General features: G+C 32.5%; 8 protein-coding genes and 2 non-coding genes across 13 annotated transcripts in view; 5 read left to right on the top strand and 5 right to left on the bottom strand.

The window, feature by feature from the left end:
* The window catches only part of LOC126687175 (neutral ceramidase 1-like), a 5,043-nt gene extending 437 nt beyond the window's left edge, over nucleotides 1-4,606 (top strand). Inside the window, exons 2-10 of one of the 2 annotated variants that reach the window (XM_050381609.2) lie at nucleotides 1-196; nucleotides 620-828; nucleotides 1,623-1,967; nucleotides 2,063-2,327; nucleotides 2,421-2,691; nucleotides 2,794-2,919; nucleotides 3,162-3,225; nucleotides 3,451-3,617; nucleotides 3,965-4,606. The exon at nucleotides 1-196 is cut by the window's left edge and continues 174 nt beyond it. In XM_050381609.2, the coding sequence (XP_050237566.1) occupies nucleotides 1-196; nucleotides 620-828; nucleotides 1,623-1,967; nucleotides 2,063-2,327; nucleotides 2,421-2,691; nucleotides 2,794-2,919; nucleotides 3,162-3,225; nucleotides 3,451-3,617; nucleotides 3,965-4,513 (2,192 nt within the window). In that variant the 3' untranslated portion in view covers nucleotides 4,514-4,606. Of the gene's footprint in view, nucleotides 197-619; nucleotides 829-1,622; nucleotides 1,968-2,062; nucleotides 2,328-2,420; nucleotides 2,920-3,161; nucleotides 3,226-3,450; nucleotides 3,618-3,964 lie in introns of both variants that reach the window. The other variant, XM_050381608.1, reaches the window with a different exon arrangement.
* Nucleotides 4,607-5,416: 810 nt separating this feature from the next.
* Nucleotides 5,417-12,139, top strand: LOC126653425 (cytosolic enolase 3). Its single transcript, XM_050347320.2, has 13 exons — nucleotides 5,417-5,637; nucleotides 5,721-5,875; nucleotides 6,449-6,623; nucleotides 7,397-7,468; nucleotides 7,567-7,683; nucleotides 8,934-9,014; nucleotides 9,675-9,751; nucleotides 10,047-10,150; nucleotides 10,304-10,402; nucleotides 10,495-10,580; nucleotides 10,678-10,764; nucleotides 11,144-11,341; nucleotides 11,721-12,139. Exons 1-13 carry the CDS (start codon nucleotides 5,533-5,535, stop codon nucleotides 11,787-11,789), a joined length of 1,425 nt encoding a protein of 474 aa, XP_050203277.1. The 5' UTR covers nucleotides 5,417-5,532; the 3' UTR covers nucleotides 11,790-12,139.
* A 1,313-nt stretch (nucleotides 12,140-13,452) lies between these two features.
* On the top strand, nucleotides 13,453-16,438 carry LOC126653529 (probable sugar phosphate/phosphate translocator At3g11320). The gene is made up of 4 exons (XM_050347432.2): nucleotides 13,453-14,212; nucleotides 14,916-15,019; nucleotides 15,416-15,644; nucleotides 16,050-16,438. The coding sequence occupies exons 1-4, from the start codon at nucleotides 13,781-13,783 to the stop codon at nucleotides 16,194-16,196; spliced, it is 912 nt and encodes a 303-aa protein (XP_050203389.1). The 5' UTR covers nucleotides 13,453-13,780; the 3' UTR covers nucleotides 16,197-16,438.
* Nucleotides 16,439-16,695: 257 nt separating this feature from the next.
* On the bottom strand, nucleotides 16,696-19,475 carry LOC126653530 (proliferating cell nuclear antigen). Its single transcript, XM_050347433.2, has 4 exons — nucleotides 18,965-19,475; nucleotides 17,794-17,946; nucleotides 17,587-17,684; nucleotides 16,696-17,142 (listed from the first exon to the last, which is right to left on the bottom strand). Exons 1-4 carry the CDS (start codon nucleotides 19,281-19,283, stop codon nucleotides 16,912-16,914), a joined length of 801 nt encoding a protein of 266 aa, XP_050203390.1. The 5' UTR covers nucleotides 19,284-19,475; the 3' UTR covers nucleotides 16,696-16,911.
* A 4,907-nt stretch (nucleotides 19,476-24,382) lies between these two features.
* On the top strand, nucleotides 24,383-28,137 carry LOC126686705 (mitochondrial uncoupling protein 2). 2 transcript variants are annotated; one of them, XR_007643988.2, is made up of 10 exons: nucleotides 24,383-24,661; nucleotides 25,083-25,301; nucleotides 25,385-25,463; nucleotides 25,543-25,676; nucleotides 25,754-25,852; nucleotides 25,956-26,060; nucleotides 26,474-26,548; nucleotides 26,822-26,908; nucleotides 27,482-27,586; nucleotides 27,746-28,137. XR_007643988.2 is itself a non-coding variant. In XM_050380892.2 (9 exons), the coding sequence occupies exons 1-9, from the start codon at nucleotides 24,578-24,580 to the stop codon at nucleotides 27,518-27,520; spliced, it is 921 nt and encodes a 306-aa protein (XP_050236849.1). In that variant the 5' UTR covers nucleotides 24,383-24,577; the 3' UTR covers nucleotides 27,521-28,137. The 2 variants fall into 2 exon arrangements, 1 of the variants encoding a protein (XP_050236849.1); XM_050380892.2 differs by having other exon boundaries at nucleotides 27,482-28,137.
* Nucleotides 28,138-28,821: 684 nt separating this feature from the next.
* On the bottom strand, nucleotides 28,822-34,544 carry LOC126686704 (protein GRAVITROPIC IN THE LIGHT 1). Its single transcript, XM_050380891.2, has 4 exons — nucleotides 34,441-34,544; nucleotides 31,195-31,353; nucleotides 30,368-31,083; nucleotides 28,822-29,859 (listed from the first exon to the last, which is right to left on the bottom strand). Exons 1-4 carry the CDS (start codon nucleotides 34,476-34,478, stop codon nucleotides 29,075-29,077), a joined length of 1,698 nt encoding a protein of 565 aa, XP_050236848.1. The 5' UTR covers nucleotides 34,479-34,544; the 3' UTR covers nucleotides 28,822-29,074.
* Nucleotides 34,545-47,660: 13,116 nt separating this feature from the next.
* Nucleotides 47,661-49,596, top strand: LOC126654027 (uncharacterized). 2 transcript variants are annotated; one of them, XM_050348064.2, is made up of 4 exons: nucleotides 47,670-47,982; nucleotides 48,582-48,677; nucleotides 49,163-49,303; nucleotides 49,393-49,596. In XM_050348064.2, the coding sequence occupies exons 1-4, from the start codon at nucleotides 47,761-47,763 to the stop codon at nucleotides 49,432-49,434; spliced, it is 501 nt and encodes a 166-aa protein (XP_050204021.1). In that variant the 5' UTR covers nucleotides 47,670-47,760; the 3' UTR covers nucleotides 49,435-49,596. The 2 variants fall into 2 exon arrangements, with proteins under 2 accessions (XP_050204022.1, XP_050204021.1); XM_050348065.2 differs by lacking the exon at nucleotides 48,582-48,677 and having other exon boundaries at nucleotides 47,661-47,982.
* Nucleotides 48,443-48,514, bottom strand: TRNAG-UCC (transfer RNA glycine (anticodon UCC)). The gene has a single exon. It is a non-coding gene; the product is annotated as a tRNA-Gly (tRNA).
* Nucleotides 49,597-50,629: 1,033 nt separating the features above from the next.
* TRNAG-UCC (transfer RNA glycine (anticodon UCC)) lies at nucleotides 50,630-50,701 on the bottom strand. The gene has a single exon. It is a non-coding gene; the product is annotated as a tRNA-Gly (tRNA).
* Nucleotides 50,702-51,307: 606 nt separating this feature from the next.
* LOC126686517 (DExH-box ATP-dependent RNA helicase DExH11) lies at nucleotides 51,308-68,454 on the bottom strand. Its single transcript, XM_050380592.2, has 23 exons — nucleotides 68,184-68,454; nucleotides 67,659-67,916; nucleotides 67,263-67,523; nucleotides 67,075-67,143; nucleotides 66,884-66,962; nucleotides 63,396-63,634; nucleotides 63,180-63,287; nucleotides 62,207-62,308; nucleotides 61,878-62,078; nucleotides 61,618-61,728; nucleotides 60,811-60,878; nucleotides 60,235-60,607; nucleotides 59,378-59,533; nucleotides 59,154-59,264; nucleotides 58,868-58,921; nucleotides 56,910-57,167; nucleotides 55,930-56,039; nucleotides 55,290-55,443; nucleotides 54,101-54,551; nucleotides 53,104-53,318; nucleotides 52,746-52,984; nucleotides 51,854-51,980; nucleotides 51,308-51,766 (listed from the first exon to the last, which is right to left on the bottom strand). Exons 1-23 carry the CDS (start codon nucleotides 68,322-68,324, stop codon nucleotides 51,554-51,556), a joined length of 4,098 nt encoding a protein of 1,365 aa, XP_050236549.1. The 5' UTR covers nucleotides 68,325-68,454; the 3' UTR covers nucleotides 51,308-51,553.
* Between the last annotated feature and the right edge of the window lie 1,221 nt (nucleotides 68,455-69,675).

The following is a 69,675-nucleotide window of genomic DNA, read 5'->3' as shown; positions in this document are numbered from 1 at the left end:
CAGGACCTGCTGCTGATGTTAATATGATGGGATATGCTAATACTGAACAGATTGCTTCAGGTGTTCACTTTAGGTTGAGAGCTAGGACTTTTATTGTGGCTGAACCAAAGGGTAACAGGGTTGTTTTTGTCAATCTTGATGCTTGTATGGCTGCACAAATTGTGACCATTAAAGTTTTGGAGAGATTGAAAGCAAGGTAGAAATGTTTTATGTTATGTTCTAAATTTTCTGTTGTATAAAACTAGCCTAGGTAGCACGGACACGGACACGGGAAAACGGAACACTTGGACATTGAAACGGCGAAACGGTGTTATTTTAAGGTTTTCTATGTAAAAAATGAAGTTTCATGTCCGAAGTGTCAGGTGTCGGAAAGATTTCCGAAATGTTGCACATTGATTGAATGAAGTGTGCGTGCTGCCTAGTTAGCATTTGTTTGATTAACCAGGAATGCTTTGAATTGATACCCTGGTGGGGATCATAAGCTAAACAATCACAATATTTCTTTTGAAAAATGCTTTTATCTAGCAAATATGTTGGGAAATGGTGAAAGATTAGAAGATTGTTTTTTTATTTTATTAATTGTTAGTTAAAATGATATTTATGGAAATGAAATTTGCAGATATGGGGATCTTTATACTGAAAAGAATGTTGCTATCAGTGGTATTCACACTCATTCTGGTCCTGGAGGCTATTTACAGTATGTTACTTATATTGTTACTTCTCTTGGATTTGTTCGTCAGTCGTTTGATATTCTTGTGGATGGCATTGAGAGGAGCATAGTACAAGCTCATGAAAATCTCCGTCCGGGTTCAATTTTTGTGAATAACGGTAAGGCGAATAACAACCATTGGATCACCATGTCAATGTATAAAATGTTACCATAATTTCTGCCTTCGGATAACTTAGTTCGCTTCCACGTCTTTTAATTGCTGTTCTGGATTTTGTTTTCTTAATGAAAGCACGTAGTTTATGTACTAATGATTTTACCCTGAATTTCGTTATTTCCAATATTTGAGATCTATATTTCGTTTGTTTCAGTCTTGCAAGGAACTTATGTTCCTTGTTTATTTTCACACATATAAGAGTAACCTCTAGATTTGGGGTTGATATATTACTTTCTATACAAGGGGAATAATAGGCTTAAAATTGTATTCATCAGCAAACATTATGTTAGATTTTTCTAATTCTGATAGAAGGAACTTTGTTTCCTTACTTCATATGGAAATTTAGGACATCTTTCGAACTATGGATGTGATGTCAATGACGAGTTAAGTTACATCTGGATGATTTTTTTTTTTCGTCTAATTATTTTTAGGTTGTATTTCTTTGCCAATTTCTGTATTGATGATTGCTTTCAGTGCAATATAAAGAAAGAATTCCAATATTTATAGATTTTAGTGAATTCTAGATACAGTAAGATCTTGATATTATTTACTTTTACAACAAGGTTTTAATCTTTTATTACCTTTCCTATAGTGCCATGTACCTATATATGCTTCCCCATATTAAATTACCATCATTTCTTTTTTTTTTCTGTTCAGTTTATGTTTTCTTCTCCTCCTCTTTTTTTTTTGCTTAGCAGACAGGCTAGTCTTATAATGATTTTGTCTTTGCACTGACAGGTGAGCTATTAGATGCTGGTGTAAATCGCAGTCCTAGCTCATATCTTAATAACCCTGCAGAAGAACGCAACAAATACAAGTACGATGTTGATAAAGAAATGACACTTTTGAAGTTTGTTGATGATCAATGGGGTCCAATTGGTAGCTTCAATTGGTTTGCCACCCATGGTACTTCAATGAGTCGCACAAACTCTTTGATAAGTGGGGATAACAAGGGTGCTGCTGCCCGATTTATGGAGGACTCGTTCGAGAATAAGGGTACTGGTTTCTCATTTTCTGATGGAAGTGAAGTTGATGGGACCCGTAGACGAGTCTCAAATATAATTCCAAACTTGCGTGATAATCGTAAGTAATTTTACATTCATTAAATGTTAGGTTGAGGAGGGAGAAATTGAAGATTGTCCTATTTACTTTTTGTCATTTGTGTATACTATTTTCAGACCATGAGCTTCTAGAGCTTGCTGCGTCCTTCCAGTCTTCTCCTGGTAGACCAGCTACTAAGATTCTTAGTGCTGCAAGACGTGTCCGCAGTCTTCTTAGGCAGGCCGACAAACCTGCATTTGTATCTGCATTTTGCCAAAGCAACTGTGGCGATGTTAGCCCCAATGTGCTTGGTGCCTTCTGTACAGATACTGGGCTTCCTTGTGATTTTAATCACAGTACCTGCGGCGGGAAGAACGAGTTGTGCTATGGCCGAGGACCAGGGTATTTTTTCACCTCCTTCTGGTGTTTTTGATAGTGGAAGATGTCTATTACCTGTATTTCATGCTAATTTGTACGTTGAACTTAACCTGACAGTTATCCTGACGAGTTTGAAAGTACACGTATTATTGGGGAGAGGCAATTTAGAAAAGCTGTGGAGCTTTTTAACAAAGCATCTGAGCAACTAAATGGGAAGGTTGATTCTCGTCACACTTATCTAGACTTCTCTCAGCTTGAAGTAACACTTCCTAACAAAGGGGGAGGTTCTGAGTTCGTAAAAACGTGTCCTGCTGCAATGGGATTTGGATTTGCTGCAGGAACTACAGATGGACCTGGGGCTTTTGATTTTAAGCAAGGAGACGACAAGGTAATTATCTGTATGATCTTAATCCGCGTCGATTTATCATCTTTTTTTATCATGATATTGTTGATGAGAATGTTTTGTTATGTTTTTTTCTATAAATTACAGGGCAATGCCTTCTGGAGGCTGATTCGCAACTTCCTTAAAACACCAAATAAGGAACAAATTGATTGTCAGCATCCAAAGCCCATCTTACTTGACACCGGTGAAATGAAGCAACCATATGACTGGGCGGTAAGTTACATTCTTTATTACTGATGTAACAATGTTCTAGTCAGTAGATCGTTGTCACGAGACCTTAAACTTGACTACACTCTTCTCTCTCATTTCTTTGACTGTATTAAGCTTGAGATAAATAGCTTTAATTAGTGAAAATATCTTGGATGATAGTTTTACACCCACTTTTTAGTTTCATACTGTTTGCTCTAGAATTAGTAGTTTCTCCTAAAATAATTTATGTGTTCATCTTTACACAGCCTTCAATACTTCCAATCCAGATTCTCCGAGTAGGCCAGCTAGTCATTCTTAGTGTACCAGGAGGTATGAGCTTGCCTTTTCCTATTTTTCTCTATTTGTTTTGCAAGGCTAATTTCATCATTGGTAGATTTATTATTTGTCCATTTTAAGGAACTTGTATTGGAATTTGGCCAGGATAAATATTATTAGCATTTGGTTATCACATACAATAAGACAGACCAAGCAATGATTCTTTTGTTCAGTATGCTTCTATAAGTTAATAAAATTCTTTATTTTTTTTCCAAACAGAATTCACAACTATGGCGGGGAGGCGTCTTCGAGATGCTGTGAAGTCGGTGCTCACAAGCGGAAACAAACAATTTAATAACAATGTTCATGTTGTCATAGCAGGACTGACTAATACTTACTCACAGTACGTGACCACCATTGAAGAGTATGAAGTTCAGAGATATGAGGTGAGTAATTATTTAAGATAATGCATGCAAAATATGTAAGTTTATTTAAAACTTAAAAAATATATATTTCCATGGCATGGTGAACTATTTGAAATCCATGATTCAATATTTAGAAGATTGTTTTGGTTGCTGTAAGGCTACATGTTATATGGAAACGAAAACGCTGAAATGTGAAACGGAAAAAAAGACATTTTATTTAAAAAATAGATTATAAATATTAAGTTTTTGAGCTTTAGAAATGTTTTTAGAAATGGAAATGAAACGCCGGATTCGATAGTTTCGTGCAACATGGCTTGCAGGAAATTGTCTTTTCTCTGATTAATCGAACTCAAAAATATCATTTGCAGGGTGCCTCCACACTTTTTGGTCCGCATACACTTAGTGCATATATTCAGGAGTTCACGAAGTTAGCAAAGGCTCTTGTCGCTGGCCAACCTGTGGAGCCTGGTCCACAACCACCTGACCTCCTCGGTAAGCAAATAGGCTTACTTACACCAGTTGTCATGGATGCAACCCCTCCCGGTGCAAGTTTTGGGGATTGCACCACCGATGTTCCTCAGAACTCGACTTTCAAGAGAGGTGACACTGTGACGGTTGTTTTCTGGTCAGCTTGCCCCAGAAATGACCTCATGACCGAAGGTACATTCGCCCTTGTCGAGATTCTTGAGGGAAAGGATACATGGGTTCCAGCTTATGACGATGATGATTTTTGCCTCCGATTTAAGTGGTCGAGACCATCAAAACTAAGCACGCGCAGTCGGGCAACCATGGAATGGCGGATACCTCAGTCAGCTAGACCTGGTGTCTATAGAATAAGACATTTTGGTGCTGCAAAGAGCCTTCTGGGTTCGATTCGCCATTTCACGGGTTCATCTAGTGCATTTGTTGTAGTATGATGATGTTTATTATGCCAGTGTTTGTACATTTTTTCTGTTGTTGTACTGTATTTTGAACTACAAATTATCTAAATAGCAATTGGTTAGTGGCTAGCATGGTATTACATTTTCTTTTCTGAAGTATTTATAAACATGAAAGTGGGTGAAGCTTTAACACGCTTGCACCCATTGGGTCTATGTCTAATGGAAAGCGAGCTATAAACGAGTCGAGTTGAAATATTATTGAGCTGGATCGGAATTTTTTTAGAAGCTCAATATTAAAATTGATCTTGAAAAAAACTTTGGAATTGATAAAATAATTGAGAATTAAGTCCGATATGGATTTTATTATTTATATACAATATTTAAGATTAATTAATGGTATAAATGATATTATAATATAGGATTAATCCATTTTAAACTCTCTTTAATTTTATGTTTTTTGTTTGTTCGGTACTTAAACTTTTATTAAGTGTTATCTGATTCTTCAATTTCACATTTTTTATTTATCTGGTCTTTTAATTTTATGTTTTGTTTATCAGGTCTTTGAACATTCATTTGATCTTGTCTGATTCTTGAATTTTGATTTTTTACTTCCTCGACCCTTTTTAGAACTTTGACTAGATAAATATCTAAAATACTTTTAATTAAATTAATTTTAGTCAATTAAATTAAATTTATTATACTTTTGATAACAATAAGTATCTATAATTTAGACAATTTATATATTTAAAATAGTTTTATATGCATTTTATGAATCATTGTAAATAATTATTTAATTAAAAAAAACGCATTCCAAAACGACAACGTACTAAAGACCTCTCGTAACAAAAATTCCATGTAAACGACATTGTCGTTTTATTCTTCACTCCGTAAACCGCAAGCAGAACCAGCTCTCCCCATGAATTGAATAAATTTTGGCAGCTTCAGTAGTTCAGTGTATATTCGATTCAATTTTCTTCAATCCTTGTATATTTTCTGTTGTCATCAACACATTTCAAGTGAAATTATTGATTGATCTCGCAAGAATTAATCAAAAAATGTCTGTGCAAGAGTATCTAGACAAGCACATGCTCTCCAGAAAAATCGAAGACGCTGTTAATGCATCCGTCAGAGCCAAAACTCCCGATCCCGTTCTATTCATCGTAATATTCATTAATTTTGTTTTGAATTCAATTTTTGTTTATGTTTTTTGCCAAAACTTAATTAACTCAGATTAATGTTACAGTCGAATCACATGAGAAAAGCGGTTCCGTCAGTGATAACGAAGATAAACGCGAGACAGATACTGGATAGCAGAGGAATTCCGACTGTTGAAGTTGATTTGTTTACTAATAAAGGCATGTTTCGTGCTTCTGCTCCTAGCGGCGATATTACCGGCATGTATGTTCTTTTTGTTCAGCATTTTTTAATTTTCTTGAATTGCTGATTATCATTAATCTCTATGTTATTTTTTGTTTTGTTTTGTTTTACATGTTCTATAATATTAGCTTATATAGTACTGAATTACTGATATCAGGAAATAGAATTCACTAGGAATTTGTGCATTGTAGTAGAATCTGAATTTTAATCGAACGTCATGATTGATAGAGTTTTGTTATTCAGTTCTTTGAACTCGAAACCTAGCTTTCGGGAAGTATAACATGCTTGCAGAAGTCGCAAATGCTAGGATTGAATTCTTTTTTACTTCACACTATAAAAGATCTTTTAAACTTTGAAGAAGAATAGGAAAATGTATTTTGAAGGAAAATGAAGTCGTAAAATATCTGCGAGAATTTAAATTGATTGAGTTCTTGGACATTTAAAAGAGTTGTTTGGCAAAAAATGAAATGATTTTGCAAGAATCCAATTCAAATCAGTTATTAACTCATTTTGCAAAAGATTTATTCCAAACAAGGTCTAGTTAATCCAAGAAGAATTCATATGTATAATGACTTCTACTGGTTTTAAAAATAGGTATGAGGCTATTGAACTTCGTGATGGGGATAAAGGAACATATCTTGGTAATAGTGTGACAAGAGCTGTTAAGAATGTTAATGAGAAAATATCTGAAGCATTGATTGGTATGGATCCAACACTTCAGTCACAAATTGATCAGGCCATGATTGACTTGGACAAAACTGAGAAGAAGGTAACTTATTTTCTTTTCTTTTTAATTTTGCCTTGATATATTACTGTTATGATTATCATTTTGGAGTTGAAGAAACTGAAATGCTGCGATTAGAGTCTGACTGGATACTTGTCCCAATATCAGCTTTGATGATCCTTCGAAATTATTGGTAAACGAAGGGATAGATAAAACCCTGAGGAAATTGTTAAATAGGACGATACTTCTGTCAAAGATCAATTATTATGGTTCATACTTCTCGTAATCATCTTCTGATTCTAGTTTGTTCTCATAAGAATCTATTCCTTGCTGGTGCACACAATTTGTTTATCTGTTCAATTGATCATGAAGAGAAAACCAGCAGATTCGTTTGTTGCTTATTTTTTCAGATGAGATAGCTGTTTAGCTTGCCAAACCATAGTTAAACATTGATATATATGACGTCTGTCTGCATTTTAAGGAACACCTGCAGATCTTCATGATTACTTGTTCAATTGGTAATGTGGAATTTTCTGTTGGTGGTGTGTATACAAATTAAGGATTCAGTTTAGGTGCGCTCTAATTAATGGTGCCTATTGGATGCTTGCCTTATCTCGTCGTGATGGTATCTTAGGGATAAGTTCTCCAGAACAACTACGTAGATGTGGTTTGATGATGGCTTTTAGCATGTGGATATATCACTGGAAGGTTGCAGTTGTAGTTAACATGTACTTGCTTTCAGGAAATGATTGTATACCTGTTCTAGTTGTTTGAGAGTTGTATGGGGATTCCGTTACTTACTTTTAAGTCACCCGCAGGGTGAACTTGGAGCAAATGCTATATTAGCTGTGTCGATTGCTGCATGCAAAGCTGGGGCTGCTGAAAAGGAGGTATCCTTATATACATCACCTTGGATTTTTAATTGCTTAAAGCAGTTGTTATTGTACTGAAAAATTGTGCACTTCAAATTTTATGACTCAAATTTCAGGTTCCACTTTACAAACACATTGCTGATCTCTCTGGAAAAACTAACATGACTCTTCCTGTCCCTGCCTTCACCATTATAAGTGGTGGTAAACATGCAGGGAATCATCTTGCTTTTCAGGTATTCTTCTGTCATGAGTCTATGTTGAACATGCACTGATTTTTGTTTTTCAGCTAAAATTCACTTGATTTATATATTAAAACTAAGAAAATTCTGAATAATGTTCATGATGACTTGGAATTATTTTAAACAGGGAAGCTCATTTGAGATTTATAACTATTAGCGTCTAGACAGGAGAATAGAAAAATCAAGTATTTACATTCATAATTAAATTACCTTAGTTATTTCTTTGCATTTGTGGAAAGAATATTGTAACTCATAGTCAAAGCACTAATTTCATATGCATTAAGAGAAGATGTGTCTCAAGAATATAAATGCGCTTTTTTCCTGAAGGAACTTGAACATTATAGCATATTGAACAATAAATAATCTCACTGATGTAAATAGAAATTATATTTGGGTTTAGCACCAAAGACATTTAAAATAAAATAAAAGGTCTACAATAATTTTCAGCCCTCAATTCATGAACTAATTTTTCTTTTTCCCTGTCTAAGTTATTAACTTTTAATAGCTATTCCAGAATTCAGTTTCTCAGCCTTTCTTTGCTCCAATTTTTTATTAGATTATCCCCTTGAAATTGTAATTAAATGATTGCTTATCCATTTGCAAAAAAATAAAATTGAAGCATAATGGTTTCACTGGATGCATATTTTAGTATGCATTTTACTCTATAAGCATTTGATAGAGTTTTTGCTTTTGTTTTTCCCTGAGTATTTGAATTTGTAACTTTTCATCAACATTTCATGGTGAAAGTTAACACAAACAGTATATGCATGTTTGTTCTGCTGTTTTAAGTCTCTGATTTTGTGTTCTCATAAAAATAGATTACCATTGAGTAGAGTGGGTAGTTCAATCTAGTTACTTAGTGGAATGAATTGGGATAAATGCTGAGAAAAAAATAAAGTTTTTTGTCTTGAATCCAAATATAAATAAACCATAATTCTCAACTTTTATTGTCTACTCTTTTATTCCATGGAAGTTTAATGACTTCATGTTTTAGTTGCTCTCAAGATAAGTGAACTCTATTACTTAGTGGTGTTGATTTGATTGTCCTTTTCTTTTTTAGTTGCTTTACAGAGACATATAAGTCTATCATGAACTCTATCTTTGGGCAACTTTATTAAATTCAATTTCTTCATGTTGGTACTACATGCAGATGCAGTTAGATTTTTTAATATCTTAAAATTCAGTATCTAGTAATTACCTAATTTAGCGATATATAAAGAAAAATTTACTTTATATATTCTCAGGAAATTATGATTCTTCCAATTGGTGCCAGTAGATTTTCTGAGGCACTGCAGATGGGTTCTGAAACCTATCATCATCTGAAGGTAATCGTTTTTCCTTTTCTTACCTTTCAAAATATTAACTTTCGTCGACATTTTTCAGATTAGAGACTTGCCCTAGCTCTGTTTAAGGCTCACCTTTATGTGAATGGTTTGGATTTATCTCTATCGCTCATGCACATTTGTCTTGTTTTGTTTATTTGGTACACTAACCAACCTTGACCTTAGTAGTGGTCATATCAATGACTTAATAAGATAACAAGGATGGCTAGTACAATTTGAGATGTACCCTCTAAATAGAGTCAGCTATGAGCTTTGCAAGGTTGTATGTGTCTTGACGATTTTTTTTTATATGCATGGATGTTGTGTCATGTGAATAAAGGTGCAGTAGTTAACACCAGTTGTATTCTCATAAGAAAAGAAAAAGAAACAGTTGTGAGCTCATATAGCTGGTTGAAGTTTTTCCTTTCAGGGATAACTCTTTTTAGGATTTTGAGCCTAACAAAATTTATCTGGATATGGAATTTTATTGTGTTCAAAGGCAATTGTAAGTTTGAAGGATATTGTACTCTTTGTGGTTGAGAGTGCGTCTACATGGTTGTTTTGTGCACTTTTTGGTGAACTCTCTTGTTGATTAGAAGACACTAATATTTAATTTTTTTCCAATCATCCATTGATTTTAATTTGTGTCATCAAATAGAACAGGCTGTTATTACAGAAAAATACGGTGAGCAGGGTTGTAATGTTGGTGAAGATGGTGGTTTTGCTCCTAATATTTCAAGGTCAGCGTTACCTTTTTTCATGCTAGATGGTCCTACTTTCTGGTTTAGCATTCAAATATTTAGTTTCTCAAATGTCAAACATATGTTTAATGGAATATGAAACACGTTAAGCAAAAGCAAGTCATGTATAAACCACTATTGACAAAATAATTAAAAGCAAAAAAATTTTGTTTATGAATATTAAAAAATCTTTTGATTGTATCATTTTCTGTCCTCTGAAATTGAGTTACATCTCTAATTTTTTATTCTCCTTTTCCTTTTTGATCTTGTAATGTGTCCTATCCAATTGTTGCAGTATTCATGAAGGCTTGGATCTAGTTAAAGAGGCCATCAGCAGAACAGAGTATAATGACAAAATAAAAATAGCGATTGACGTTGCCGCTACTGCTTTTTGTATAGGTAATCAACATTCTCCATGAAGTAGTCTTATAAGAGACATGAATTCTGCTTCTTTTCACTTTAAACATTACTGCTCTGTTTATTGTATTCTGTATATGAGAGCTGCATGCTAACAACTCACGCCTTCCCTTATATTCCCAACTCTAAAAATAGGTACCAAGTATGATTTGGACTTCAAATCTCCAAATAAGTCGGGGCAAAATTTCAAGTCAGGAGAGGATATGATTGATATGTACAAAACTCTATGTACAGGTCCGTATACCATCCAGTATGACATTTTCTATAAATTCTTATTGGCTTATGTTTCGCAAATGATTAATGTTATCTCTTGTTTGGGATCTCAGAGTACCCAATAGTCTCAATCGAAGATCCATTTGACAAGGAGGACTGGGAACACATCAAATATTTTTCAAGCCTTGGACTATGCCAGGTTTGTTCTTTATATCTTTCGATTAGTTGCAGGCTCTCTTTATTTTTTGGACCTGCATAAGCATATGAACAAATGTAACTGAAATAATCTTTTGCAGGTAGTAGGAGATCGATTGTTGATGTCAAATCCAAAACGCATTGAGAGAGCAATAGTTGAGTCCACTTGTAATGCTCTTCTTCTCAAGGTATGCTGGTAATTTTGTGCGAAAATGTCATCTAATGCAAGAGGCCCTTTTTGTCCTTGATGTTGAGTTGCTTTGGCAAAATGCATCTTTCATTGTGGTGGCCAGTTAGGTTTACGTCTGCTAAACACCTCGATTTTGGCTTAAATCTGTTATTGATGGTCTTTAGTCTTTATTCTCCCCTAATAGAATAAAGCTTAAAATGGAATGAAATCTACCTGCTCTATCATTTAAGAGGACATATATTGCTCTTCTCATGTCCTATTTCATATGAGGGTTTCATGTCTTAAGAATTTTTATGATTATCCACTCTATAATTACAAATAAATTACTTGCGTTATATATATATTGTTGTATAATTTGTTCTGTGGCTTAAATTCAGATAAACCAGATTGGGACAGTAACAGAGGCTTTAGAAGTTGTGAAGCTAGCAAAAGACGCTCACTGGGGAGTAGTGGCATCTCACAGGAGTGGGGAAACAGATGATTCTTTCATAGCTGATTTATCTGTCGGCCTGGCCACTGGTCAGATCAAAGCAGGTGCTCCTTGCAGGGGAGAGCGACTAGCAAAATACAACCAGGTAATTTCACATAATGTTATTAAAAAATGTACATTTTCTTGGGCTTTCTACCATTTTCACTTCTCCATCTTTTGCTTCTATGTTGAACCTGAATATGTAGGATGTAGGGTGATTATGGTGCAAATTGGTAAAGTAAACCCTTTGTTTGTTCCTTTGGCTTTTTGACCATTGGCAATCTAAAACCTGGGGAGACTCATTTCTACTTATCATTGGTATTTGTCGCCATCGAAAATCTTGTTAGCAAATTTAACTGTTAAAGCTAAATGTAAACCAGAGATAGGACATGTTATGTTAATTCATGAAAAACTGCCATTCTGACTGAGAGGCTGTCTTGGAGAAGAAGGTAAATGTGAACCTAATGGGCTGAATTTTGTTGCAGTTGCTTCGAATCGAGGAAGAACTTGGTGATCAAGCAATATACACCGGAGAAGATTGGAGACTCACCTGAGATAGGCTTAAGGTTTTTTCCTGACAATTCTTTCGTACTGCTTGAGGCATCACAAGTAAATATTCAGTTACACTGAGTAAATCGATATTCCGATTCAACATTTTGAGGCTACCTTTTTGGCTTTGAGTGAATGCATGTGGCTCTTTTCAGAAAAACATGGCGAAGAATTTGTAGTTAAATGTGCAAGATCCGTTGAGAGGTAATTTTTGTCCAGTTTTAAATTGATGGCATAAATTTCATCATGGATTGATGTTCATATTGGATTGAACTTTCTCCAGTTTCTCGTAGATTTGTTGTATGGTAGTGCAAAAACCTGAATATTTTGGTAAATTGATCCAGTGTTGGTTGTATGGTTCCTCAGCTTTTAAGTTTCAGTATTTGGTTTTTATTTATTCAATTTAGTGGGAGGAAAAAAGAAAGAATAAAAACAAAAACAGCTAAATCATATTCAGAGTAGTAAATGTTGCAACTATAAGATTTTACCCCACATCAAGTCTTATTTGGCAAAACAATCCCTTCATGGCCAATTATGCTAGTATTAGCTATAGCCCCGTGCGTTGCATGATTTTTATTAAAAATATACTTTTGTCATAATGTATGACGTATATGAAAAGCACGTGATGATTTGGTATTTCACCAAATCCATTGGTCAGCATCATCAATTAATACAAAAGAAAAAGATGAACAACAAGAGTATATCATGGTAATACAAAAGGTATCTGCAATTCATAACAGGCAAAGTATTTCAACCTCTATATGTGTTGATTATTTTGTTTGGTTATCGCCACCTATCAGATTTTATAAAGTCAATTTTGATGGTGCTATAAATTTGAATTCTTAGAAGGCATTGGCTTTGTACTTCGTGAGATATTATAGGTAAATTCATCTTGGCTAGGGCTCGGCGTTTTTCTAGTGTAGTGAAGTCTTTTGTGATAGAAGCACTGGGATTACGGACACCAATGAAAGAATTGCTACATACATATTATAATCATTTAAGTTTTAAAGGTGATTGTCAGATTTTCATTAATGCAATTAGTCCCTCATCCTTAGCTTGATTTCTCCATTTTCAGAGGTTAGGTTTCAGTTTGTATGCCGTGAGTGTAATAGAATGGCCCATTTGGTGACTCAACGAGTTTTTTTTGTGATTGTTTCTATAGTAATCATCATTTATTTTTGGACCGGTTCACTGAGTTTTTTTTGAGGTGTTTCATATTTTATATTTTGACACTTCTATGATGCAGATTTTGCCTTTGAGAAAATAAAAATAAAAAGGGTTAATTCCATAAAAAATCACAAACTTTATATGAAATTTTATTTTAATCACGACTTTTAAAAATTGCAATATAAAAACATGACCTTTCATTTTTTTTCAAATCTATCACCGATTATTTTCCGGTGTATTTTTACCTTTCATTTTTTTTTTCAAATCAGCCGAATTTCGGTTGCCACGTCAGCAAATATACACTGGAAATTAATTTGATGATAGATTTGAAAAAAATAAAAGTTCATGGTTTTATATGGCAACTTTTAAAAATCGTGATTAAAATGAAACTTCATCTAAATGTCATAATTTTTTATAGAATTATCCCAAATAAAAATAAAGGGGTCAAATGCAATGCCAATAATAGTTCATCAAAACCTAAAAACTCAACTACGAAAATACTACAAGTTATGTAACCATTGCCAACACTTGAATACCTTTTTCATAACGTAAACAAATATAAGAAAAAGCAAACAAACCTTACATAACAATAACTCTTCTCCGAATTAAACTCCTAAATTCAATCTTCCAATTCTTCATCTAACCTCATATCCCATCAAAATCTTGTCATAAAGATCAAAACATTTTTTATTCATCCTGTTTTTCTTTTATCATTTCTACCTTCACAACACCATGTGATCCGCCGCTAAAATCCGTCGCTAAATCGCAGTTTTCTAATAGTGAAGCTTCTTTACCCGTTTGTTGATCAGATCCAAAAAAAATATATATAATGAGTCGGTTTTTCACGGTCGGGTTAATTACAGCATGGTATTCATCAAACATTGGTGTAATATTATTAAACAAGTATTTACTAAGCAATTATGGATTCAGATACCCAATATTTCTGACATTATGTCACATGATGGCATGTTCGTTATTTGGTTATATTTCTATTTGTTGGTTAAAGATTGTTCCCTTACAAACTATAAAGTCTAAAGTTCAGCTTCTGAAAATTTCTGGTCTTGGGATTATTTTTTGTTTGTCGGTTGTTACTGGTAATGTTTCTCTGAAGTATCTGCCGGTGTCGTTTAATCAAGCTATTGGGGCTACTACTCCGTTTTTTACTGCCGTTTTTGCTTATTTTATTACTTTCAAGAAGGAAGGTTGGCTCACTTATCTCACTCTTGTTCCTGTTGTCACTGGTGTTGTCATTGCTAGTGGGGTAAGCACATTTTTTCTTCGTTTTCCGAAACTTTATATTTATAACCTATTCTCGTAAAAATATGGTTTCGTATGTTTTAGTGGTTTCCGCTTCCATTTTTAGTGTTTTTCGTTAGGGGTGTGCAGTATTCGGGTATAAACGGATTAATCAATGGAATCAAAGTATAATTGTAGTTTGGTTCAAGTTTCACTTAATTTAGTTCGATTATGGTTAAAGAGTCTGAAAATTTTAGTTAATTCAGTTTGGTTCGGTTTTCCGAATTAACTGAACTATTGAATTGAACAAATTTTATATATATAATGTTCTTTTTGTAATTTTTCAGAAGTGTAAGTTATACTTCTAATTTTCTGTAGGTTTTAAACATGAGCTTTTCTCTCTAAATTTTTATTAATGATCAAATGACACCAATTTTTTTTTAGTAATTAATGTTAATGAAATTTGGTTATTCGATTAACTGAAATAACCTACCAAACCAAAAAAAAAAAATTGGTTCTGTTCCAATTTGTTTTTTACACATTTTTTCCAGTTCAATTACAATTTGGCTATTCGATTAACCGAAATAACATATACCGAAACAAACATAGTTGAACTGTATGCAAGTGTGTATTAATTAATTGCTACAAGTGGTAAATGTTGATCTTAGTTACTGATTTGAAATATGTTTTTTGTGTTGTTGTTTTTGAACCTTATTACATGATGAAAGGGAGAACCAAGTTTTCATCTGTTTGGATTCATAATGTGTATTGGTGCAACAGCGGCTCGTGCACTCAAATCAGTGCTTCAAGGAATTTTGCTATCCTCCGAAGGGTATTGTCTGTCTACAATGACATTTTTCGGTTTAAATTTTTGTACGGTTGCTAAAACTATAGACTTTTTAGACTTCGATTACTATCATTTCATTTGTTATATTTTGGTAATTCAACTTCCGTTTTCACAAAATATGACATTACTATCACAATTCCGGTCAATAATTGCTCATATGGCAACGCAAGTCATGCAAATAATAATTTGTCGGAATTCACCAAGTAATCTCCTACTAAGAAAATGAAAGTTGAGTTATCAAAAATATAAAAAATGAAATGATGGTAACTGGAGTGTAAAAAATCTATAGTTCAGTAACCGCGACTATTTTTAACCTCGTTTTGTTATGAATATTATGGTATTTATGATCAATGATTGCAAAGTTTTGTGGTAATTTATCAGGGAGAAACTTCACTCAATGAACCTATTAATGTACATGGCTCCTGTTGCAGTTGCATTTCTTCTTCCTATAGTGATAATTACAGAAAGAGATGTGATTGGGATCACAATTGCACTTGCTAGAGATGATAAGAAATTCATCTTATATCTTACCTTTAATTCTGCTCTTGCTTATTTTGTTAATTTGGCTAATTTCTTGGTCACCAAACACACCAGCGCCTTGACACTTCAGGTACGCCTCTCTGTTCCGATCATTTCCATTTTCCGAATTGTTTGATGTTGGTTTACTATGTTTCACGTAACAACTTGTTGAACTCTATGTTTTGGTGTTTTGTTTCTGAAAACGAAAACGATTTTGAAACTCGTGAATCTTATTTTTATAACATATTATTGTAAAAAAATAGTGTTTCAGCATTTTCGTGCAACGAAGTTGTTCTATCATCCAAGTGCATAACTGTGTGTCTAGTTTGCAGTTCCACATACACTTCATTCAATCAATGCTTCTAGTTCGGCAACATGTCTGAAACTTAGCGTTTTGGATACAAAAATTCATGTTAACATAGAAAAATTTAAAATAACACCGTTGTGCCATACCTAACTGTGTGTTTCATGAAAAATAATTGTTTGGTGTTATCAGGTTTTGGGAAATGCAAAAGGCGCAGTTGCAGTGGTTATCTCTATTCTGTTATTCAGAAATCCGGTATCAATTACCGGAATGTTCGGATACTCGATAACCGTTATGGGAGTCATTCTCTACAGTGAAGCCAAAAAAAGGAGCAAATGAGGATTAACAGTAAACAGATGTGCAATCCATTTTCCCTTTCATCTCTCCATCTGTCAAACTTTTCAGCTCGTCAAGGAATTGGAAGCAAGTTCAATTTTGCACTCAGTTGAAGACTTATAGAAACCTATAGTTTTTGTATTTTTCCCCTTAAATTATCAATCACAATTTTGATTCAGATTTATTCAAGAGGAATAGTTCTTTATTGATAGAAAATTCAAAGATGATTAGATCTTTTACATCAATCTGTCTTGTTCGTCTTGGTGATCAAAACAAATCAACTGACTCATAATTAGGAAAGTGCAAGGACCTAATCAGACCGTAAGCCAAACCAAATCAAAATTGTAACTAGATAACCATGGTAATAAGAATAATTATACAAAGCAACAGTTGCACCACGTCATTCGTGCAACAAACCAATGAGTTGGTCGTCTTCATTTTGGAAATTTAACAAATTTGAGTTGGTCGGTTACAGCCAATTCCAAACAGAACAGATGCAAACTAGAAAAAACAGTCTTGCCAGTAATCACTTCACAATCAGTAGCAAAATGTCAGGCAAAAAGGAACTTACAAGAATTCTACAAACTACCAGATAATAAGGCTTCTACATGTAAACCATTCATGAAAAAAGACGCTCGACAGGCATTCTAACAGAGTAGAATCTGAAAATTTAATTAATAGAACATAAACTTAACACTCTACTAATGATTAGTGACATTTATACTTGGGGCTTAGTTTCATCCTCATCCTCTTCTATCTTTGGAGCCAAGTAGAATCTCATATAACCCATTTCAGCAATCTTGTACTCGACCACAACAGGAAGTTCAGAAGACAAGCTGATGGTGACAGTGTTTGACAATGGAGTTGCCTTGGTGAAAGAGTTCATGTACCTCAACGCAAATGTCAATGACACCGGTTCATTCATCTCAACGATGGTTGCTTCTTCCGGCTGAAAAATGTAAAATCGTGTCAGAGTATATCAGCAAAAGCTATCTTATGATATTTGATATTTGATACATTGTGTTTGAGTAAAACTTATCAGTTAAAAAACATTTGATATTGGACTAGTACACTCTGGTTGTTCAGAGACAGACAATTAATAATAGAAGAAAGGGTCATTCCAGCCAACAAATTTATAAGTCAGGGTCAATTAACTCACACTTCACCATTATAATCAATAAGGGACAAGTTTAGGTCAATTAACTCCCAAATTGGGTCATCACAGCCCGTTAACAAGTTCATTCTGTACAATTTGGGGGTTAATTAACCTAACCTTAGAGAGTAATGTCCCTAATAGATTAAAATTGGTAACTATGAGTTAATTGACCCAATGCATGAGTTTAGAGACCGCAATGACCTTTGATCATTAATAACAAGATAAAAAGAGAAATACCTTGTCTACAGTAGTATTCTGCCTGACAACAATATTTGCAGTACCAATGTCACCTCTTGTGGAGAACTTTACTCCTTCCTTTGTTACCGAGATAACAACTGCGTGCACGTTTCAACACAAATATGTTATAATTTATAATAAAAAATCAATGAAGAATGAAACATGCAGAGAACTAATGCATCTCATTAGCAACAAAATTCAATGTACCTGTATCACCAATGCTTGCAAGATCTTTACAAATTTTTGCAAATTCAGCTGATGGCATCCTGACTATAGCATGATATTCTGCCTCAGGAATTCCCAAGTGTTCACTATCTATGTCCATAAGCTTCATCTCAAAATCCGAAATCTTGTCTTGTGCTTTAATAAGTGACAACAAGGGTAAGCAAACAGCAGAAGATCAGTTGCTAGAATCGCACATAAAATGATTATTAAGTCAAGATTGCCACTGGTTTGAAAGGCAACAATATGTCCAAGCTGGAGAGTAAGAAATGAATACATCGCCACACAAGTAATTTATTTAGCAGTAAAAATTTAACATTCTAACTTTAAAAGCAAGAAATCCATAGCATCTCAGGATCAGAAAAGCTAAACCCCTCTTATAACAAAAATCAATGCAAAAGTTACTCAATCAATCACAAGTTCAGATTATCTAGTACTAGAATTCAACATTGCTTTGAAATCAAATTTCCTCAAACCAAAATCTTCAAAAATCTAGTGCGTCCTTCACGCTGCTACTAAAAACAGCATGAATGTTTCAGCAACTTCATAGAATGCTTAGATTCAAGCAATTGTTTTACTTAAATAACAAGCTTTCTTGGAAAAAAAAAATCAAATCAGTTGAACTTGCATCTAAATTATTCCAAAACACACTAGTTTTTGCTTTATCATTAACATTACATAGTCCAAGTCTGAAAATAATAAATCCATCTTGATACTAGCAATAACTGTTATCCCAACAAACAAACAAAATCCAACATAGTCTTCAATAGCTAGAAAAGCAAACACCCAAAACAACTAAATCAAGTTACAAATTCTAATTAACAAATGAACTGCCTCATATAACCTCCTAATTCCAAAGTTTTACAGATATAAGCAAATGAAATCTTAAACTTAGTAAATCCTAAACAAATTAACAATAAAAATAACTAATTCAACATGTAACTAACTAAATCAAAACACCGACACTGTGACACACAAAATTGCTTCAATACACTCAAGTTTAACAGCTAATATATTAACCAAAAATATTTCATTTCTGCTTAATTTTTCATTTATTTACTTCACAGACAGAAACATATGCATAAACACGATATATTAACAAAAACAACATAATAGTTTTAGCAACAAATAAAAATGAAGGGCAAAAGAGACATACTGGGACTTTCAAACATGAAAGTGACAGTGTCACTGCCATCGTCAGCTTTGATAGTGATGATGTCATCATTACCAGAACACCTCAACATTTTAGACATATTGTTGAGATTCATTCCCATGGAAAGATTCCTGTCACATCGATAATGCTCAAACCCCTCCGATCTAAGCAACAGAGCCACCAGCGCCACGTGGCTCGAATCCATGGCTTGCAGAGAGAATCCAGTCGACGAACAATCGAAGTTGGCATCGTTCACTAGGTCTTTAATCGAATCCAACACCTTCTTCAGGAGTGACCCCTGCACCAACCTCAGCTCCAACATTTTGCGGAAAAACTGTCCAAAATTAGGGTTACGGTTTTGTTAGGAATGGAGGAAATTAAAGTTGTGAAAGATCGCGTGGGTGAGTTGAGAATAGCGTGAGGAGTGGAATTTATTACAGTTAGGGTTTTTAAACAAGGCGAGAGATAAAATTAGGGATTTTGGCGGGATTTTGGCGGAAATGGAGAGTTTAGTTCCCGCCACGAAAATGTGAAAATGGAACAAAAAGAAAAGGAGGGAAGGAGAGAATTTGGGCTGAGTTAAACTGATCAAATGGGCCTAAATGTGGAGAGCCCACTTATTATTTTTTCAGAAAAATATTGAGAAAATCACATGTTATACGCCTTTTTTTTTTAGGCTAATAATCACCGACGGTCCTCGACTTTTACCCCAAATTTCCCTAAACCCCCTATACTTTCAAAAGCTTCTCTAAACCCCCCAATTTTTATGGCGGCGCTCATTCATGGTCCTTATGGACGAAAATACCCCTCAGCGCCGTCATTTTTTGGCGGCTGTCATTTTAAAAAAAAAATTGGCGGCGCCATGTCAGCTGACACGTCACCAAAATACCCTAAAAAATTGGAAAACCCAAAATACCCTCAAAATAATATTTGAAAAAAAATCTAACCAAACATAAACCATCTATTCGAACCCAAACCACCACCCGACCTAACCCACCCGACCCAAACTAACCCGTCCCCTCTGGTCGTCTTCTCAGGTGAGAAGACGACCGGATCTGGTCGTCTTCTCCGGTCGTCTTCTCAGGTGAGAAGACGACCGGCTGGGTCGTCTTCTCGAAAAATTCTGTTCTCAAGAACAGAAAATTCTGTTCTTGAGAACAGATGAAATCTGTTCGCAGAAACAGATTTCATCTGTTATCACGAACAGATTTCCAAATCTATTCTTGAGAACAGATTTCTCAGGAACAGATTTCCAAATCTGTTCTTGATAACAAATTTGGCAATCTGTTCCAAGAACAGATATGGCCGGAGGACGGCGATGTTGGTGGCGGAGAACGACATCGGCGGCGGCGGGCGGCGGCAGGCGTGGTGATAGGTTGACCGGATGGTTGGGTTTGATTTAATATGGTTGGGTTTGATTTAGTGTGGTTTGATTAAAATATTTGAGGGGTATTTTGGGTGATTTAATTATTTTTGGATATTTAATGACGTGTCAGTTGACACCTGGCGCCGCCAATTTTTTTTTTTATATATAATTACAGCCTAAATTTTTAAGGGGTATTTTCGACCATAAGGGCCGTCAATGGCGCCGCCATAAAGGTTTGGGGGGTTTAGGGAAGCTTTTGAAAGTATAGGGGGTTTAGGGAAGTTTGGGGTAAAAATCGAGGACCGTCGATGATTATTAGCCCCTTTTTTTAATATGTTTGTAAAACTACTCTTTTAAACTTGTTATTGGCAAGCGTGCGCCTTTTTACTTTTTGTTTTGCATGAATACGTGATTATGGTCTGCTGTGGCAAGCATGGGTTATTATATAAGAGTAAATTAGATAAAATATGGTAATTAAGCAAAATAATTAGATCATTACGCTGTTAGGTTTGATTTTAGCTATCTACATTTTATTCTTTTGTTTTTTGATTTTTATACTTTTACTTTTGCACAAATATTACTCCTTCAACTTTTATCTCAGCCAACCCTAATTTCTTTATCATCTCAATTTTATTATTCTCCTTTTCATCTACAGCCGCCGAATTTTTCTTTCTCAACTCCGCCGCGAGTCCACTTCTACTACTGGAGCCCAACCAACTAAAACGAGAACGGCGACACCTTTAAGAAGAAAACGATGATGTCGCCGTTTTCTGCCGGTATGGGTCTTGGCCGTTCGTTCTTTTTGGCCGGTAGTCTTTCTCGTTCTAACCCCGAAACTACTCGTCGTTCACCCTCTTGCCGGCTGTCCAGCCTGTTATTGCATAGAAGAGAGAGAACGTTTTAATTTGTGTATCCATATGAAGGGTTTGAGTTTAGATCTGTAAGTTTCAGATTTAAATGTGCAAGTTTGTTTATGATTTGTGTAAATTCTTCAAGTCGTCGAAACGCCGCCGTTCTTCACGCCACCTTCATTCACCATCAACAGCAGCACCACTGCAATATTTGGTGTTTGAAAAAAATGCTTATATGTATCTGCAATATTTTTTAGGTGTTGGATAACTAATGGTTAATATTGGGTAAACCGTTAGGTAACCTGAACAACGAATGAACAACGAAGATCGGATCTGCAAATCAACGAAAAAAATGTTTTTGATTTGTAATTTTATGATCGGTTTTGTTGTTAGTCAACCAATGATTTACCAATGGTTAACCAATAATTTTATTTTAATACACTGTTAATAAACGTTAGGTTAACTGTTGGTAAACTTGTAATAATTTTTATTTTGAATATATCATTAATGAAATCGTTAGTAAACAGTTGCTGAATTTTATGTTTGTGGTTCGATTTTTTTGTGTTGCACAGCATGTTGCACTCTAGGTGTTTGAAGAAATGTTTGTGAGAATTGTAATATTTTTGGATGTTGGGTAACCAATGGTTAACATTGGGTAAATCGTTAGCTAACTTGTAATTTTTATTTTGAATATATCATTAATGAAATCGTTAGCAAACAGTTGCTGAATTTTATGTTTGTTGCTAGTTAACCAATACACTAATGACCTTATTTTTTTTAAAACCATGTTGGTTAACAAATGGTCAATCAATAATTTTAGATTTTAAAAAAGACGATTTACGTTTTATTTGATGGTTGCTCTTGCAGTGATGAAGGGGAGGGGTTTGTAATAGAATTTTCAACTAGTTTAATAAAAATGGAGATTTGAATTTGAAATAGTTTTTTTTGTTGGTTAACCAACGGTGTTGGTATACTGCTGGGTAACCAAAATCATATTTCTGAGATTAAAAAAAACATTTTTGAGAATAACAAAAGTTATTTTTGCAAAAAAAAGTACAAATTGTATTTTAAAAAGAAAATTTTGAGGTAGTATTCTTGAGAATATTTTATCTTTTTTTGGTATTTATCTAAAGAGGTCATTATATAATCATTGACAAGCCCAAATATCAAATTCTTATAATTGTTTATAATTTTCTTTTAATTCAACAGAATATGTAATAATTATTACAAGAGAAAGAGTCAAATGCATCACATCAAAATTATTATTATGTGGCAATTTTTTTATTTTTTAGAACAACAACTTTTGCTTTAATTTTATTACGATAGTTGTTATTTATTTTCACACATTTGTCTTTTATGATAAAGACTTGTCAAATTATCATACAATTTTTAATATTTGTTTTTTATTATAAAATAATTATAATTTATTTATTTTTATTTAAAGAAAAAATTTATTGTATTATTTTTAGTTATAAGAACTTTATATTTTATAATTTATTATTTATATATATACATTTGTCATTCAAAATATTTATGATTTATATGTAGTCTTTTTTATTTTTTATTTAATGTTTTTTTACCATACCAACACTATTAAGTGATGGTTCTTAAAGTTAACTTCTTTAGTGTCTGTTAATTCTTATTTTAGAAAAATAGATTTGTTGACTTCACTTTTTTATCACTTGTTGGTTTCTTCTTTTGTTGCTCGTTAGTTACTCGTTCTGAATTGCTAAACACCGCCCCTTTTTACTTAGCACCGCACAGCCACATTACATTTTTGCCCTTTTCACTTTTTGAATAGAAAACCAACTCATAAACAAAAAACATAAATTCTCTCAACTCATTCAACTCTATTCATATTTTACGAAAATGTCGGATTCCGAACGAGATGAAAATCGCCATAATCTTCTAAATGAACCTGCAAAACATAAATACTTACATTTACCAAATCGTAATAATATGTAATACAAAGTCGTAATAATATGTAATAAAAAATCACTGTCATTATTAAAAAAATCATTTTAAGGTTTTTTTTTTTTAAAAAAATAATAATTTCCGGCCGCGACGTTTTGGTCGCGGCCAGAAAAGGGGGACGCCGGCGTCCTCTCCAGAAGAGTGGACGCCGGCGTTCGGCGTCCCCTCTAGAGGAGGGAACGCCAATTTTCGGCGTCCCCTCCTCTAGAGGGGACGCCGAACGTCCTCTCTAGAAGAGGGGACGTTGGTTTTCGGCGTCCCCTCTTCTAGAGAGGACGCCGAACGTCCTCTCTAGAAGAGGGGACGCCGAAAATTGGCGTCCCCTCCTCTAGAGGGGACGTTGGTTTTCACGTCCTCTCCTCCGGAGAGGACGCCGAATTCCGGCGTCCCCTCCTTTGGAGAGGACGTGAAACGCAATCGTCACCCTTCAAAAATTTTAAATAAAAATTTAAAAAAACTAATTTTTATCTCGGAAAAGCCGGAAAAACTTGTTTCCGAACGTCGATATTCGTTTCCCGACGAATTATACTCGTTATCCGTCATTTTACTCGACTTTTTACGTAGTTGTTCGAGTGTGTTCGAATGAGTTGAGAGAACTTTTTTTTTTGAAATTTTGCTAGAGGGGCAGAAATGTCTTTCGCCTGTGCGGTGCTAAGTAAAAGCGGGCGGCGAATAGCAACACCCCGTTTGATGTTTATTGTTTGCTTTTCAGTTGATCGTTTGTTACTCATTATATTAGATATTATTCACTCTATTTTATTTGTTGCTATTTACCAACTAACATTATAAATATATTTGTATGATAAATGATACTTGCAAACTTTTTTTTATGTGAAACGTGGATAAGGAAGCAACTACAATAATTTATGAAAAGATGATGCAATCAACTGAAAAACTATCAAAGAGCAACTAAAACGTAACAAACTGAAAGATAGTACAAAAATGCATTATGGCTCCAGAGTATGATTATTTGTTTTAAAATATTTGTTTTAAAATCTTAATTATTTTAATGTAACTCTAGAATTTTCAAGCAATGTTTTTTAAACAAATGTTTTTACTTATTTTCTATTATTAATTTTATATTTAGATTTAATGTCATAAAAATGCATTATGGCTCCGAGTATGATTATTTTTTTTAAAATGTATTTATATAATTTTTTTAAAGGCGTAATTAAATTGAAAAAATGTGTGATTTATTCATATCGACCAGGGCGGAATTTAATGTAGATTTGCAAGTAAATTATAGACAATTAATGTAATTCAGTCTCTACTCTAAAATAACTACCAACTACCTATCATCAATCAACTCTTGTTTTTTTTTGTTTCTTCTCCAGTACAGAAATGTGTAACCAAACCAGTCATAAATACAGTATCTTTTAAAAACCCTAATCAATCTAAAATTTCAAAGCTTGAATTACACTTGTCATGGCAGCGGATCTCAATCCCAAATCTGATATTTCCTTCATTGAAATCTTTCTATGCAGTGCTTTTGCCGCTTGTTTTGCTGAGGTATCAACCCTTGTTTTTTTTTTATTATAGATTTGGATTTGGTTTCTTGATTCTTCTAAATGATTAAATGAGAATTTAGCCCTTTATGTGTAAACTTGATGATTAGCAGCTTCTTTAATGTCAATGCCGTTATATTCAAGCTAAGTGGCATCAATGTAATCCGAATTTGTGTGAAATTGAGTTAGTTCCGTTGTAAAGTTAACTTATTTTTCAGCAATTTGGGTCAAAATTAGAGGATTGAGTGCTTAGCTCTATTTTGAGTTGTATTTCATCTGGCCTTTATGAATTTCTTATTTGAATAGTCGTTAATTAGATGTGATTATATGATATGCAATGTAATTTGCTATCCTTCAATTCAATCCTAGTGTCAATCAATCGAAACTGCTACATTTTCTTACCATTGTGCTTTTGGATTATATAGCTCTGCACCATTCCTTTGGACATTGCAAAAGTTAGGCTTCAACTCCAACGAAAAGCCTCGACCGGGGATGGAGGAAGTATACCGAAATATAAGGGCTTGCTGGGTACTGTGGCTACTATTGCAAACGAAGAAGGTTTAGCGGCACTTTGGAAAGGCATCACTGCAGGATTACATCGTCAGTTTATTTATGGAGGTTTAAGGATTGGATTATATGAACCTGTATGTCTTCAGTATTTTGCATATGTGTATATGATTAATATTTGACAGATATTGATGGCTTTCCATGTATTTGATGTTAATAGGTGAAAACATATTTGGTTGGTGGTGATTTTGTTGGAAATATTCCTTTGTACCAGAAGATATTTGCAGCTTTGCTAACTGGTAAACACAAGTGGTAAACTAAACACTCAAATTCTCTACTGCTTATCTTGTCAAACTTATCATAGTCCTCTTTAAGCAGGCGCTATAGCAATCACAGTTGCTAATCCAACTGATCTCGTGAAAGTTCGCCTGCAAGCTGAAGGAAAATTACCAGCTGGGGTGCCTGGACGATATGCTGGAGCTCTGAATGCATATTTGACCATAATGAAACAGGTTTGTTTTTAGACAACCTAATAGTATTCTTTTTGTTAGTAAATAAATGTAATTATGGTGTATCTGTTCTCATCTAGGAAGGAATTGGTGCTTTGTGGACTGGACTTGGGCCTAACATAGCACGGAATGCTATCATAAATGCTGCTGAACTGGCCAGTTATGATCAAGTGAAACAGGTGAATTCCGAGTGATTTAAGGTTAACATACTAATTTTATTACTTTCTATTGTTGAATCTGTAGAATTTTGCAGTGATGTCCTAATCCTTCAAAATTATGCAGACAATTTTGCAAATTCCAGGGTTCATGGACAACGCTTTTACTCATATCCTAGCTGCTCTTGGTGCAGGACTTTTTGCGGTCTGTGTTGGTTCTCCTATTGATGTTGTAAGTATCCTTTGCCCACCAACTTGCACTTTCAACAAATTAGTAAATCTTTGGCATCTCAAAAAAATTGGTATAATCATATTGCATTTATAGCAACGACTTCGATTTTTCTGTAGGCATTGATCTGATCATGCTTGATAGTAAACATATCGTGTATGCTTTGCAATAAAGCTGTTGAAAGTAATTTACAAGATAGCATCTTAATATTAACAAAGCTAGTAAAATATTTTTATGATTTTAGCATTAACTTTATTGAGTACTAACGGGCACCATTGACATCTCTTTGACATCTGATTTTTAGAATAATACATAAAATGAACCAAAGAGATAAAAAGGCTAGAAGATTGTGTTATATATTTAATTTGCATGTGATTGTTAATTCTAGACTGGATGCTATCCTTTTGATGTTGCAGGTGAAATCCAGAATGATGGGAGACTCATCGTATAAAAGCACTCTTGAATGTTTCATCAAGACGCTGAAAAATGAGGTGTGTTAACAATTAACTTTCTCTAAGTTTTCAATTAGATTCCAAATGAGTTGTGCAACTTTTTTATGTTTCTAGGTTTACAAAAACTAGGAGACCAAGCTATTAGCATGCTTTACTATTACAATTTATTATGCTCTTCACCCCTTTAGCCTTTTTTCTGTATTGTTACTAAAGCTTTGAAACAGGAACATGAACTTACTACTACATGAGACTATTATTATACGATAAGTGCTGTCATATTGTTATTGACTTATTGCAGCTATGCACATGCAGGGAATTTTTGCCTTTTATAAAGGTTTTCTTCCAAATTTCAGCCGACTGGGATCTTGGAATGTCATTATGTTTTTGACTCTTGAGCAGGTAGTATTTGAAAAATACTCTTTCCTAAATGGTATTATTCTCTTATAGATGCATATTCAGGGAAATTGCCTCATTCATACTGTTCATTGATTTGATATCTATCAGTTGGTTCTTATATATTCCCTGGGGTAAAACTACGTTAATGCAAAATAGTTGTTTCCTGTTGAAAGTGCTACTAAGGACATTCTAGTCTTGTTATATTGTATAAGCTTAGGCTAGTGATTAGTGGGGTGTAATCTTTAAACAATCGACTGATTAGGTATGCAACTTTGATATTTTAGTTTACTTTCACTTCTATATTCGCCACACATTGTTTTCTGCAAACTAATTCATAATTGGGTTAGAGACGAACTACTATTAACCTAATTCTTGACAAATTTCTAGGTGTTTGGGAGTTGATCACGATTTTGACAATGTATTATTATAATGATCTTAGTTTCAAATTTATATTATGTGGCATGCATTCTGTTTCAATAAACAAATTAATCGATATGGAGAAAGTTTTATTGCTGATTTGTTTTCGTGCTGGTAATGAGAAAGGCTCATTCTTATTAGTTATGACTATTATTACAGGTGAAGAGAATATTCACTAGGGAAATATACAATGACTAATAAGTTTCTGCAAGCTTAGAAGACATGACCTCTTCAACTTTTGGCGGTTTTTCCACTAGAAATAAGGTTCACTTACGAGAAATTCTTACATAGACTATGTCCACCACGTCATTTGTGGATAGAACCAATGAATTGCAACACATCATTGAAACATATCAATAATGTGATGCAATTAATTAGAATATTTCAATGATTCAATGGCATGTTGCAATTTCTTTGGTGCAGTCAACTGATTATGTGATGAACAAAGTCTATGCAAGAATTTATTTTCGCTTTGCTCAGAATTCTTTCCGCTTGGTTAAAGTGAGAACTTTCGACAAGTTTCCTCATCATTCAACCTGGAAACGATGCACATCGTCAGAATTTTATTTCCAGTGCCTCATTCAAACCCAAAAAGGGACTATATCCTCAGACTATTCTTATGTTATATCAGATGATTTGAAGTCCTACACTTCAGCAGGCTATTCAAAAGAGCATCTCTTGTAATATCTTGGTTAAAGCTGAGCCATTTGTTCAGCTTATGTATAGATATAAGCACTTGAGTAATTCATTCTCTGGATCGAATTGTATGCATTTACTATAAAATCAATAGCAATTTATCCCCAATTGTTTCTTAATCTGTTTCTTGAGCTCCTATTGTTTCTTATCTTATCGATTGTTTGCATTAGGATTGTCCATTCGGTATTTCGATTCGGTTCAGCAACAACAGAGGCCGAAATTGATCGGTTGAACTGATTCTTTTGCATAATTTATAATAAATAAATCGAAATTGCCATTTTTTATTACATTTGATTTAGTTTTCTTGGTCAGTTTGATTCATAGCTCGCTTTGTTTTGGATTTTGCACTCTCCTACCTTTTCTCTACCACATTAAAACGTGCATGCAGATTAGGGTAATTGATTTTGAAGATCACTGAACTTTCGATTTTTTTCATTTCAGTCATTATTTTTTTTTTCTTTTCGATCACTGAACTTTCATTTTTTTTTATTTTCTGACCAAAAATGCTTAGGTAGCAGTCGGAATTATTACCTTTTTTTATCTGAAAATTGCTATATATGCATAATTTCACCTAAAGACTGATTTTTAGAGTGAAATTATGTATATATGATAAATTTTCAAAGTAAAACTTGTAAAATCCGGTTGCCACATGTCAACTTCCGGCTGCCACCTAATCATTTTTGCCCAGAAATATCAAAATGAAAAAAAATGAAAGTTTAATGATAAAAAAGAACAAAAAAAATAGTTTAATAACTGAAATGAAAATAACTGAAAAGTTCAATGATGGTCAATTACCCGGCAGATTAGAGAAGTACTATGTTATTTCCTGAAAGAGTACAAAGTTGATATATGCTTACACTTAACTCGAGAGAAGACACCAGTAAACAATTAATATTTTCACCCGACAGGCTGCTCTATATGGTACAGATGATCGGCATAGAACCTTAACAAACAAGTTTAAACCAGCAAGAGACTTTAGGAGCTGCTTCAGTATTCATGTCACACTCCAAATAGAACAAAGTTCTGTTATTCCTATAAAACCAACAGTAAAACAACTCAAGTTCTAGGCACTAGATAAACCCTAGCCCTGATAACCGATCCATTTCCAAGCTTGAACCCAGGACTAACCGGAAATCCAACTATCTGACCACCCGGTACTCTCCCGCCCGAAAACTTCACCACACTTTCCATATATTGTGGATGAAACTCAGCTCCCCTGCTCGCCTCAAATTGACTCGGTGCAGGGTCGAGTGAGAATGCCAGCAGATGAAGCAACCAAATCGCTTTAGCCAGCCCTAAAAACTCACCGTAAAACTGACTCCTTGGATGACTGCCAGCCAACACTTGTTGCCGCTGCTCCAAATTTCCAAACAATGATTCCTCCATTTTCGGATGCACAATGGTGACATATTTCTTGAAGCAGAATTTCCCAAAATGACAAGTTGGCAAGATTCCAAGAAGCTCAACAGGGTCCATTGCCTTCATATCTCTATACTGACTAAAACAGTCACGACGAAACTGATCAGGGTTCAAAAGCGACGAAAGGCTACCATCCATATAGAATGTCTCGTGATCAAAACCCTGAAAGATCTTTCGAGAAATGTAAGACTCTAAAGCATACTTAGCATGATGAGTCACAACAGTCGAAGCAATAGCAGTAGTGTTAGTAGTGGTAACATAATCTGTAGTAGCCGCAGCTGCTTCAATAGAACGAACAGCAGCAGCAATATCCCAGTGAGCAGAGCGCATCAGAGACAAGAGAATCGAAGTAAATGACTTTGATGTCTCTTTCACTTGGCTCATTGTCGCTTCAAAAAGATCCGGCGCTGGAGCTAATGCAACTGTAACAAGCATAATCAAAAAAATTGTTATAAATGTTCATTCATATATCCTATACACTACAATTAATCGAAAGATGTGAAAATTCGTCAAAAGACACTTAAATGTTCATTCACACATCCTAATACACTGCCTTTAATCAAAAAAGATGATCGACTTTGTCAAAATAAACTTAAATGCTACATCCACACATCCTGATACACAACAATTAATTGAAAAAGATGATGAAATTCAACAAAAGAAACTTAAATGTTCATTCACACATCCTAATACTGTATGATTATTCAAAAAAAGATGATTAAATTCGGCAAAAGAAACTTAAATGTTTATTCACACATCCTAATACACTACATTAATCGAAAAAGATGACAAAATTCGTCGAAAGAAACTTAAATGTTCACTCACCTATCCTAATACACTACAAAGCAACTTAAATGTTCATTCACACATCCTAATACACTACACTTAATCGAAAAACATGATTAAATTCATCGAAAGAAGCTTAATTACCTTGAGCAGCAAGACTGCAATTAACTTTCCTTTTAGAGAAAGACCTTCCTTTTTTACCACTACTCATATTAGTACTAAGATTCTTAATCTTCTCTCTCAAATTCTCTACTTCACTCTCTCTATTCTTCACTTCCTTCTTCAACTCCTCAACCGCAGCCTCATATGGCGCAACAACTTCCCTCAACAACCCCGAATTATCCCCACCCCCGAATTTCTTCCTTCCGCGGCCATTAACATTATTCACACAAAAGCTCACACATCTCCTAAACCTCTCTCTCAGAAACCCTAACTTCCTCAACTCACTAACAACTGCAGCATCAGCAACTCGCATTCTCTCCGCATCCCACGGACAATGCGCCTCCTGTAAACTAACGTACGCTCTTTTCATAACGGAAACTGAACCGAACACCTCACTCATAAGCATCTCCATCTCCATTAGTCTCTCTATTGTTACCATTTCATTCAAATTATTTCCTCTTTTTTTCACTTTTTTATTCTCTATTTCGAATTCATCTTCTTCTTCGAACTCCTCGTGCTCGTCGGATTCGTACTCGTAGACCTCGCTTTCGTCGCTTCCGGCTACATTTCCGGAATCTTGTCTGCCGGCGGCGAGTGGATGGAGTAAGCAAGAAGCTGCTACGCGTTGGATTAGGTCGGAGAAATTCGATACTTTGTTCGCCATTTCTCCTTTCTTCTTCGGTTTCACTTCGCCGTTCCTTGAAACGACACAGTTTTTATTAGTCTTTCGAAACAATGAAGAAGACGATATAAAACGCACCGTTTTAAAGAAAAAAAAAAAAAACAAGCACACAGGTGAAGATTTAAACCTGTGAATGTGATGAGCTCGGAGAGAAAATCTTGATGGATTGAGAACCGCTGGATCTTTGCTTAACGGAAATGAGCTGAACAAGCCGAAGTTACTGTCTACTGAGTCGTGAAACTCGCTGCGGTAACTTTCCAGCTTCTCCTGCTGCTTCTTTTTCTTCCTGGAAAACCAGAGAACTGAGTTTTGTCAAACCGGTGACTCGGTTGCCGGTGAACCGGTGATGATCGTTGAGAGTAGGAGTAATGACGATAATAATGTCGTCGGAGTTAGTGCAGTGGAGAGTGTGGGTGCACGTGCGTGGGGTACATGGACATGAATATCTAAGTCTGGATTTTGGCGAGTATGGATAAACTCGCTATCTGGATCGTACACGTGTGAATGATTGTAATAAAGTTTATAGTTGATTTAATTAATGCTCATCACATGCAGACCTGACTTGGGGGTCAATGTAAATATATTTACGTGCTATGCACGTCGCTCGTAACGTAACTCTTTAATAAATATATTAGTAAATTTATTATAATTATATCAATTTTTTATTTATAATTAATATTAAATTAGTTAAAAAATTTTGTAAAAATAAATACTCCCTCCGTCCCAATAAAGTTGTCCACTTTGAGAATTTTTTTTGTCCCAAAACTCTTGTCCACTTTCAAAAAGTAACTAACTTTACATTTAATTTTCCTATATTACCCCTATTTAAAGTCCACTAATAAAAGTAAATTGCAAGTGGACCCTACATTAAATAGGGGTATGACAAGAAAAGTAAGGAAAATTTTACAAAAACTATAAACAATGATTGCTTTTCTTAAACTATGTGATAAAGGCAAAGTGGACAACTCTATTGGGACGGAGGGAGTATAATATATTCGGTTATTAAATTTTTTTCATACTGAATTTATTCTTCTTTTAGTTTTCTAATAACCATAACTAAAAAATTAACTTAATTTTATTAATAATATCTTTAAAAATAATAAGATAAAAATTTAAATAATAATATATTAACCAAATATAGTATTTTATTTTTGTAGCTCAGTCAAACTTAAAAATAGGTATTCCTACTAATTTGGAGATAATTTAGTTATTTTTTACATATTAAAAACTAAATTGTAGATAATTTAGCTACCTATTCTAATTAGGACTTTAATTATAATAGTGATTAATTAAATAACTAATTAGTTAATGACTATAAAACCTTTATTTAGTAGTAAACTGAAAAGGATTATTCAGTAAATTTGCCTGTTCCCCCATCCGTACTTTTATATATAATATAGATGAAAGAAACTTTCTTAAATAAGAAACTTTTTAATTAGATCCGGTCTATTAAAAATCTCAACTAATTAAATATGGTAAAAATTAGATAAAAACTCATTGGTAATCTTTTTTTTTTCAAAGCAGAAATATTTATACAAAATAAATAAAATCATACACCAAAATAAATGTTTAAAAAAATTCAGACAATGTTAGTGTAATTTAGCTTAAAAACATAATTGATATATGTATAAAATAATATGTATAAAATAGTATTATTCTCATAATTACTTTCTCAATAAATTGTTAGCTTTGTGTATATCGAAAGTAATAGGAGCATGATAAAAAAAAATAGATGTATTGATAATAGAAAATAGAAAATTCATTAAAATAAACTTTTGACTAAAATTTGCAAATTTCTTAATGAAGGTTAAAATATTTTTTAAATCTAAAACGTTGCATTTTTTATCAATTACGATCAAATCTTTTAATTTTTATAATTATGTCGAATTTAAAAGCTTTTGTTTACAATTGTGACTAAAAATTTGAATTTTATTTTTTAAATCCAAATATTTGTGCTTTTTTATTATTTAAAACTAAATTTTAAATTTTTTTGTCTAACTTTTAAAAAGAGTTATATAAATATTTGATCGCAATTAATAAAACCGCACAAATTTGCATTTGAAGAATAAAATTTAAAATTTTGGTCATAATTACAAAAAAAAAAGCTTTCAAATTTGATATAATTATAAATAAAAGTATGATTATAATTTATAAAATACGTAAAAGTTGGAATTTGAAAAATAAATAACCTAATGAAAAGGTAAGTAATTTTTTTATGGATTAATTTATTTTGAAAAGATAAATCAAATATTATTTTTATCGCTTCGACCTTTTAATTCAAATAGCATAATATATAAGTAGCGTACTTATACAGGAGACCTAAAATATATAAACTTGCATGCAAATGATAAAAAAGAAATAGGACTGCAAATGAACTGAATCAAGCTGATCTTTAATATATTCATATTTAGCATATTGTTATTCGAACGAGATGTTCATGTATAACTCAAGTTTGCTTTGAATTTTAAAGGCTTATCCCCTTAAAAAACCCTCACCTTTTACCCCCAATTCGTTTGCACCCTCACGTTGCAAAACCACCAAATATACCCAAATTACGACCTTTCACTTTCAATTGTACCCTCAAGCATTAAATTGATCTCTTTTCACTTGAAAAAATAGATTTATTTTTGTTTAAAAAAAAATATTAAGTCCTATTTTAAAATATAGGCTAAAATTTAAAGTATTGATTTGAACATTTTTCAAGTGAAAAGAGGTCAATTTAATGCTTGAGGGTGCAATTGAAAGTGAAAGGTCGTAATTTGGGTATATTTGGTGGTTTTACAACGTGAGGGTGCAAATGAATTGGGGGTAAAAGGTGGGGGGATTTTAAGGAGATAAGCCAATTTTAAATAATAAGCTCGAGCTCGGTTTATTTAAATTTTATAATATCTATGCTCTCTTCAAACTCGGGTAGTGTTCATTTGTTTAAATGTTGAACGAGCTGAGCTCAATCTCGTTCATATATATGCTACGCATGCATGCATGTTGAGTGCGATCTCGTTCATTTAAGTGCTAATCGAGCCAAGCTTGGACAGCGTATAAATAAACAAACACAAATCAATATGAGTTCAGACTTCTAACAAAGTAAAACTATACAATTTGAAAGTTACATCAACTTATTTTAATGCGATCCAGTTCATGAGTTGTTAATCGGAGCTCGTATTTAGCTCACGAACTCATAATCAAACTTATGTATTATGAACGTAAATGAGTTGATCTATCACTGAATTCAAACTTGGTTTGTTTAAATAAATAAACATAAAGTAAAGTTCGAGCTCATTCATATAGACTAATGAACGTGCTCGAGCCGAGCACCACACCGAGATGATCAGATCATATACAACCATAAAAATAAGTAGTGTTTAGGGTTTACCTTGAAGTGTTGGAACAGAGAAACATGCTCGGAAACATAGTTTTTGGATGGAACGTAGTCGCAGAGAGATAAGTGAGATATGAGCAATAATTAGAAGGTGAGAATGAACAGGCCATGATCTTAAATATATAGCATTACCTATGACACTGATTTAACTAACAAACAAGACAATAAGAAAATGTTGGATTCTCAACTAGTTTGTCTTTTGAATTTTAGTTCATGCCATTTATTCTATTTCCTTCAATACAGAATCTTTATGCCAAACTTATTCATTTCTTCCAAATTTCTTTTCATTATTTTGGTTTCGTCAAATAAATAATGATATTTCACCGTCAATTTTCAGTTATAAAATAATCGGAATAATTTTTTCTTAAATTTTATGTATAATAACAAAATTATTCAATAATAACATTAGATACATAATTTTAAAAAATGATGATATTTATAGACTAGTTTACCATAAATTAAGAGGTTAAAATATATCAAGTCTTTTAATTTAGGGTTAATGTCAAAAAAAATCACGAACTTTACACGTTTTCTCATTTTAATCACACAATTTAAATTTTCTCGTTTTCATGCACGAACTACCACTTTTTCTCAAATTCATGCACGATGTTGAGGTGACACTCCTTCATTGGTGTAAAATGATCTCCACCTCAGTGAATTACAACAATGGAACCGTGACACCTTAGCACCGTGTATGAATTTGAAAAAAATGGTAGTTCGTGCATGAAAATGAGAAAATTTAAAATTCGTGATTAAAATGAGAAAACGTGTAAAGTTGGTAAATTTTTATGACATTAACCCTTTAATTTAATTAAACTCAGCCAATCAAACTGCTGAAAATATTTTTAGAGATGTTTCTCACAATTTAGTCATAGTTATATACTTTCTCCATTATTTCCATTCTAACTGTTTTTTTTCCGTACACTCTAATCGATAATTTTTGTTTATAGAATGGTTTTTATCTTAATTTTTTTTTTATCTTCTTTTAGTTATTAGAAAAATTTATAGAGAAATGTGATGCATCTAATGTAATTTAAGGATCTAAAAGTTAATATATATATATATATATATATATATATATATATATATATATATATAATTTAATAAATTTCTTTTAGCAACATGCAAATGAAATATTCTAATTACAATGGAAGGGGAAAGGGAAAAAATTATTTTACTTAAAATATAATTATGGGGCAAGATAGTTAATATTCTTTTAGCTATATCCACTAGTTAAATCAGGAAAGAAGTACATTAGAGGAAAACACACATGATGACTAAAAAGGAAATTAAATGAAATGATTACAAAAAATAATACCAAAAAAATAAACATAATAATAGTACTAAAAAAATAATTAAAGGGTGAAAAGAACACAATGTAAAGTCCTAGCCACCAGATTGATTAGTGTAGAAAATATATAAAAAGAGAAAACATAAAACATGGTGTCGACCAATGATAGAAGGTAGATTGCGAGAGGTTTGCTGTAAATTTGTAGTGTTTCTGGTGTAAGTATCGTAAACCTGAGGTTCAATGTCCATTCATGAATGCTTCTTAATTATTAATTTGCATTATATATATATGTAGGATGGCTATAGATAATATTTTGTAAGTTTGCCCCTCATCCCTCAATACTCTTTTGAGTTGTCCACTCCTACCTTTTATGGTAATGGCAAAGTGCATGCATCACTCTTTAAAATCTAACTAGTGGATATAGCTAAATTCATATGATCTAAATTAACTTTCAAATCTAACTAGTGGTTTAAAGTAGTTAATTAAATTAATTTGGTGGTTGAACTTTGAGCAATATAAAAACTCAAATCATTCTCATAATTTTAATGTGGAATGCGACATTTATTTCCTTTTGTATTTATGACGTCCTTATTGCGAGTGACGTCAGGTCTAAATTCGAACGCATTCATAAAACATTTGTTTTGACTTTATATAAACTGTAACAGGTCGATTCAACTTACTCAAATTAATTTCAAACAAATTCACCAGTCTAAAATGATTGATCCAAATTAATATTATATTTGAATCTTTTACTTAATATTAAACACTAAAGCTATCCTCATATTCTTTATGTGGAATGACAGTTCGAGTTCGAAGTTGAACTTAAAAATTCAAATTCATTTGGATTTGAGTTTGAATTTGACATAACAAACTCAGCTTGACTAATTTATACCTCTATTTATCATTATATTCAAGTTCAATTTTTTTTAGATTTTTCTTCTTTTTTGATATAAGATATATAAGACGTTCTAAAAAGATCTCAACTCAGGATAACACTTGAATGAAAGCCGGTTAACAACGGTAAACCTACGATTGATTTTGTCGATCGAAAAATGTTTCTCAAATTTTTTATATTCAAATCAACTTTTACTCAAATATTCATATAGACATTTTGCGAAAAATAAATTCTAACTTCAAATTTTGAACAGTAGCGTCTACTGCAGTTTGAATATGTTTTTAGGAACTAATTAATTCCTTCATAACTATCTGATAATATATTATTATGGGATACTCATGCATGATAAATTTTGTTTTCTTCTCCATTATACATTGATTAATTAGGCCACTTTTCAAAACCATAATCAAATATTTAGCTTCCCCCACATGATATGGTCACATACGCTTGCCACGTTTTACATGAAAATAAAAAATTAAAAAATTGTTAGAGAAATACATTAAACTATAAGCTTTTCAGTGACATGAAATGTTATTACAAGTTGCTAGTGTCCCTTAAATTGGCAGATTGCATTTGGAATTTGCATATTTTACATTCATGATTTGAAGTAAATTGGCGTTTTTAGAGCAAGTGATTTGATGGTGAAACAGACTTAACATTTCTAAAACTTTTGCTACCACAAATGGTAAAGGTTGTGACACCCTATTTATGTAAATTCTTCTTAATTTTATTCAGAAGTTTTTAAATATATTTTGGCCTTTAAGTTGTTTGCCCTTCTTAATCTAAAGAAATTACAATTTTTCATGTAAAATTTATTTCAATCGGTACAAAATTATTTATAAAACATTACATATTAACATCTTTAATTTTAATTTTTTTTATTACATGTTAAATAAATAACCAAAATATTAAACCCCTCTTATTTTTAATTTCTAGCTATGCCACTGTGGTTGAACTTAAATATATTTAAATGCATGTGAGTTATTATATATTTACCTATATATGATAAAATATTCTTATCTATTAATCACTAATATTTTTAATATTCATTGAAACCATTTAATTTTTTTTAATTTTTTTCGTGTATGGTCCGAATTTTTAAAATATTTAATTTCTCATTTTTTTTTCATTTTCAATTGTAGTTATTTGTTTAAACTGGAGTGAAAAAATATACTCTTATATTAGTTCATAATTTAAATTTTTAATGGTAAAAAGATATATTAAAATGAAATGAAATAATATAAAGGACATATTTAAACTTTCTCCATTCCAATTTGAAGAAATTACTAATATTAAAATTGAAAATTAAACGATAGAACTAACGATTTTGAAAATCTGAGACATGAACAAAATAAATCAAAAAGATGAAATATTTTTGAATGATTAAATCTTATAAAATTTTCATTTTCATTTTGAGATGTTATATGTTTATAGTTTAAATTTTATTTTTAGAATTTTATCAACAACACAAATTATTTTTAGAGGAATATTACACTAATTTTTTCTTTTTTTCAAGTAAATGTTAACAGAAAATTTATGAAATAATTACCATTAATTAGGATATGACAAGAAAGTTTATAATAATAAATATTTTTTCAATATTTTTATAGAATGATGTGAGACTTTTAAAATGTGATGGATTTTTTGTTTTATTCAATTTCAAAAATATTGAATTGGGAAAATTACATCATTAATATAAAGTCGGTCCAATTTTTTAAAATATGTTTTTTTAGATAAATTTTATTCTATGTTTGATGTTTTTTCTAATTGTGCACCTGAATCTTTTTATGCATCATATTTAATAGAAATATTTAAGAGAAGCACCAATGATGTATTTTTAAGGTATCTGATATGTATCTACGAGATATTTTTTTAGGTAAAGATAAGAATATAAGAATATAAAAATTAAAAGATTAAAAAATTATTATTTCTAGGTAAAGATAAAAGTTTTGAGTTTCAGGCATAATTCCAATATAAAATGATTTTTTTTATAATTTTGTGGATTTTCCTTGAATTTGGGCTTGTGATTACAGTCTTAATTTCTGGAGGAAATTACTCCCTCCACGCTTTTTTTCAAATTATTTGTGAAAATACTCTTCCAACTTTTTCATATACAAGCGTGCTCCTTTTTTAAAGTTGGGTTTGCACATATACGCTTTTTTAAACTTCTTTGCTAAACACAAGCTTCTTTGTTAACTCATGTTGTGAAGAGTATATTCCCAAGCTGTTGACTCCTTACTGATAACCAAAGTTCATGATTTCCCAACGCTTTTTGAAAAGTTGGAATAATAAAATTTGATTTATCTTACTTTGACATTTGTTATCAATGTTTAGACACTTGTCTTTAAAATAAACACTTGTCATCATAATAGTTTAATTTTTTTATTTGGCTTTTTAAAATGAATTTTATTCATAAGAGTCTATATATTTTATCTTTTATAAACAATTGTCATTCATTTTTTAATATTTGTCTTTTTTATTCGGTAACACTTAATATTTCAATCCTTTATTTTTTTAATTATTAGAGTTTATATATTTTACAATTTATCATGTATATATAGATATTTATAATTTGAACATCTTATTCCCTTTAGTTTGTCTTTTTTATCTTCCAAATTCTTATATATATTATTAATTTATATTTTTTCCATACTAATGATATAAATAAAAGAATGTAGTAAAATTTAAACAAATTATAACATATTTTAAAGGGTTAAATGCAAATTCATACATCAATTTTGACCTAATTTGCAATTACAACATAAACTTTTAAACTTGGCAATGTCGGTAACCAACTTTCATTTCTTGGCAAATTGGTACACCGGCCAATCATAAAACGACAAATGGCGGTTTATTACAATGTCCACGTTAGTGTTTTTTGAGTTTGATGTATCGATTTGCCAAAAGTGTAAAGTTGGTTACTGACATTGCCAAGTTTCAAAGTTTATGTTGTAATTGCAAATTAGGTCAAAGTTGGTGTATGAATTTGCATTTAACCCTATTTTAAAAGCAACAATTTATAAGATATAATTTTAGGAAAAAAAATGAAAAACAATACATGTTTGCATTTTTCATTTCAGTTTTAATTTATTGCTCGATAATTGACTTTATCTTGCTCATTGATTGTTTTTTTTTGGTTACTCATTGGTTTCTATTTGTTCTTGGATTGCTTATTTATACCAACTATGTCTTAGAGAAAATAGATTAATGGAAATTAGATAGTTGTTTTCTAGGAGATGTTTAGTGAGGCGTTTTTAAAAAGCGTATGTTATAGATACTTGACATGTACTTTAAACATATTTGCTCTTATGCTAATTCTAGTAAATTTTGTAGTATTGATGGATCATATAGCTTTATAGTAGTTTTATAGTAGTTTGATAGTAGCTCGTCAGTAGCTTTGCAATCCAATAAGGAGTTAACGTTATTTATTCATGAGTGGGGTTGTCTTCTAAACATGATTAAAAATTGTGGTTTTAGCCTACTGTGGATTTTGTTAGTGTAAATCTTCAGTTTCTTTTAGTTATATAATTTGATGATTATATCATGTTTCTACTTTTTATATAGGGATTGTGGCATATTTGTGGCTGCATTTGCCGAGTACATCATTGCAGGGAGGAAAGAGCCTTATCAACTTTCGATTGAAAATATAAGGTCTAGATATTGTAATTTGTTGTATTTCATGCAAAGCCAAAGCAACCGCCAATGGCGATAACCGATACTCAAGCTGCACCAAATGTAATAGAAGGCGGAGGTAAAAAAGAAGAAGATTAAAGTAAAGATTAAAGAAAAAAAAGCTGCATCAATGATAGAAGTAGGTAGAGGGAAAACGAAAATTATTAAAATAGAGAAAAAGTAATAATGTTGTATGAATTATGATACTTTTATATTTTCATGTCTATAAATTTGAAGTTTGTTGATTATTATTTTTTAGTATATTTTATCAGATGTTGATACTTTAATTTTTTTGATTTTACATTTTATGAATGCGTGTTATTTTAGTGCATTGACAATACAAGTTTTCATATGAGTTTTAGCTACTCATAAACTACTCATAAACCACCAAAAAGCTGCTTGAATTTTATAATAATTGAACAATAAATTCATTTTCTGGTTTGAATTTGTACGAGGTAATCAAAATATATTTAAAAAAGTAGCCGAAATGAAAGATAAATAAAACAAATGATATTAGCAATTAAAAAAATAACTAAAGAGCAACCAAATATAAAATAAATACAGAGTTGGTTGTTCATTAGTTTTTTATTGGTTGCTCTTTAGTTGTTTGTTAGTTAATCTTCAATTGCTTGTTAATTGTTTTTTTAGTTGTAATCCAAATTAAACTCATGATTTCAATCACTATAGTATACAAATGTTATTATATTTTTATATGTATTACAAAAATAGTAAAGATATAATATAATATTATATGATTAAATTAGATGAAAGTCATTTCAAAATTAAGAGAATTAAGTATTTTATTTTTCTATTATTCTTTTGTTGTTGAAAGCCAACTGAACCAGAATATAACTTATTCACAATTGATTTCTAAATGAAAAGGTTGTTGTCAAGTTTTAGAAGCAAAAATAGAGAAAGAAAACTAGAGTCACTACTATAAAATATCATTATCTATAAATAAAATTCAACAATTAATAACCGACATCAACAAAAAGAACATGAAGACAAGAATTTGATTATGTGCTCAAAGAGTAAACTATAGCAAAAATTGATGAAACAAAAAAAAGAGATAGAAAGGTAAATAATTATAAGAATAATTTTTTTTAGAATTAAAGAATAAATAATAGCAGATCTAATAAATTAAAATCTACTAGTTGTAGCCACGCGGTTACGGAAGAGAGTTCAACTTGCACTGGCAAAAAACTGGCCCCTTTGCCGGAAAGAGTTTTTTGTACATCAGAAATAAATAGGCGGAGAAGTTCTGCTGGACCACCAGCAAAAAAAGGAGAAGCTCTGCCGGAGAGAGTTCTTCGTTCAGCTACAAAACGATGGTGGAGCTACTCCGCCGGAAAATATTTTCCATCCACCTGTGCTAGCTAGTTTAATTGAACAATAAAATTAGAAAAGTGGTAAGCGGCTTGGTATCGCTTAAGCAAGGTTTCGGGTTCGAGTCCTTGTGAATGCAGAAAATTCCCACTGGCAGACTCACCCACCATGCCAGGTGCGCGACGCGGGTCGGATCCGGATTAGTCAGGGCAGCCTTGGAAACCGGATGGGCTTACCAAAAAAAAATTAGAGAAGTTTTGAGCGTATAAAAGTTAAATTAATAACCAAAAAAGCGTAAAAATGCATATTGAAAGTTGTGAGAGTATTTATACAAACAGGTCTGCCAAACAACGCATTTATGTAGAAAGCCGAAGAAATTAATACAAAAAATTGAACAATTAAAAAACAACTAAAAATGATAAAACAACTTAATACTAAAGAATAATAACTTGAAAGATAAAAATTCATGTCAAGGAATTAATTTTTATTTGAAAATCTACACAAATGTATAATGTAAATAAAAAGTTGAATGAAAATTGTTAACGTATAATAACTTAATAGAATAATAATTAAATATTAAATAGATAGAAGTTAAAAAAATTGACAAGTGTTCATATATAAATAATTTAAAATTTTAAAATAACAAGTGTATTATAAATACAAATAAATTTATTAATTATAAATTACCTACCACCAACTGGTAAAGTTGAAAAAGAAGGGCTGTAAGTAGAAGAAAAAGCATGGTAATATGGCTTGATTGTGATTAGCATATAAGTATTACTTTGTACTCTAAAAAAGCGTAGATATGAAAATGAAACTTTGTAGGCGTAAAGGTGAGAACAAATAGGTAAAATGGAGTGTTTATGTAATAAGCCCTATTTTCTGGGGTTACTTACAGATGTATACAAAAAAATACAAATTATTTCATGGGGTACAATTGTTTTTAGTTTAAATAACATGTGGTACATCTTTTTATTAAAATATTACATGTTATACCTACTTTGCGTCAGTAGGCCTGACGCGCGCGTCAGTCCTACTGACGCATGAACATGTGCACCAGCTGTGCTGGTGCATATGCTCCACTGACCCGCGGGTGACGCGCGGGTCAGCTAGCTATTTTTTTTTATTAAATCAAATAAAATTTACTTATTAATATATAAATTTTAACTCACATTTAAAATAAATAGTTTTTTTTTCATCTCACCTATTTATTTACTTATTTAAATTTTAAAATACTAATATCTTAATAAATTTCAAAATACAAATATTTATTTTCTTATTTAATATTAATTTTAATTTTAAAAATATAAATATATTAATTTTTAAAAATATAAAATATACAAAAAATATTTTTTCCGCCTCATAAAAATAGAAAAACATACACTTTTGTTGTCATATAAAAATAAAATAAAATAAAAATAGCCACATTTATTATTAATTAAAAATAAAATTATCAAAGTACTCTCATGATTCTATTATGTATAAATTATGTATGTTTAAGTGTGTGTGTGTGTGTGTGTGTGTGTGTGTGTGTGTGTGTGTGTGTATATATATCATGTATGAATGATGTATTAACGATTTATCTATTTAATATATTTTAAAAATATGTTTATTCTGTATAAGTTATGTATCAGATATGTATTGATTAAGTATGTATCGGAGGTGTATCAAATATGTATACGAAATATATATATGTAAAACATGTATTAAATTTTTTGACAAGTTTCTGAGATGTATAAAAATATCAGTAATAACATCTAAAAAAAGACATAAAAATAAAAGAAAAGATTTCAAACAACGAATATGTATCAAATATGTATTAGATATGTATCTGATATTTATCCTAGATGTATCAAACATGTATCAAAAATTCATTAATATATTTTACAAATACCATTTATATGTATCAAATATACATCGGTTGATTCAATTAAATTTTCAACAAGTCTTTGATATGTATAAAAATATTAGATAATGAAATTTAAAAAAAGACATAAAAAATAAAGAAAATATTTTGAAAAACAAATATGTATCAAATATGTATTGAATAGTTATCGGAAATGTATCAAATATGTATTGGTGATTCATCGAATATAATTTTTAAAAACCAAATATATATCGGTTGATTCAATTAAATTGATAAAAAAATAGCAATTTAAATTTTTAATTAATTAAATTAATTTAATTTTTAAATTACTACATCTAATTCGCTTCTTGATTCAAGATTTAAAAAAATTAATATATTTTAATTAATTCAATTATTTATATTTTTCAAATTTAAATTAAAGTTAATATTTTTTAAAATTTATTTAAAACAAATTAATTTTTAGCATAATTTAAATAAATAAATATATAAATAATTATTTATGAAAAGAAATATATAAATAATATATTCAATAAAACAAAAAATATATATTTAATGGCTTTTTAATTGTCCAAATTTGAACAATTCAAAAGACCTGTGTGCTTTTGAATTGTTCAAATTTGAACAATTCAAAACCTGCACTAGCAGGTCAGCTATACTAGTGCACCAGCAAAGCTGGTGCACTAGATAAAGCGTCAGAAGGCATGCGCTTCTGACGCGCGCTGACTTAGTCAAATAGTGCGTATTTGTTGTAATATTTTGGCCTTTTTTAGCAAACATGTAATTTTTGGAGGGAAAAGATATTGGGCTTTTTACCCAATATACTGAAAATCGGCCCAAGTTTACTTTTATACAGTCCAAAGTCAAAGTTTACATTTCATACCATCCAAAATTAAAATTGTAACATAATTTCTTTGAATTCTTACTTTTCTACTGTTTCTTCTTTTTTCTCTTGAATTTTGGCGGCTCCTTCTTCTTCTCCATGAGTCCAGCAGAGTTTCTCCACGTTCTTATTCCTTCGCTTCCGCCGTTCTTCTTTCGCCATTCCGCCTCCGCCGTTCCGTTTTTGTTGTTCCATCTCCGTCGTTTCGCCTCCGTCGTTCCACCTTTGTCTCGCCGCGCCATCTTTCTTTTATCATTTTGATTTCAGATCTGAAGTTTTTTGTTCTTTATGTTTTCATTTTCAGATCTGTAATTTGTTTATCTTTTACTGTTTATTCACCATTTAACATGTATAAAGAGTATTTTTAAAGAATTTAATACTTATTTCATGATATGTAGAATAATTTTGTGATTTTATGTAATAAAATTCTGTTAACTCTGCATTTTTTTGTGTTTTGTTGTATTTCTGCGTTTTTTTATTCTGCAGAACGATTTGTAGATGATGATTGATTGCTGAATTACTGTTATGTTATAGTGTTGTTGATTTTATGTTGACTTTGTGTTGATATTATGTTGATATCAACTATTTTTTTTATTTTAACATTGACAAACAAGATAATATTGTCTATGAAATAAATGCCTCCTGTAAGTTTGCGGAATAAATGTTTATTTGAAAAGCAGCAGGATGGAATGTGGAGTGCACATATTTGTTTGAATGATTGATCTCTTTGTGTTTTTTTCTCGATAACCGTTCTGAAATTCCCTACATAAACATATGTTATTGGTTTTCAGCCATTTTTATATAACTTTCATTTTCTAGAGTGCTATTTTATTAGAATGTACTAAATTCATTTCGGCATTTTTGAAATTTGGTTGGTTTTTTTGCTCCTTATATTATGTTCTACGTACAAACTTTATTATAAAATCAATGTTGAATTTTATTGATGTACAATTATTTAAGCTATATTAATCAAAATCAACGCAAAATCAACTCAATGTCAACCTAAAATCAACCTAAAATTAACATGCACATATCCCTAAAATTAATTGAAAATCAACACAAAATCAACATAAAATCAACATGTGTATACTATTTGTCATTAAAATTAATCAAATATCAACTCAAAATCAACACAAAATCAATATAAAATCAACATGTGTACATTATTTATTGTTAATATTTTTGTCAGTTTTAATATCAACACAATATCAATATAATATCAACAACATTTAATAAATTGGATAGTATTAATTTTGTAAATCTTTTTTAACACTAATTTTTATTTTTAATATTTATTTACCTTTATTTTTACTAATAATTAATCAAAATTTATTATTTATCATATATTTTATTTTTTATATATATCAATATAAAATCAACATTAAATTAATCAAAGATTAATAAATTATTTTTCCAATCTAAAATACCAACACAAAATCAACATAATATCAACATAAATTCAAATTTGTAATATTATAATAATTCAAAATCATTATTTATATTTCTTACCTATACCAAAATCAACACCATGTCAACACCATGTCAACACTATATCAACATAAGATCAACATTGTAACGTTACAATAATTTAACATCATTATTGTCTTCTTCACCTATGCTAAAATCAACAAAATATCAACCGAAAATCAACACCATATCAACATTGTAACATTACAATAATGCAACATCATTATATGTCTTCTTCCCTGATGCTACCATATCATTATATAGTCTCAATTTAATTTAATTTAATTTTTTTAGTTTATTTCACAGACAATGTTATTTTAGTTGTCAATGTAAAAATAAAAAAAATCAGTTGATATCAACATAAAGTCAACATAAAATCAACAACACTGTAACATTACAATAATTCAGCAATCAATCATCATCATCAACAAATCGTTCTGCAGAATAAAAAAAACGCAGAAACACAAGAAAAATGCAGAAATAACAGAATTTTATTCCATAAAATCACAAAATTATTCTACATTACATGAAATGAGTATTAGATTCTTTAAAGATAATCTTTATACATGTTTAATGGTGAAAACAACAGTAAAAATAAACAAATTATAGATCTGAAAATGAAAAAAAAAGAATTAAAAACTTCAGATCTGAAATCAAAATGATAAAAGAAAGATGGTGAAACGGCGGAGGCAAAACGGCGGAGGCAAAACGACGGAGGCAAAACGGCAAAAATGGAACGGCGGAGGCGGATTGGTGCGAAGAACAAATCTGAAATTTGTGTGGAAGGTGAATTGAAAGAGAAAGGAGAGAGAAATTTGAGGAGAGAGAAAATAATTGTAATTATGAAGATTTGTGTTATTAGGGTTCTATTTATATGGATGGTATAAAAGTAATAATTTCTCTCTTACATGGTAGTTTTAAAATGTCAAATATGTGTTGGTATAAAAGTAAATCAAACATGAATGTTGGTTATTTGAGTAAGAAGCCCAAAGATATTCATGTAATTTGGGCCCGCTTTTAGCCTAAATATGTAATTATCTCTATTTTCTGTTGTATCAAAATGCAAATAGGCCCATTTAATAAGAAATAATAAAACATTTTTTTTTCACAAAATCTTTCTTAATCTAAATAGTAAACATACATCTCTTTCCCAAGTGAGTGTTGGCCTGGTCAGGAACACTCACGGTGCATTCCCAATTGCAGTAGGCTGAATTAAAAAAAAAAATCCGAATTAGTATTAATAATATAACTAATTCTCGCTAGCCCCCATTATTTATATCTCAATTGAGAAAAAAAAATATTAATAAAATGCGTCTGCTGAAAGTCGAATTTGAGAGAGTTTTATCGACCTATAACCAAACATAACTGATTCATTTAAAGTGTCTCATCAGTCTGATCTAATTTTCCATTACTTCTTCTAATACGATCAAGAGTGAAACCATATCCTTTAAAAAAAAAATCAGACCAAGCAATAATACAGTTTAAGAGTTAATTTATTTAAAATTAAATAATTTTTGTAATTGATTAAAATTAATAAGTAATTCAGATATTGCAATAACTCTTACTCAGTATTAAATTAATAATCAATTGAAATAAAATAAAATAAAATAAATAATACGCTGTAGAAAATAAAAAGGCAAAAACTGAATATTTTTTAATCGAATTAAATAATAAAATCTAATAAACAAATGCAATGGAAAATTTTGAGATAATTTATATAAAAAAAAATAACATTATAGTTTTAGATATTTTTCTCCTGCATGCAATAATTGTAAGTAGATATTTTTTTTCAAAAAGTAGAGAGATATTTGTTCGTTCGCATCTCCTTTGGTCCCAAATTTGAAGTACAAAGTGGGATAACGGCAAAAACAAACAGATAAAGAAGCCAAAAAAATCTGAGTTTGGATAGGAAAAAAATGGAGTTTAGAAGGGCAAATCGGAGCGATGTTCATGTGAGTGTAGAGGAAGAAGCTCAAATGGAAGAAGAAACCAGAGATTATTTTGACGGGTTAGCTCCGAAACGACACACCAAGCCTCAACGCAGTGAATATTCAGCTCAGTATGCTGATTCCGATTCAAATTCTGAAACTCCGATCCCTGAACTTGTAGAGTTTCAACGCCTTGAAGCTCAACCTCAGGTTTGTTTTCTTATTTCCATGGCTACTGAGATTTTAATTGCTTAATTTTAAAAGTTCAAGTTAAAATTGCAAAATACAAACTTTATATTTTACTGCACCGTTATTTAAAATTGTAAGAGAAATACTATTATATTGTTAAAATTGAAAGTTTGTAGTATTAATTAGAATTGCAACACACGCTAAAATTGATAATTTTTAAAGAAATTAAATTTATTTCATTTTAGTTTGATTTTTTTTACCTCTTTAATTATTAGTGTATGATGTTCTTCATTACATGTGAAATAGAATTAAGATGAAATTAGACATGTTAATTGATTGATTGTCGATGATACATGTTGATTAATTTTACCTTTTGTTTAGTTTTTAAATTGGAAGGAAGGATGTAAATGACAGTAATTGTAGATTTATGGATAGTAATGCAAAATGCAAAATTTAAAAGTATGAATTTTGGGGGGGAAAATGCGTCTGCCGGGAGTCGAACCCGGGTCTATTGCTTGGAAGGCAATTATCCTAACCGTTGGACTACAAACGCAGCTTGTTGATTGATCTGTAGAAAATGCATAGTTAATCAAGTATTGATTTGCTGGTGGTTGAATTAGAAACTAAGTTGCAATGGAAAAGGTGAAGTTGGGGAGGAATTTGTGGAGACAGAATACTACAAGGATCTCAATTGCATTGATAAGCACCACCATACGGTATTACATCTCTACTCTTTTTTTGTCCTTCTTTTACTCCAATCTATAGAGAGATGATATGCTACTAGTGAATATTTGCGACAAGAAATGAATCTTAATTTTAGGACGACAGAACCCTTTAATCCTCTCACCAACATAAAATTCGTCATGAAATGTTAATTTTGCCAAGGATTAAACAACAAAATGCTGACGGTTAAGGGATTCAACATTTATCGATGGACTAGTCCATCGACGAACTCCGTGGAAAATAAGGCGCCAAATTTTACCGACGCCTTTGGTTAACACAAATTAAAAATAAAAACACTCCACGTACAAAGAATAAGTTATAAATATATAATCTTGGAACGTACGAAGTGTATTCAAAATAGAAATAAAATGTTGAAAATGTATGACTTGAAAAATTTATGTAAGTAGCTTTTATATCATAATAGTCATGATTGGTTTTACAGAGACCGAGTTGACGGTAGTGTTGTTGATGAATTCAGACAGGAACAGGGTTCATAAAAATGGAGGATGCAAATGAAAAAGGGTTCAGTCTAGCATCAGATTCAGTAACCTCTTGTCACGCCTCAAGCAAAGGCAATCCGGCAACTAACGACTGGATTCCAGCTGCTTCTTCTGATACTGTATTATATATATTTACATCATCATATTCATTTACAATACTTAAACCCTCAAATCTTAATTAATAACTATTTTTGTTTTTTGTTTTCAGGTCACATTTCCTTCAGACAAGCCCAAAAGGAGTGACAATTAACTGATTCACTGTCTCATTTGTTCCACTGCTTATTGTATAATTTTGTGATTTCAAAAATGTGTAGTATTGTTGCAGCTCGTTTGCTAATTTTTATTCTGTGTTTGAGTTGGATTATGATATGAATTCTGCAATCCCTATAAATCAGATCTTGTTTTTGTTTAACTTGCTCGATCTTTAATTTATGTTCATTAATTTAAACGGATAGAGCTTGAATTTATTAGCATTCGGCTCGTTGACATTCACGAATAAGTTGTATATAAACTCGATTATGAGTTTGTGAGTTGGCTCATGAGCGTGAATAAGAGCTCATGAATTGACGAGTATGCGAGTAAAGTACATCAATTGAGCTTGGTTTGAATTTGTTTATCTAGATGCTATATGAATTGGCTTGTGTTCATTCATTTAAGTGTTAAACGAGCCAAGCTCAAGCTAAACTCGTGTAACGGTTAAATAAACGAACTCGAACTTGTTTTTTTTAGAATTTAAATAAACGAGCTTGAGGTCAATTTGTTTAGCATCTAAACGATTAAACTCATGTTAAGCCTCAATCAAATATGAATGTTGTAAAATATAAATGAACTAAAGCTGAGTAAAGTTTGAATACCCCATTTATATAAGGCTTAATGGCAAGAAAAACCCAAACCTTTACGACTTGTTGCAATTATATCCAAACCTTTTAATTTTTGCAATAATATCCAAATTGTATTATTTTGTTGCAATAATATCCAAATTGCACTTTTTATGTGAATTTTTTTGAGTTTTTTGCCATTTTTGGGGATTTTTACTATATTATTATACATCAAAACATAATAATATCCTAATATCTTAATTGAAAACAACAAATTTAGCCATCAATTTGACTATTATTGCTACAAAAAATGCAATTTGGATATTATTGCAACAAAAAAATGCAATTTGGATATTATTGCAAAAATTAAAAGGTTTGGATATAATTGCAACAAGTCGTAAAGGTTTGGTTTTTTTTTGCCATTAGGGCTTTATATAAATCATATTTGGTTCCATTCCTTTACAGCCTACCTCCTACCAAAAATTAAATAACTAATTGAAAGTAAGATTCTTTTCTTGATTAGTTAGCTCCAAAAAGAACTTCCCAATTAAGACATATCATAAATTTGAAATTATTAAAATCTGGCTATGGATAAAAAAAATTTATTAAAAGCTGGAAGGAAAAAAATGCGTCTGCCGGGAGTCGAACCCGGGTCTATTGCTTGGAAGGCAATTATCCTAACCGTTGGACTACAAACGCTTCTTGTGTAAAGAATAAGTATATGTCGATAAACCACAAAAATTACTAGACTGCATATTTACAGTAATTATTTTATACTATTAATTTTGTTATGTTTTCTTGTGTGTTTCAGTGTTTGTATAGCTAAATTGAAGTTGGAGATAAATACATAGTTGCTAGCAAAAATAGGATTCCAAATCCTTATCCCTTAATTCTGGTCATTTTCATTTTGTTCTTCTATTAGCATTATATTATATTAAATAAAAGCTAGCTTAATTTATTAGTATTAACTATTATTATTGGTGCAATATGAGGAATGTTTATTCAACTGAAAATCCTCTTATTTATATAAATCAATGAAAACAAAGTATTAGTATTACTTTCTATTCTCATCTGTTCATTTTTTGAAATTATAAAACATCCAACTGAACTATAAAAGTAAAAAGAGTCTAGTTCACTCTTGATGTAAACAGAACTAAAAACCTAATAGAACCAAAATGAATGAATTTGATTTGATTTAAACAATTTATAAAACATGTTTAATCTGATTTTGAAAAGAAAGGATTACAAATTCAGTTCATTTAGATTTGATTTAATCTGAATCCCTAAAATACCAACCGTTAAGGATAACAAAACAATGCAAAACATATATTTGATATAAAATACTTAAAACAGAAGACACTTTTTAATGGAGTTCTGACCAATTGTTTTTGGCTTCTGCAAAAATATTTTTGCCAATGACAATTAGTCTATATCTACACTTTTAATTAGAGAAATGAACCTGAAACCAAACGCATATCTAAAGACAATGAAAATTAACTAATTTACATTTGTAAGTCCTTTTACTTGAGCTCTGATATAATAGTAATATCATCATACTCCTGTAATATACAAGCTGGCTGCAAAAACAATGTCGCGTTTTATTGCATTGGAAGCAGCTTCCATTTTCTTATGGAGAGCAGAATTACCCATTATCGAAGCAGCATTTCTAAATTCTCGACATGTCTCGTCTAATCTGACAATCGTCCGCACAATCAAGCCTTCAGGAACATCAGTAAGCTCACAGATATCAGCAAACGGAGTTCCCTGTAATAAGATAATAATAGAAAAACGATTACGGGACATTCAAGAAAGTCGAGACAGCTTAAATTTCAGTGTCTTGGTAAAATAAACCTTTGCCCATTCATAAACAACTTCCACCAGACCGAACTTCAAATTCTCCTTTGCGTACTCCTCGGGGTTTATCTGTAAGTTGTTTTTGGCTTGAAGCTCTCCGAGTTTTATAGCAGTGTCGTACAATCTAAATTGAAAGATAAGCTAAAATAAGATAGAGTGAATAGAGATAAGACAGAAATAGAGAAATGAAAAACATAGCAAATGCTAAATTGCAAAGGCAGACTCTAATATATGGGCACGATATATGGGCACCATAATGGACAGTAGAGAAGTTCCAGTCTTATATACGTTAAACATTTGGGTTCATCTGCCCTTAGTGTCTCCAAAAAGACCATAAAATAAAAGTTTGGTAGATATGCCATTTCATACATAAGGTGTCCACGTTTCTGGGTATTCGTCAGCAGTTATTGCAACTAATATTCTAAGTTACTTAAAAAATGTTTGAAGTTAAACTTTGAACATTAGCAAATTTTGCTTCTTTAGAACCTCACACTGAGATGAATCCTAGAGCTACACAGAATGGCTAAGCCTGAGCTCGGCCTGGACTGACTATAAAAAGTTCATGATTTTCATGTAATTTATAACTAGAGCCGGGTTAAACTACCCTTAGAAAAATCACATGAATCTGCCAAAATCTATTCACTTCTTTCTTTTTTAATGTTCAGGCTCAAAGAGAACGGGGTGTCCAAGCCTAAATCCATTAATAGGTCTAGTGAAACCCTAAAAGAGCCCCTGGGTAGGCAACTCTTGGGATTCCTCAAGGATGGATCTATTAAAATTAAACGCAAGGAGTTTTCTAACTTACGTAAAAAAACATCTTTTCTTTAAAATTCATAGCAAAAATCAAGTAAAAAACAAGAGCTTCTAGCTGTGCAGAAAGGGGAATCACCTTTTCTTAGCTCTGGACAGATTGGGAGTCAGAGAAGGCTCAGAAGCATTCCTCTGTTGAAAGACAAAGGCAGACATCACTGCCACAGCTTCTTCTGGTTCTAGGTCATCAAGTTGATTCTCAAATAAACATTCTGTGCATATCAACTCCTCCCCTGAGTTCATCTCACAAGCAACACGTCCTTTAATTTGAACGACGAGGTCAGCATCTATACAACCAATTTCCTTCAGAACATCTATCTGCAATGAACACTCTCAAATCTTCATGAGGGTGTTTTACGAAGTCCTACATATAATAAAACTAGAAAATCGAGCTTAAATAGAGAGCAAAGCAAGAAAGTTGCCCACATAAAACATACCCTGCCCTGAAACTGTGGCATCTGTTGGAGTGCTTCATCCGACATTTGAAATGCTAAGTCACTAATTTCATCTTTATGCATCTTTATTTCTTTTGCCAATTTCAGGTGCTCCTCCAGTTTTAAACAACCATGACACTTGTTCATCGCCATCTTTTGCAACAAGCTAGTCCATTTCTTGTAAGCTTCTACAAGATTCACATCTCTCATCTTCAGATCTGAAACAGAAATAGCAACAAAGAACTTCAAGTGTGAAAAAGTTGCCATCATAACAAATGTAGAACTAGGAATTAATTGATTAACAATGAACTTGGTTTTTTTATTTTAAAATGACAGATAATTGCCTTATGCTTAGGATGACATTAACCATGCATGAAAACATTATGCCTCAATGGAATACATAAATAGAAAACCATGGTTTCACTTACAACAATGACATAATCGTAACCCACAGGAAATGAAAGAAAAAATAACAGCCGCACGACTTATTTTACAGTAAAATTATTTAACAATGCATCAACTGTCAGAAAATGTAGCAAATCCTTGCTATTCAATAAAATTGATGAGAAAAAAAACATTTAAGCTGGAAAGGATTAAAAATTAGTTTGAAGAAATCCACAATTACTATAATGAATACAACTACGGCAAGGCAGAAAACCTTATAGTAAATATCTTGAGGCAACCTTTTGCTGGATGAGGACATTAGAGCATAGAAGAGGTATAAAAAAAGGTCACTTGATTAGCAAACTATTGACAGGATTGACTGAATAGTGGACTTTCCTCACTTCCATTCAATAATACAAGTTCCCAAGACAAAACAGAGATTATAACTGCTAATAGACAAGATTGCTACAGCATATTTTGTGCTAATTGCCAATAAAGGACTCAAATGCAAGGTATGTGTAAAGGCCATGTCGCATGTCTGTCAGATTTCACAAGTTACAAACTTCTATTTTCAAGAAATTAGAGAGATTATCTTCATCAAAAAATATTTCCCTACCTTTCAATGGGTCTAAGGCAGGAGGATACTTATTTCCATCAGATTTGAGTTCTGACAACTGTTGAACTGTCTTAGAGAAAGCTATATTACTAACATCCTCAAGAAGCCCAACCTGGTCGATTTTTAATTTTGCAGTGCATATGAATAAGAATTCTGTATTATCCATTCCTCTAACTTCATAATTGATGCCAGCTGCAGTGCCTTGATATGGTAAATTTATGTTGACAGCACCTGATCCTTTGCGAGAAGCTGGAGCATAAAAGTATTCTTCTCCACCACGTTTTGATTTTGGCAAAAGCAAATAAGTTTGTGAGTTATCGCCACTCTTTTTCTCTTGCGCATTGGATATCTGCACTGATGTTGGAAAATTAGGTTTCAGAACCAAAACAATGTACTGCTTCATACTTGCAGATGGTCCTTTTAGAACTACTCCAAGTAAGTGATCCTGTGCCTGCAAGTAAATATCATAAGATTAGCAACTATATCTACTGTCAAGAAACCCATAATTCACTACCGCCAAAAATCTCAAGATTAAAATTCCCACAAAATGCTGCCATTCATACATCACAAAATTTAAGATTATGCATCGGTCGAACATATGAATGGACATGTCGTATAACAAGGTTGTGTTAAGAGTTTCATCATAATATTCTCTAGTATATAGTTCACTACCGCCAAAAATCTCAAGATTAAAATTCCCACAAAATGCTGCCATTCATACATCACAAAATTTAAGATTATGCATCGGTCGAACATATGAATGGACATGTCGTATAACAAGGTTGTGTTAAGAGTTTCATCATAATATTCTCTAGTATATAAATTTCAACCAAAAGATACTAAAAAGTACTAAAGATACTAAAAAGTACTTGAAAATTTATGTCCATCTTCATCATTATTGTTCTTGTTTCCAGGTCTTTTTCGACTTAATGTCAAGATTGAGCTCCATTCTCTTTATAATTTTAGTCCAAACCACTTTGATTCAAATGCTCATTACTGCTATTTTAACTATTCTGCAAACTGAAAATATCACATAATTCATCCAAACAAGTCAGAAAACACTCCGCAGATAATTGATTGGGAAACTTTATTAAATGGACATTTCATCAAAGACAGCAGGGCATCAAAACTTCAGCACATACAGATAATGATTTATCAAACATGCAACAACCACGACATAGGCACTCACTGACTGTGACTTTACAACCACCACTCTTCCAAGTGTAAGAAATTGTTGGGCTGCAGAGGATGGCATAACCGCCTCTGATATCTGATTACTGTATTTTTCAGCTTCCAAGAATGTATCATAATATTCTTCAATTGCTGGTTCGCCTTTTATACATCTACAATCAATAAGCCATCTTAGATGAATAGTGCAGGAAACAATAAGCAGAAGCTGAATAAGTGCTTCAGTCTCACATTTTATGAGACTAATTAAAGGAAAGAAAATAGTAGTAAAATACATAATATTTAATATGAAGTAGGAGGAGAGAAATAAATATCAGAAGCTGCAACAAATTTGAGATACTGGTTTATCAATGTGCTTGAGGTAGTTGAGATGCCACCTACATTGCTTATTTAGGCATTGCTACATTCATAACTTAAATGACCCACAGGTATGCATTCATATGATTGCATAATATTTTATAGCCAACCAGAGAACCATATGAGATGCAAAGATACAAGACAAACAAACTGACTATAGAAGCATTTATACAAACAGGTATTAGGTAAAGCTGGATCGAGGCACACGCCAGCATCATAAAGTCGTAAAACAAAAAATCTGCATTGGCAATTGAAGCCAGGAAGTTTATCACTAATATACTTACTCAATTGCTTTGGCAGGCTGCTGCTTAAGCTTTTTTAGAAGTAGTTGTGTTTCAGGAAGTTTCTTTTGAGCATGGAACTCAGCAAAACTTCTTTTGAGCATGTCCTCCACCTGTAATTATAAAATTTGATTAAAAATCACTCTAAACCAATGAAATTCATACAAAAAGCCAGAATCATGATGAGATTAAGAGAAAAGCAAGAGCAAAATACACTCGATTTTCCTAGTTCTACAAAGTAATGCTACATGCAGACACAAATACTTTTGACTGCGAAGAAGTTAATGTAACACCTTTTTGGGAGTACATTCTGAGCATCAATCTTACGTTATTTCATATGAATGAATGTCAAGGTGAAATTCCAGTTAGAATTGCTAATTTTTCCCCTCGATTGGATGGGCAAAAAAGTCAAAGTCAAATGCATCACAATGCTTTGGAAATCCTGACTCCCATGTAAAAGCAAACATGCTCTACAGAAAGCTTAGCATGACATTTTGACCTGAGAGGGGGTTTAATTTCTGCAGTTCAAATTCTCCACTGGTCTTGTCTTGATTAAGAAAAGGATTAAGTGGACATGTTTATCATTCATCCACCTTCAGTGAGGATTGTGCACGCCCATATGTTCATTTCATACTTATAGAAAAGAATCAATTAAGTTAGTACAGTCAAATAAAAGCCCCTGTTTAAACTTCATTTCAAGAAAATAATCAATTAGGTCAGTATAATAAAATAAAGGCACCTATTAAACTTATTTCAAAACTGTGTCAATGCACAAATGCACATGTATTGCAAGGAAAAAGTACATGTAACATTACATGCTTCGAGTGGAGCGGCTTAATCTTGCATGTATTTCTATTTGATAACAGGCAAACACGTTTTAGAATATTACTGCATTCCACACAGATCAAAAGAATTTAAATATACAGCATTTTCCAAATTCAAGCAACGGCAAAAAGCAGTTTAATAGATATTAGAATCATTACCTTTAGTTCTTCCACACGGAGGAGATGTAAGATCATAATATAAGTCAATCGAAACTGAGATTCAAGCCTGGTAGCACTTCCAACAATAACAAGTTTCAGATCCCTTTCATCAGGGATATCATCACGGCACATCACAACCACTGTACCAATTTTATCAAGACCTCTTCTACCAGCACGACCTGCCATTTGAGTATATTCTCCAGGAAGCAACTGTCGAAATTCCTTTCCATCAAATTTCCTCAATGTATCAAATACAACCTGCAAAATATGTCGGGCAATTAAGAACCATACACTATAACCTAGCTTGGGAATAAACTGCTTCAGCAATGTTATAAGAAAACTTGTCAAATCCTGTGATTATGGCGTTTCGTTTCCGTTCCCAGAAACACTTCTAAAACTCCAAATTTTACATTTATAATATATTCTTATAAAAAAATTGTAATTTCTGTCATTTCGCATTTTAGTATTTCTCATTTCAGCCTTTTCCATTTCCGTGCAACATAGTACTTCAGAGCTATACAGTTTACCTCGTTGTCACTGGTTAGTAAAACTGAAATTCTATAACTTAATTTGGATCTGTATGTAACATTTTATGTCCCTCTTGATAAGAGTAGCCGTTGTCTAGATCGTAATCATAATCTTAGAGAGTCTTAAGAACCAACAGGAGTTAAATAAACATTCTAACCCGGAAGCAATTCATGTAGATATAGACATAATGGTTTCAGCTATCAAGCACGTCTACAAGCAGTACACAAAAAGGGAGCAAGAAGAGAATGACTTAGTAACCTGGCAGTTAGTTTTGGATGCTTAAACTCAGCTACTCATTGTTCAGTTATTTATTGTATTTTAAAATGTCCAGCTAAGCATGCAAGAAGTAGTTTCTTCCTATAATGGGTGGTTAAAGTTCCGTATCTGTAACTAGTTGTACTTAGCATTCAAGAAGGAATAAAAAGTTGAATCAGTATTTCTTTCAAAGTTTTGAGTGCCTTAGCTCGGAGAAAATCTAGTTTGTTCCATTGAGCTCTTATGTTTTTTTCGAGCTTCAAAATATGGGAGGAACTTTGTCAATTATAACCTACGCATTGACTTTGATTTCTAGAGGAATTGCCTGTAACAAGGCCATGAATGCAGGCCGTAACTGAGGAAGGGGATAATTTCATATCATTATTCTTCGACTTATAAAGAACTTTAAATGTAGCAAACTTTACGAAACTAAAACCAAAAATTGAAAAACAAAAATTACTTAACCCCAAGAAAAATAAAATTATGCCAAAACACTACCATAAAGAAATTACTTTTAAATGTTTACTGCTAGTAAACAGGAAGAATAATTTTGAACATTTAGGGATACAAATTGGACTAGGGCTCCATCTTTGGATAAAAACATAACTTAATTCTTCATCAGTTCAACAATCAGTTGAGGATCATAAAGTTTGATGCTCCGGAGTTACAAAAATATAATAATGCCATTTGCAACTCTCCAATCTCACTAAACAAGAAAAGTTTATTATTAGGGCCTCCAATCAACACAAAGGTTCTGCACCCCTTCCAAAACTGGCAGGAAATGTGACAGGCAACTCAGTGCCAACAATACTACCAATATAAAAAGCTAAGAGGTAAACAGTCATATCGAGCATGCATTCATTATGATGATCAATGCCAATTTTCATTGGTCTAAACCAACTGCCTCAATCTGGCAAACACTACCACTTAAGCAGATATAAATCTCATTCTTTATAAGCCACTTAAAGATTCATACTTACTGCCAGAGGAAAAACCAAAAAGGAGGAACAAAGAAAGAAGTAGTTTCATTTCAGAAAAGAAGAATCTCTATGTAGAAAAGAAATAAAAAAAAGTACACGTACAAATAAGACACAGAAGAATAAAAAGAAACAAGCACACAAGTTTAAGATTTTTATAGTAGCAGTGGACATCGACATTAATTAATTATAGCTTACCGTTCTAGCTGGGGCGTTAACCCCCATAGCAAATGTCTCTGTTGAAAACAATACCTGAAACAGACACGGACGAAAAATTACTTTTATGTCCTGAAAACCATTGACTGCATGAAAAGCAACATTAAAACATCCAAATCTCTTGCACTTTGCATAAACATTAACCAAAAAGAAAAAATCAATTTCATTAGTTCTTTAACCTCATACAAGCATCAAAAAACAAAAACATAGTCCAAAAATATGTGAAAATATTATAATAAAAGATGTCAACCCAATGACCAAACATTACTTTAATGACACCACGGCAGAAAAGCATTTCAACAACTTCCTTAATAATTGGAAGTAATCCTGCATGATGTACACCAATCCCTCTTCTAAGAAGACTTTGGACTCTGACAATCTGCACAAAAATAAGTATATGTCACTGTAAATCTGTTGAAGTGTCTCTATGCAGGTTCGAATCATGCCTCTAAGTACAATTAAATCAATATAGTACAATTGCTAGCTCCATACCTGAGGCAAATTCCGATCAGATCCCTTCAGTCGAGAAAAGGCTTTATCACAAAATACACGGATCTCACTTTTCTCAGAATTGCTAGTGAGATCAGTCCCTGGCATATTATCAGCTGATTTGTCACACCGATTCTTTGAGAAACAAAATATGACAACCTGCAGGCACAAAGGACAGGACTCCTTAGACCACAACTAGGGCAGAACATCCCATGCCACCTTTTATATATTCCTCTAGATACATAAATAGCATAGATCTTTGATGCTATAAACAGCATTCAAAAATATACAATTTGTGGTTTGATTTGAGACCTTCAAACATTAAAAAATACAAAATGTGCTGTTTCGTTTGAGACTTTTAATTGTCATAAGCATTAAGAAGAAAATGCACAATGTTAGAAAAAAAACTTATCTTCATTATTCAAGGAAGATAAAGAAGGAAAATAAACATATCAAACTCTTTTTGTATTATTTCTTTTCAATTATAATACAGCAGCATGCTATCCTAATTCTTCAAACAGTACAAAATTTCTAATGACCATATTGGATACTAAGTCTTCCACAAATAACAATAAAAAATGATTCCAAGTTTGATAATAGGTACAAATAAAATTCCCAACAGTTCAGCTTCCAAAACAATTTACCAAAAATCTTATTATCAAACTTCCAATTGGAAAAAAAATGTAAAAAAGAAATCGAAATGAAAAGAAGTCAGAATATCCAGAAGTTCTATTTTTCTCTTTATCATTCAAGACAACAAGTGTAAAAAAGACGTCAGTGTCAAAAAAATATGACCATGAAGTTCTAGATAAATAAATAATTTGCAATTGATGATTTAAATTTATTAAAATATCACTTACGGGCAAAAGAGATTTATTTGAGAGATTGTTAATAAGCTGCAACCATAAGGAAGCCTCTGACCTCCTTGATCCCCAGTTATTTTGGCCACTTCCATTGTTTTGATTCCCATAAACAGTCCCAGAGGAACTCCCAGGGTTCTGAGAACCAGAATGCTTATTCTGTTTGTTACGATTAAGAAATTCACGTTTTTGACCTTGAGCTCCATCCCTTATTGCTAAAGACCCACTGCCAAGTGCACTTGTAGTCTTTTTCTTGTGTGCATCTTTGGCAGCTTTCAGTCCCTGTAGTATAAGAGTTTCATTTTCACAAATTTTGTAAAGTTCTCCAGAATAGAAAAGGCAATGCTCCAATGGGACCGGTCTTTTTGTTGTTCTGATCCAGTAAAACAGAAATTGGCATCAGCATGAGATCAAAAAGATATCACAATACTCTTCCTTTTATGCTTTTATACTTGAAAGACCCGAAAGTAAAAGCAAATAAACAATTGAAAGTTAATAATTTCAGAAAAATCATGTCCCCTAAGAATTTCTAATGTGTCAAATAATTTTGTAAACAGAAAGAGGTTTGTAACTAACCCCGTAACTTGAATTTTCTTTTGTTTTGTTCGACCAATCCAATCTGCAAATTCAACTGTGTTGGGTACCTGGAAGAAGCATTGCACACATCACAAATTCTTCAGCTCAAAGAGAAAGGCAGAAGAAAGACATATAACTAAAAGACTATGTAGTCCTGCCATGAGAGTTGCAACTTTCCAGGATATGCATAATCATACAGTACAGTAAACAATTCATTGAAATGTAAGAACTGTGATCGAAATCGTTAACTTTCTGTAGAGCACATAGGATTCACTCATTCACAAGACAAAGCAAACAAGGTCACAATGAAAACATATTCCTTTATTAGACATCACTTCCTCGTGATTCTAATTTGCAGGCACGGGAATACAGGCTTCTCGTGATCCAAATTAACATTTTCCTTTTATTTCCATTGATTTGTTAATTCATTGCGTTGAGTTAGTATAACTGAGAATGAACAAGTTCTGCAGCCGGCAGAGCCTTTAAGAGTTTGATAAGTGGAATTAAGGAACTGAAAACAACTTGATGTATTTAGTACATCTTGCTACTATTCAGCGTATAAAATTAAAAACACCATTGAACAAAAAAAACAACAAGCACAGTGGTGGCAAATATTATTGTTGTAAATTAAGCTCATTTAATGATTTGAAGCCGAAGAAGAAGCAGTAAATAAAAGATTGAAAAACATGTGCGACAATTTCGACTTCTATTTAAGTCACTGATTTATCAGTCACCATCGCTATTATGAATAGTGAAGAACGCCAATCGCGGCATGCAGAAATACATAGATAAAGAAGATGCACCTACCGTGGCTGAAAGAAGAACAATATTTACATGCCTTGGAAGCATGATTATAACTTCTTCCCAAACAACTCCTCTTTCAGCATCATTGACATAATGAACTTCATCAAAGATGACCTATCTCAGACAGCCAAAATAAATTACAAGTTTAGTTGATCTCCGTCAAAGTATAAAATGGAAAAGGTATAATAATGAGAAACTTTGATACAGAGAAATATAGCAACATTGCTATTGAGGAGAAAAGTACAGAAAACGACTGTGTTTACCCATTCAATGTCTCTTATAATATCAGCACCTCGGTAAAGCATTGACCTCAATATTTCAGTGGTCATGATAAGACAAGAAGCCTCAGGTCTCAAGCTCACATCCCCAGTGAGAAGGCCAACATCAAATTTCGCACTCAAATCCCGATACTTTTGGTTGCTAATAGTTTTAATGGGAGCAGTATAGACAGCTCTGGTGCAGTGCTGCATGAAACACAAGATTCAATTACTGTTCTATAGAACTGCAAGAATACCAAAATAATTATCAAGAAATATTGAGTTTTAAAGAAACCATCTAATCTTAGTCCAAGTACTAGATTCGAAGATCATACTTTTGATGCCAAAGCAAAAGCATACTCTGCCACAACTGTCTTCCCAGCTGAAGTATGAGCTGCAACGAAAACAGAATCTCCTTTTTCCAAATAATAAATAGCCTGCAATTACCATTAAATAAAAAGATTGAACAATAAGGAGCAGAAAACATGCTGCTTAGGTAAGCAGCAAACATATGAATTTCTGTAAGTTACTCTTCCAGACAATATGGGCCATAGTCACCACAATGTGAATATTAGCCGTTGGATTAAAAGGTAAAGTAAAGATTCTGTTGGCTTGTGGGCTTAATGAAGCCATTTTCAAACTTCTGGTGCTCAAGTCAAATGATCCCCAAATAAACAGGTTTAATTGAAATTTTATATTTGCTTTTTTGTTATTTGTCTATACATTGTAGCTTTTACTTTCATTATATTTTATACAGAATTTTATTTAAAATAATATTTTCACAAATGAGAGTGATAGACATATTGATAGACATATTAGGAAGCTTATGCATGATATGTATAAATAACATCTGCACCATATTCTAAAAATCATTTCAATATGATAACTGAATGCATCTTACAATGATGATTCCAAATTAAATCTCATTAACAAAAACAAAACAAAGTTTGTTGAGGAGATTATATGAAATTAAAAAAGAAAATCATACAACATGATAGTGGCAGATTTTTTTCAATAATAATTCTTTATTTGATTTTGGAGCAGTTCCAAGAGAAATAAAGATCGTCGAAATAAGTGCAGTGAGTTGTTAAAAGAAAAGATCAAAGGGGAATTTGAAATCCATACGCAACTTACCTATTAGGTTACTTTTATAAAAAGTTATCCAAAAGAATTGAGAAGGAAGTTCTACATCAGTATTTGTCAAGCGTGTACTTTTTCCATCTTAACCTCTTAAGTTGATTGATTTAATTCAAATGTAAAGGGATAAGACCAATATCTACTTTGCAGATAAAATAGGAATTATTTTACCTCTTTTTGAAAAGCATCCAACTCAAAAGGGAAATTAAGTGCCATGTCAGGAACAAGTTGAGAGAAGTGTTCTACAATCCATTCACTATTGCCCCTAATAGCCCAGGCCTGTCAGTAAATCAAGAATTTAAACCAAAGCATTATCGGAAGAAACTGAGCAACTCTTTACAGAGAACATAATTTCATTCAAATACTACTGAAGGCCAAAGATGATACTTTTTTATCCTTCCCCTCGTGGTCACCATCGCCACCAGTTCCATCAGATTTTGATGTCACTCCACCTGATTCCACAGACAAAATCTCATCCAACACAGACAATTCAGTGTTGGACATAATTCTTTGCACATCAATCTTGCTCTCTTCAGATTGAGATTTTAGAGGCTGATCTTTTGACAAATGAGCTTCTGAAAGTGGATCGGAATCTGTATTTGGAGACTCGTCCTTTGACAAAAGACCTTTAGAAGCAGCATCAAGATTAATCAATTTAGCAGAAGAAAAGAAGAATCTAAAGTCAAGAGAGTTCAGGGTAGAATACTTAGCGCCAAGATAAGTATATCACCTACCTTGAGCTAATTAATATTGCAAGGAAAAGAGGTTCTGGTGAGTGGTGGGGCCTCCTAGGATTCAAACTCTAGAGTCTAGACTAAAAACAGGCTCTTATGCCTTGTACAAGAACTGCTCAAACAAAAAGCTCAAGTTGGTACAATAGGATCCAAGAAAAGGCCCTATGCTTATTAAAAAAATTGTGAATTTCAGTTTTCTTTGACAATGAGCACAAGCACAAGGAACAAAGTTTAATCGCATTCTTTCCTAATGACATATGCAAATGCATGCAAAAATTTATAAAAGATGGTAAGAGTTGGAAAATCACAAATGAAAAAAATGAAAATGCATTTCAATATATTGCATTCAATTAGGCAGTGTAATAGCTATTGTTAAAGTGGGAAATCCCACATTGATTGTGTGTGTGAATGGACATGTGTTTATATATTGGTTGGGCACCTCCACTTAACACCAATTGGTTTTAAGATGGAATCTAACATGGTATCAAAGCCTTGTCCATCACACAATTTGAGTTTGGCCCGGCCCACGTGAGATTTACGTGGGGGGACTTTGTTGCTCGGCTCATACACGCTATGCGTGAGGGGGAGTGTTAAAGTGGGAAATCCCACATTGATTGTGTGTGTGAATGGACAAGGCTTTGATACCATGTTAGATTCCATCTTAAAACCAATTGGTGTTAAGTGGAGGTGCCCAACCAATATATAAACACATGTCCACTCACACACACAACCAATGTGGGATTTCCCACTTTACGTGAGGGGGGACTTTGTTGCTCGGCCCGTACACGCTACGCGTGAGGGGGAGTGTTAAAGTGGGAAATCCCACATTGGTTGTGTGTGTGAGTGGACATGTGTTTATATATTGGTTGGGCACCTCCACTTAACACCAATTGGTTTTAAGATGGAATCTAACATGGTATCAGAGCCTTGTCCATTCACACAATTTGAGTTTGGCCCGGCCCACGTGAGATTTACGTGAGGGGGGACTTTGTTGCTCGGCCCGTACACGCTACGCGTGAGGGGGAGTGTTAAAGTGGGAAATCCCACATTGGTTGTGTGTGTGAGTGGACATGTGTTTATATATTGGTTGGGCACCTCCACTTAACACCAATTGGTTTTAAGATGGAATCTAACATGGTATCAAAGCCTTGTCCATTCACACAATTTGAGTTTGGCCCGGCCCACGTGAGATTTACGTGAGGGGGGACTTTGTTGCTTGGCCCGTACACGCTACGCGTGAGGGGGAGTGTTAAAGTGGGAAATCCCACATTGGTTGTGTGTGTGAGTGGACATGTGTTTATATATTGGTTGGGCACCTCCACTTAACACCAATTGGTTTTAAGATGGAATCTAACATGGTATCGGAGCCTTGTCCATTCACACAATTTGAGTTTGGCCCGGCCCACGTGAGATTTACGTGAGGGGGGACTTTGTTGCTCGGCCCGTACACGCTACGCGTGAGGGGGAGTGTTAAAGTGGGAAATCCCACATTGGTTGTGTGTGTGAGTGGACATGTGTTTATATATTGGTTGGGCACCTCCACTTAACACCAATTGGTTTTAAGATGGAATCTAACATGGTATCAAAGCCTTGTCCATTCACACACACAATCAATGTGGGATTTCCCACTTTAACACTCCCCCTCACGCATAGCGTGTATGAGCCGAGCAACAAAGTCCCCCCACGTAAATCTCACGTGGGCCGGGCCAAACTCAAATTGTGTGATGGACAAGGCTTTGATACCATGTTAGAGTGGGAAATCCCACATTGGTTGTGTGTGTGAGTGGACATGTGTTTATATATTGGTTGGGCACCTCCACTTAACACCAATTGGTTTTAAGATGGAATCTAACAGCTATCAACAAGTGTTCTTATTTCCAGCTATACATGAAAAATCAAGATTATATCAATGCAGGTTTGAAAACAATATGTACTCAATATAAATACCAGTCAATACGAAAAGGTTCTTTTTTTTCTTCAGCATCAAAAGAAATTTAAGATTGTTCTAATCATCTCCATGATGCATAAAGCATAACTCCTAAACCTCAAACTTGTCTTCCAAGTTCCAAGAGTTATTATAGTTACTGTATTTTTTTTCAGCTGCTAAATTGAAATTTTCGGAAATGATGCATTTGAAATTGTTGTAGATTTATGCAGAAAAAAAATTAACTCGACAGCATGTTGTCAATTTGACTACCTGGCCTCTTAGTTCAACAAGAAGCCTGCATCATTCAGCATTCTAGACAATGTTTGAAAATTTTCATAACGGATGGGGTGATTGGCACATTGACATTTTATTGCAATTAAGTGATTTCATACCCAAATTAAAAGAAGGGTAAATTGGGTTAAGCTCCTTTATAATTATCTGTTTATAAAAACTGCAACTTTTACACGTGACTCTCTTAAAGAATGTAGACATGCAAGCAGTGACGAACGCAGACTTTTATTTTAGGGGGGTCCAAATAAAAAAATAATAAATAATAAATATAATAAATATAAAATTTTATTATATTATATTATATTGCATTTTATTTTATTTATAAAATAAATTAATATAAATATATCATAATAATACATCTTTTATAATATACTCTTAACTATTTTTATAATAATCAAACAAAAATATAATAAATTAATGTTTTCAAAACCACAATTATTCTTTAAGAAAATTTATTTAATGCGGTTAACATGAACCTATTAATAAATAAAATCTATAAACTTTATCTTAAATTATATGAAAAGCTTATTATATTAGATCGTAATCATAAAATAAATTTTTAATATCAATTTCAATGGTAGCTTTCTTATAGGATATTTAAGAAATATGTTGATCTTTGATATTAATTAATGTAGATAAATTATGCAAACATTTGAAAAAGTTATAAGTATATAATTTTTTAATATTTGACTTATAAATTGAAGAACAAAAACAATAATGTGGAAAAAGGATAAAGGAGGTAAATGATGGGTTAAAATTACTACCATTAAAGTAAATGACATGTAGGCAAAATAAAATAAAAGAATTTTGGTTAATTATCAAAAGAGCCCGTATCTCTAAGTTTTTTTCTTTTAGTTTCAGGGGGGTCCAATGACCCCCTTGGCCCAAACGTGGGTCCGTCGCTGCATGCAAGAGATACATACCATCTCCCTCGTATTCTGAAGCAATATCCTCCTCCCAGGCCTTCTTGAACAAATCATCAAACTGTACAGACAACTCATTCTGCAAAATACACCATTCATATGTCATTTATTCTTGATAAAAAGATATTTGAACAACTGTAGAAACTCGTATGATTGAAGGAGTTATGTAAGTAAAACTGGGTTGAACAGACCAACTTTTTCTTTGATGTGGTATCGGATGGACTCTGGTCCTTATAAACATTCCATGAGGATGGATGCGCCTTTACAAGAAAATAAAAGTTAGTGTAAGAGAAATTTAATCAAATCAACTATGAATATTATCAAAATTAAAACATATGATTGTTAGTAAATTAGTTTGAATATATATCAAGTCGGCCACCTTAAGATCACCAAGGTCTAAACCTTTCTTGAGGCTTGGAGGCATTTTCTGAGCTGGACCCCCGTTGATCAATTCACGCACCCATTCACCATTTGTGGCTCCAGCAGGAAGATTTCTCTCTGAAGATTTAGAATCTTCTAAACCTCCTGGACGAAAAGGACGGTTATTGATGCTTCCTTTGACAAAATCCTTAGAAGGTCCAGTAACGCGTGGTGCAGGACTATATTCTTGAGCTCCAACACTTAATTCTGACACATCCACCTAAAACAATATAAAAGACCGGTCCTTAGCAGAAGTTAAAATCACTCATATGAGCAGAGCATGCCAATGGAATCTATATCTAAGAATCTAAGTTCCACAGAATGAGAAAACATACATTTTGCAAAAGGCTCATACCTGAACTGATTTTGGCTCCCAAATTCCTTGTTCAGACGCTGACTTGTCCCGCCTAAAAGGTAACTCCCATGTTGGAACAATAACAGAACGTGGCAACGAAGGGTCGGGCAGCACTTTAACCTTCTGAAACCAGTCAAAATCCCACTGCCTTCCAGCTTTTTCTACCGAAAATTCATCGGAGTCCAATCTCGGAAGTAGATATTCCTCTTCTATGTAGCCCTTTATAGATTCAGGTGTCTCCCTAGGAAAGGCAGGAGGCTGAAATCAATTAATTTAAAGACCATAAGTAACTGAACAAAAACTACTACATAATAATCAACTAATTCCAATTCATTTTTACAATTTCATAATTTTGAATTAACTAAAACAGACTTCAGTTGAACTAAACTGCATTGCATAATAATAATCAACAAGAAACCTTTGAATTACAAACTACAAAAAAATTCACAATTACTAACCAATATAATAACCGATAAAAATGCAATGTCGAAATAAAATTGGAAGCAACTAATTATTAATACATACAAGAATAAAATCGGGAAGTGATTTGACTGGATTTTTACTCTCGTTTTCCACTGTATAGATAGGCTCCACTCTCAGGTGACCACTGTGACCGGAAAACCCGACCCGGAAACCGAGCTCGTTGGTTGCTTGTATTCGATCCATTTAGACTGTTATTTTCTAGATTTTGATTGCATTGGATTTTCGCGGGTTCCGAAATTGAGCGACTGTACTGTGGAAGAAGGAGGAGTACCCCGAAAGCGATTAATAGTGGTGTCTTAACTTTTCTAAATTTACTCCTTTAGCACCTGAACCTTTTTTTTTCCTATTTAAATTAGTAATTTGAATGACACTATATACAACATAAACGTCTTAGATTAAATTTATTTTAAAAAAATATTTTTAACCCAACTTCTTTTTTTTTTTGACTGTGGTAGAATCTAATTACGTTAGTTGTTAGTGGTTAGTAGTTAAATTTCCATTTTAATGCGGCCTTAAACACTGGCCCTACTGAGACTCGAAACCGAGATCTCAGGAATGCACTGGAGCGCCTTAACCACTTGACCTAGGCCTCACTGGCACCCAACTTCTTTTTCAAACTGAGATTTTAGACATTTCTTTTATTAAGTAGTGTTTGATAACAACTGTCAAGTTCAAATTAATTTGTTCTATATTTCATGCAGAGTTTTGCTTCTAGGCTTCTAGCGGCAATATTAGGGATGACAATGGGGCGGGATGGAGACGGGGAAACCATCCCCATCCCCATCCCCGCGTCTATGGGGAATTCCCATCTCCGTCCCCATTTAATTAATGGGGATAAAATCATCCCCGTTCTCATTCCCATGGATTCCCCATTCCTATGGAGATCTTCGTTCCTCATACAATTAAATATAATTTATAAATAATTTTATTATTTTTATAAGATATTTTAAAAAAACAAATTATAGAAAATACTATTATCTTTTATAATATTATATATTTATAACTAAATAGAAACTAATAAAAAAATTAAGTTAAATTATTTAAAATTATAAATAACATACTAAAATTTATGATATAATATAAATATGTATAAATATAAATCGGGTCTCCATGGGAACGTGGATGGGGATCCCCATGGGGTGGGGACTATATTCCCCGTCCCCTCCCCATCCCCGTGGTTGGAGAATGATTTTTCCTCATACCCGTACCCATGGGGGTAATTGGTGGGGATTCCACGCCCCATTAGAGGCGGGTCCCCACGGGGAACGGGGAATCCCCTCCCCATTGTCATCCCTAGGCAATATGTAATGGTGATTTCCATTTATGAGATTAAATTAATACGTTATAAGACATCATTTTTTTTGGATATAAAGAGAAGCCAGAGCCAAAAACAAACTAAGGATTTCTGCACATTCTAGGGAGCGACACACCAATGGCATCCTCCATAATCAGATTAGCAACAGCAGCATGAATTCCATCATGCGTAACCAACCCCAAGTTATGAGAAAAACCAAGATTCGCCATCCAATCAGCG

The sequence above is a fragment of the Mercurialis annua genome, linkage group LG6, assembly GCF_937616625.2.
Source record: "Mercurialis annua linkage group LG6, ddMerAnnu1.2, whole genome shotgun sequence".
NCBI classification, from domain to species: domain Eukaryota; kingdom Viridiplantae; phylum Streptophyta; class Magnoliopsida; order Malpighiales; family Euphorbiaceae; genus Mercurialis; species Mercurialis annua.
The sequence above is the reverse complement of the archived record's forward strand: the minus strand, read 5'-3'. Positions and strand labels throughout refer to the sequence as shown.

Bases quoted from the DNA above. Each gene is read 5' to 3' on its own strand.
- LOC126653425 (XM_050347320.2), top strand. From the start codon at position 5,533: ATGTCTGTGCAAGAGTATCTAGACAAGCACATGCTCTCCAGAAAAATC. The intron at 6,624-7,396 runs GTAACTTATTTT...AGTCACCCGCAG, and splicing joins TGGACAAAACTGAGAAGAAG to GGTGAACTTGGAGCAAATGC. The intron at 11,342-11,720 runs GTAATTTCACAT...ATTTTGTTGCAG, and splicing joins GACTAGCAAAATACAACCAG to TTGCTTCGAATCGAGGAAGA.
- LOC126653529 (XM_050347432.2), top strand. From the start codon at position 13,781: ATGAGTCGGTTTTTCACGGTCGGGTTAATTACAGCATGGTATTCATCA. The intron at 14,213-14,915 runs GTAAGCACATTT...ACATGATGAAAG, and splicing joins GTGTTGTCATTGCTAGTGGG to GGAGAACCAAGTTTTCATCT. The intron at 15,020-15,415 runs GTATTGTCTGTC...GTAATTTATCAG, and splicing joins ATTTTGCTATCCTCCGAAGG to GGAGAAACTTCACTCAATGA.
- LOC126653530 (XM_050347433.2), bottom strand. From the start codon at position 19,283: ATGTTGGAGCTGAGGTTGGTGCAGGGGTCACTCCTGAAGAAGGTGTTG. The intron at 17,685-17,793 runs GTACATTGAATT...ACGTGCACGCAG, and splicing joins TGCAAGCATTGGTGATACAG to TTGTTATCTCGGTAACAAAG. The intron at 17,143-17,586 runs GTATTTCTCTTT...TACATTTTTCAG, and splicing joins AGAATACTACTGTAGACAAG to CCGGAAGAAGCAACCATCGT.
- LOC126686705 (XM_050380892.2), top strand. From the start codon at position 24,578: ATGGCAGCGGATCTCAATCCCAAATCTGATATTTCCTTCATTGAAATC. The intron at 24,662-25,082 runs GTATCAACCCTT...TGGATTATATAG, and splicing joins TTGCCGCTTGTTTTGCTGAG to CTCTGCACCATTCCTTTGGA. The intron at 26,549-26,821 runs GTGTGTTAACAA...ATGCACATGCAG, and splicing joins TCAAGACGCTGAAAAATGAG to GGAATTTTTGCCTTTTATAA.
- LOC126686704 (XM_050380891.2), bottom strand. From the start codon at position 34,478: ATGTTTCCGAGCATGTTTCTCTGTTCCAACACTTCAAG. The intron at 31,084-31,194 runs GTTTAAATCTTC...TGTCGTTTCAAG, and splicing joins CGAGCTCATCACATTCACAG to GAACGGCGAAGTGAAACCGA. The intron at 29,860-30,367 runs GTAATTAAGCTT...TGCTTGTTACAG, and splicing joins TTGCAGTCTTGCTGCTCAAG to TTGCATTAGCTCCAGCGCCG.
- LOC126654027 (XM_050348064.2), top strand. From the start codon at position 47,761: ATGGAGTTTAGAAGGGCAAATCGGAGCGATGTTCATGTGAGTGTAGAG. The intron at 47,983-48,581 runs GTTTGTTTTCTT...TGGTTGAATTAG, and splicing joins GCCTTGAAGCTCAACCTCAG to AAACTAAGTTGCAATGGAAA. The intron at 48,678-49,162 runs GTATTACATCTC...TGATGAATTCAG, and splicing joins TTGATAAGCACCACCATACG to ACAGGAACAGGGTTCATAAA.
- LOC126686517 (XM_050380592.2), bottom strand. From the start codon at position 68,324: ATGGATCGAATACAAGCAACCAACGAGCTCGGTTTCCGGGTCGGGTTT. The intron at 59,534-60,234 runs GTAAGTGATATT...TTGTGCCTGCAG, and splicing joins CAAATAAATCTCTTTTGCCC to GTTGTCATATTTTGTTTCTC. The intron at 55,444-55,929 runs GTAAGTATATTA...TATTGATTGTAG, and splicing joins CAGCCTGCCAAAGCAATTGA to ATGTATAAAAGGCGAACCAG.